General features: G+C 46.5%; 2 protein-coding genes across 6 annotated transcripts; one reads left to right on the top strand and one right to left on the bottom strand.

Moving 5' to 3' along the window:
• Positions 1 to 17,167: 17,167 nt before the first annotated feature.
• PSMC3IP (PSMC3 interacting protein) lies at positions 17,168 to 68,544 on the bottom strand. Of its 3 annotated transcripts, none has more exons than XM_068120659.2 (9): positions 68,312 to 68,544; positions 63,637 to 63,722; positions 50,008 to 50,108; positions 46,121 to 46,210; positions 31,924 to 32,035; positions 29,516 to 29,661; positions 28,962 to 29,015; positions 18,128 to 18,187; positions 17,168 to 17,499 (listed from the first exon to the last, which is right to left on the bottom strand). In XM_068120659.2, exons 2-9 carry the CDS (start codon positions 63,659 to 63,661, stop codon positions 17,443 to 17,445), a joined length of 645 nt encoding a protein of 214 aa, XP_067976760.1. In that variant the 5' UTR covers positions 63,662 to 63,722; positions 68,312 to 68,544; the 3' UTR covers positions 17,168 to 17,442. The 3 variants fall into 3 exon arrangements, with proteins under 3 accessions (XP_067976760.1, XP_078636352.1, XP_067976762.1); XM_078780226.1 differs by having other exon boundaries at positions 68,362 to 68,401; XM_068120661.2 differs by having other exon boundaries at positions 17,356 to 17,495; positions 68,312 to 68,396.
• On the top strand, positions 68,423 to 71,049 carry OTUD1 (OTU deubiquitinase 1). 3 transcript variants are annotated; one of them, XM_068120663.2, is made up of 3 exons: positions 68,636 to 68,821; positions 68,919 to 69,069; positions 69,579 to 71,049. In XM_068120663.2, exons 2-3 carry the CDS (start codon positions 68,957 to 68,959, stop codon positions 70,558 to 70,560), a joined length of 1,095 nt encoding a protein of 364 aa, XP_067976764.1. In that variant the 5' UTR covers positions 68,636 to 68,821; positions 68,919 to 68,956; the 3' UTR covers positions 70,561 to 71,049. The 3 variants fall into 3 exon arrangements, with proteins under 3 accessions (XP_067976765.1, XP_067976763.1, XP_067976764.1); XM_068120664.2 differs by lacking the exon at positions 68,919 to 69,069 and having other exon boundaries at positions 68,423 to 68,821; XM_068120662.2 differs by having other exon boundaries at positions 68,423 to 69,069.
• Positions 71,050 to 72,089: the final 1,040 nt, after the last annotated feature.

Here is a 72,089-nt window from a genome sequence, read left to right as displayed (position 1 = left end):
TGTGAACATCACAGGGTGATTTGGGGGGATGGTGAGCTGTGATCACAGGGTGATTTGGGGGGATGGTGAGCTGTGAACATCACAGGGCGATTTGGGGGGATGGTGAGCTGTGAACATCACAGGGCGATTTGGGGGGATGGTGAGCTGTGAACATCACAGGGTGATTTGGGGGGATGGTGAGCAGTGAACATCACAGGGCGATTTGGGGGGATGGTGAGCTGTGAACATCACAGGGTGATTTGGGGGGATGGTGAGCTGTGAACATCACAGGGTGATTTGGGGGGATGGTGAGCTGTGAACATCACAGGGTGATTTGGGGGGATGGTGAGCTGTGATCACAGGGTGATTTGGGGGGATGGTGAGCTGTGAACATCACAGGGTGATTTGGGGGGATGGTGAGCTGTGAACATCACAGGGTGATTTGGGGGGATGGTGAGCTGTGATCACAGGGTGATTTGGGGGGATGGTGAGCTGTGATCATCACAGGGCGATTTGGGGGGATGGTGAGCTGTGATCATCACAGGGCGATTTGGGGGGATGGTGAGCTGTGAACATCACAGGGCGATTTGGGGGGATGGTGAGCTGTGATCATCACAGGGCGATTTGGGGGGATGGTGAGCTGTGATCATCACAGGGCGATTTGGGGGGATGGTGAGCTGTGAACATCACAGGGCGATTTGGGGGGATGGTGAGCTGTGAACATCACAGGGTGATTTGGGGGGATGGTGAGCTGTGAACATCACAGGGTGATTTGGGGGGATGGTGAGCTGTGATCACAGGGTGATTTGGGGGGATGGTGAGCTGTGAACATCACAGGGCGATTTGGGGGGATGGTGAGCTGTGAACATCACAGGGTGATTTGGGGGGATGGTGAGCAGTGAACATCACAGGGCGATTTGGGGGGATGGTGAGCTGTGAACATCACAGGGTGATTTGGGGGGATGGTGAGCTGTGAACATCACAGGGTGATTTGGGGGGATGGTGAGCTGTGAACATCACAGGGTGATTTGGGGGGATGGTGAGCTGTGATCACAGGGTGATTTGGGGGGATGGTGAGCTGTGAACATCACAGGGTGATTTGGGGGGATGGTGAGCTGTGATCACAGGGTGATTTGGGGGGATGGTGAGCTGTGATCATCACAGGGCGATTTGGGGGGATGGTGAGCTGTGATCATCACAGGGCGATTTGGGGGGATGGTGAGCTGTGAACATCACAGGGCGATTTGGGGGGATGGTGAGCTGTGAACATCACAGGGCGATTTGGGGGGATGGTGAGCTGTGATCATCACAGGGCGATTTGGGGGGATGGTGAGCTGTGAACATCACAGGGCGATTTGGGGGGATGGTGAGCTGTGAACATCACAGGGTGATTTGGGGGGATGGTGAGCTGTGAACATCACAGGGTGATTTGGGGGGATGGTGAGCTGTGATTATCACAGGGTGATTTGGGGGGATGGTGAGCTGTGATCATCACAGGGTGATTTGGGGGGATGGTGAGCTGTGATTATCACAGGGTGATTTGGGGGGATGGTGAGTTGTGAACATCACAGGGTGATTTGGGGGGATGGTGAGCTGTGATCACAGGGTGATTTGGGGGGATGGTGAGCTGTGAACATCACAGGGTGATTTGGGGGGATGGTGAGCTGTGAACATCACAGGGCGATTTGGGGGGATGGTGAGCTGTGATCACAGGGCGATTTGGGGGGATGGTGAGCTGTGATCATCACAGGGCGATTTGGAGGGATGGTGAGCTGTGATCATCACAGGGCGATTTGGGGGGATGGTGAGCTGTGATCATCACAGGGCGATTTGGGGGGATGGTGAGCTGTGAACATCACAGGGCGATTTGGGGGGATGGTGAGCTGTGATCATCACAGGGCGATTTGGGGGGATGGTGAGCTGTGATCATCACAGGGCGATTTGGGGGGATGGTGAGCTGTGAACATCACAGGGCAATTTGGGGGGATGGTGAGCTGTGAACATCACAGGGTGATTTGGGGGGATGGTGAGCTGTGAACATCACAGGGTGATTTGGGGGGATGGTGAGCTGTGATCACAGGGTGATTTGGGGGGATGGTGAGCTGTGAACATCACAGGGCGATTTGGGGGGATGGTGAGCTGTGATCACAGGGTGATTTGGGGGGATGGTGAGCTGTGAACATCACAGGGTGATTTGGGGGGATGGTGAGCTGTGAACATCTCAGGGTGATTTGGGGGGATGGTGAGCTGTGAACATCACAGGGCGATTTGGGGGGATGGTGAGCTGTGATCACAGGGTGATTTGGGGGGATGGTGAGCTGTGATCATCACAGGGCGATTTGGGGGGATGGTGAGCTGTGAACATCACAGGGCGATTTGGGGGGATGGTGAGCTGTGATCATCACAGGGTGATTTGGGGGGATGGTGAGCTGTGATCATCACAGGGTGATATGACGGGATGGTGAGCTGTGAACATCACAGGGCGATTTGGGGGGATGGTGAGCTGTGAACACCACAGGGTGATTTGGGGGGATGGTGAGCTGTGATCACAGGGTGATTTGGGGGGATGGTGAGCTGTGATCATCACAGGGCGATTTGGGGGGATGGTGAGCTGTGATCATCACAGGGCGATTTGGGGGGATGGTGAGCTGTGAACATCACAGGGTGATTTGGGGGGATGGTGAGCTGTGAACATCACAGGGCGATTTGGGGGGATGGTGAGCTGTGATCACAGGGCGATTTGGGGGGATGGTGAGCTGTGATCATCACAGGGCGATTTGGGGGGATGGTGAGCTGTGATCATCACAGGGCGATTTGGGGGGATGGTGAGCTGTGATCATCACAGGGCGATTTGGGGGGATGGTGAGCTGTGATCATCACAGGGCGATTTGGGGGGATGGTGAGCTGTGATTATCACAGGGCGATTTGGGGGGATGGTGAGCTGTGAACATCACAGGGTGATTTGGGGGGATGGTGAGCTGTGAACATCACAGGGCGATTTGGGGGGATGGTGAGCTGTGATCACAGGGCGATTTGGGGGGATGGTGAGCTGTGATCATCACAGGGCGATTTGGGGGGATGGTGAGCTGTGATCATCACAGGGCGATTTGGGGGGATGGTGAGCTGTGATCATCACAGGGCGATTTGGGGGGATGGTGAGCTGTGAACATCACAGGGCGATTTGGGGGGATGGTGAGCTGTGAACATCACAGGGTGATTTGGGGGGATGGTGAGCTGTGAACATCACAGGGTGATTTGGGGGGATGGTGAGCTGTGATCACAGGGTGATTTGGGGGGATGGTGAGCTGTGAACATCACAGGGCGATTTGGGGGGATGGTGAGCTGTGATCACAGGGTGATTTGGGGGGATGGTGAGCTGTGAACATCACAGGGTGATTTGGGGGGATGGTGAGCTGTGAACATCACAGGGTGATTTGGGGGGATGGTGAGCTGTGAACATCACAGGGTCATTTGGGGGGATGGTGAGCTGTGATCACAGGGCGATTTGGGGGGATGGTGAGCTGTGAACATCACAGGTCGATTTGGGGGGATGGTGAGCTGTGATCACAGGGTGATTTGGGGGGATGGTGAGCTGTGATCATCACAGGGCGATTTGGGGGGATGGTGAGCTGTGAACATCACAGGGCGATTTGGGGGGATGGTGAGCTGTGATCATCACAGGGTGATTTGGGGGGATGGTGAGCTGTGATCATCACAGGGTGATTTGGGGGGATGGTGAGCTGTGATCATCACAGGGTGATTTGGGGGGATGGTGAGCTGTGATCATCACAGGGTGATTTGGGGGGATGGTGAGCTGTGAACATCACAGGGCGATTTGGGGGGATGGTGAGCTGTGAACATCACAGGGTGATTTGGGGGGATGGTGAGCTGTGATCACAGGGTGATTTGGGGGGATGGTGAGCTGTGATCATCACAGGGCGATTTGGGGGGATGGTGAGCTGTGATCATCACAGGGCGATTTGGGGGGATGGTGAGCTGTGAACATCACAGGGCGATTTGGGGGGATGGTGAGCTGTGAACATCACAGGGTGATTTGGGGGGATGGTGAGCTGTGAGCATCACAGGGCGATTTGGGGGGATGGTGAGCTGTGAACATCACAGGGTGATTTGGGGGGATGGTGAGCTGTGATCACAGGGTGATTTGGGGGGATGGTGAGCTGTGAACATCACAGGGCGATTTGGGGGGATGGTGAGCTGTGAACATCACAGGGCGATTTGGGGGGATGGTGAGCTGTGAACATCACAGGGTGATTTGGGGGGATGGTGAGCAGTGAACATCACAGGGCGATTTGGGGGGATGGTGAGCTGTGAACATCACAGGGTGATTTGGGGGGATGGTGAGCTGTGAACATCACAGGGTGATTTGGGGGGATGGTGAGCTGTGAACATCACAGGGTGATTTGGGGGGATGGTGAGCTGTGAACATCACAGGGTGATTTGGGGGGATGGTGAGCTGTGATCACAGGGTGATTTGGGGGGATGGTGAGCTGTGAACATCACAGGGTGATTTGGGGGGATGGTGAGCTGTGAACATCACAGGGTGATTTGGGGGGATGGTGAGCTGTGATCACAGGGTGATTTGGGGGGATGGTGAGCTGTGATCATCACAGGGCGATTTGGGGGGATGGTGAGCTGTGATCATCACAGGGCGATTTGGGGGGATGGTGAGCTGTGAACATCACAGGGCGATTTGGGGGGATGGTGAGCTGTGATCATCACAGGGCGATTTGGGGGGATGGTGAGCTGTGATCATCACAGGGCGATTTGGGGGGATGGTGAGCTGTGAACATCACAGGGCGATTTGGGGGGATGGTGAGCTGTGAACATCACAGGGTGATTTGGGGGGATGGTGAGCTGTGAACATCACAGAGTGATTTGGGGGGATGGTGAGCTGTGATCACAGGGTGATTTGGGGGGATGGTGAGCTGTGAACATCACAGGGCGATTTGCGGGGATGGTGAGCTGTGAACATCACAGGGTGATTTGGGGGGATGGTGAGCAGTGAACATCACAGGGCGATTTGGGGGGATGGTGAGCTGTGAACATCACAGGGTGATTTGGGGGGATGGTGAGCTGTGAACATCACAGGGTGATTTGGGGGGATGGTGAGCTGTGAACATCACAGGGTGATTTGGGGGGATGGTGAGCTGTGATCACAGGGTGATTTGGGGGGATGGTGAGCTGTGAACATCACAGGGTGATTTGGGGGGATGGTGAGCTGTGATCACAGGGTGATTTGGGGGGATGGTGAGCTGTGATCATCACAGGGCGATTTGGGGGGATGGTGAGCTGTGATCATCACAGGGCGATTTGGGGGGATGGTGAGCTGTGAACATCACAGGGCGATTTGGGGGGATGGTGAGCTGTGAACATCACAGGGCGATTTGGGGGGATGGTGAGCTGTGATCATCACAGGGCGATTTGGGGGGATGGTGAGCTGTGAACATCACAGGGCGATTTGGGGGGATGGTGAGCTGTGAACATCACAGGGTGATTTGGGGGGATGGTGAGCTGTGAACATCACAGGGTGATTTGGGGGGATGGTGAGCTGTGATTATCACAGGGTGATTTGGGGGGATGGTGAGCTGTGATCATCACAGGGTGATTTGGGGGGATGATGAGCTGTGATTATCACAGGGTGATTTGGGGGGATGGTGAGTTGTGAACATCACAGGGTGATTTGGGGGGATGGTGAGCTGTGATCACAGGGTGATTTGGGGGGATGGTGAGCTGTGATCATCACAGGGCGATTTGGGGGGATGGTGAGCTGTGATCATCGCAGGGCGATTTGGGGGGATGGTGAGCTGTGATCATCGCAGGGCGATTTGGGGGGATGGTGAGCTGTGATCATCACAGGGCGATTTGGGGGGATGGTGAGCTGTGATCATCACAGGGTGATTTGGGGGGATGGTGAGCTGTGAACATCACAGGGTGATTTGGGGGGATGGTGAGCTGTGATCATCACAGGGTGATTTGGGGGGATGGTGACTGGTGAGCTGTGAACATCACAGGGTGATTTGGGGGGATGGTGAGCTGTGAACATCACAGGGCGATTTGGGGGGATGGTGAGCTGTGATCACAGGGTGATTTGGGGGGATGGTGAGCTGTGAACATCACAGGGTGATTTGGGGGGATGGTGAGCTGTGAACATCACAGGGTGATTTGGGGGGATGGTGAGCTGTGAACATCACAGGGTGATTTGGGGGGATGGTGAGCTGTGAACATCACAGGGTGATTTGGGGGGATGGTGAGCTGTGAACATCACAGGGCGATTTGGGGGGATGGTGAGCTGTGATCACAGGGTGATTTGGGGGGATGGTGAGCTGTGAACATCACAGGGTGATTTGGGGGGATGGTGAGCTGTGATCACAGGGCGATTTGGGGGGATGGTGAGCTGTGAACATCACAGGGCGATTTGGGGGGATGGTGAGCTGTGATCACAGGGTGATTTGGGGGGATGGTGAGCTGTGATCATCACAGGGCGATTTGGGGGGATGGTGAGCTGTGAACATCACAGGGCGATTTGGGGTGATGGTGAGCTGTGATCATCATAGGGTGATTTGGGGGGATGGTGAGCTGTGATCATCACAGGGTGATTTGGCGGGATGGTGAGCTGTGAACATCACAGGGCGATTTGGGGGGATGGTGAGCTGTGAACATCACAGGGTGATTTGGGGGGATGGTGAGCTGTGATCATCACAGGGCGATTTGGGGGGATGGTGAGCTGTGATCATCACAGGGCGATTTGGGGGGATGGTGAGCTGTGATCATCACAGGGTGATTTGGGGGGATGGTGAGCTGTGATCACAGGGTGATTTGGGGGGATGGTGGGCTGTGATCATCACAGGGCGATTTGGGGGGATGGTGAGCTGTGATCATCACAGGGCGATTTGGGGGGATGGTGAGCTGTGATCATCGCAGGGCGATTTGGGGGGATGGTGAGCTGTGATCATCACAGGGCGATTTGGAGGGATGGTGAGCTGTGATCATCACAGGGTGATTTGGGGGGATGGTGAGCTGTGAACATCACAGGGTGATTTGGGGGGATGGTGAGCTGTGATCATCACAGGGTGATTTGGGGGGATGGTGAGCTGTGAACATCACAGGGTGATTTGGGGGGATGGTGAGCTGTGAACATCACAGGGTGATTTGGGGGGATGGTGAGCTGTGAACATCACAGGGCGATTTGGGGGGATGGTGAGCTGTGATCACAGGGTGATTTGGGGGGATGGTGAGCTGTGAACATCACAGGGTGATTTGGGGGGATGGTGAGCTGTGAACATCACAGGGTGATTTGGGGGGATGGTGAGCTGTGAACATCACAGGGTGATTTGGGGGGATGGTGAGCTGTGAACATCACAGGGCGATTTGGGGGGATGGTGAGCTGTGATCACAGGGTGATTTGGGGGGATGGTGAGCTGTGAACATCACAGGGTGATTTTGCGGGATGGTGAGCTGTGATCACAGGGCGATTTGGGGGGATGGTGAGCTGTGAACATCACAGGGCGATTTGGGGGGATGGTGAGCTGTGATCACAGGGTGATTTGGGGGGATGGTGAGCTGTGATCATCACAGGGCGATTTGGGGGGATGGTGAGCTGTGAACATCACAGGGCGATTTCGGGGGATGGTGAATTGTGATCATCACAGGGTGATTTGGGGGGATGGTGAGCTGTGATCATCACAGGGTGATTTGGGGGGATGGTGAGCTGTGAACATCACAGGGCGATTTGGGGGGATGGTGAGCTGTGAACATCACAGGGTGATTTGGGGGGATGGTGAGCTGTGATCATCACAGGGTGATTTGGGGGGATGGTGAGCTGTGATCATCACAGGGCGATTTGGGGGGATGGTGAGCTGTGAACATCACGTGGGGGGATGGTGAGCTGTGATCATCACAGGGTGATTTGGGGGGATGGTGAGCTGTGATCATCACAGGGTGATTTGGGGGGATGGTGAGCTGTGAACATCACAGAGCGATTTGGGGGGATGGTGAGCTGTGAACATCACAGGGCGATTTGGGGGGATGGTGAGCTGTGAACATCACAGGGAGATTTGGGGGGATGGTGAGCTGTGAACATCACAGGGTGATTTGGGGGGATGGTGAGCTGTGATCACAGGGTGATTTGGGGGGATGGTGAGCTGTGAACATCACAGGGTGATTTGGGGGGATGGTGAGCTGTGATCACAGGGTGATTTGGGGGGATGGTGAGCTGTGAACATCACAGGGCGATTTGGGGGGATGGTGAGCTGTGATCACAGGGTGATTTGGGGGGATGGTGAGCTGTGAACATCACAGGGTGATTTGGGGGGATGGTGAGCTGTGATCATCACAGGGCGATTTGGGGGGATGGTGAGCTGTGATCATCACAGGGTGATATGGGGGGATGGTGAGCTGTGAACATCACAGGGCGATTTGGGGGGATGGTGAGCTGTGAACATCACAGGGTGATTTGGGGGGATGGTGAGCTGTGATCACAGGGTGATTTGGGGGGATGGTGAGTTGTGATCATCACAGGGCGATTTGGGGGGATGGTGAGCTGTGATCATCACAGTAGTGGGGCGGCTTAGCCCAAATATTCAAAAGAATTGTGCATTTTGTGATACAAGCACTAAATTTGGCACACTAGTAGACTATCATATTATGAAAAGATCTGGATATTGGGCCATCTCAGATTCAGAGATTAGATTTTTGCAAGATTTGCAGATTTTGCAAGCTGAGATTGCAACGCCAGGGACGGCCGACTCCTTCCTACGAGCTGCCCACGTCACCCGCACAAGAAGAGCTCATCAAATCACTGCAGCGGCACTGCACATCCTGCAACACCGTGCGTATGAACGCCACTGTATGACATATGCTGATGATGCAGAAGACCTGCCTGAGTTCGAAGACTGGTGTCACCAGAGAGGAGAAGACATTCCCAACTTTCAGTACTGGGCAACTGTGCTGGAACTAGAGATGTTGGTACTGGTCTACGTGCGTTCTCTGCGGCAGGCTTCATTCACGACGTACCTTGATGCCCTGACGGAACTGGTCCCATGGTTCCATGCCTTAGACCACACACACTATGCCAGGTGGGTCCCTGTTCACCTGAGAGCCACAGTTGCACTCCCAATGAAGCACCCAGATGTAGCCAGAGAATTCAGGGCTGGCAACTTCACTGTACAGAAGACGAAGAAGGTGTTCTCTTCGATCCCAATCGAATCGAAATCTTGCAAAAATCAAATCTCTGAATCTGAGATGGCCCAATATCCAGATCTTTTCATAATATGATAGTCTACTAGTGTACCAAATTTGGTGCTTGTATCACAAAATGCACAACAGGTTTGCTATGCTGCTACACTACAGGGCGATTTGGGGGGATGGTGAGCTGTGAACATCACTGGGTGATTTGGGGGGATGGTGAGCTGTGAACATCACAGGGCGATTTGGGGGGATGGTGAGCTGTGATCACAGGGCGATTTGGGGGGATGGTGAGCTGTGATCATCACAGGGCGATTTGGGGGGATGGTGAGCTGTGATCACAGGGTGATTTGGGGGGATGGTGAGCTGTGAACATCACAGGGTGATTTGGGGGGATGGTGAGCTGTGAACATCACAGGGTGATTTGGGGGGATGGTGAGCTGTGAACATCACAGGGCGATTTGGGGGGATGGTGAGCTGTGATCACAGGGTGATTTGGGGGGATGGTGAGCTGTGAACATCACAGGGTGATTTGGGGGGATGGTGAGCTGTGAACATCACAGGGTGATTTGGGGGGATGGTGAGCTGTGAACACAGGGTGATTTGGGGGGATGGTGAGCTGTGAACATCACAGGGTCATTTGGGGGGATGGTGAGCTGTGATCACAGGGCGATTTGGGGGGATGGTGAGCTGTGAACATCACAGGGCGATTTGGGGGGATGGTGAGCTGTGATCACAGGGTGATTTGGGGGGATGGTGAGCTGTGATCATCACAGGGCGATTTGGGGGGATGGTGAGCTGTGAACATCACAGGGCGATTTGGGGGGATGGTGAGCTGTGATCATCACAGGGTGATTTGGGGGGATGGTGAGCTGTGATCATCACAGGGTGATTTGGGGGGATGGTGAGCTGTGATCATCACAGGGTGATTTGGGGGGATGGTGAGCTGTGAACATCACAGGGCGATTTGGGGGGATGGTGAGCTGTGAACATCACAGGGTGATTTGGGGGGATGGTGAGCTGTGATCACAGGGTGATTTGGGGGGATGGTGAGCTGTGAACATCACAGGGTGATTTGGGGGGATGGTGAGCTGTGAACATCACAGGGTGATTTGGGGGGATGGTGAGCTGTGAACATCACAGGGTGATTTGGGGGGATGGTGAGCTGTGAACATCACAGGGTGATTTGGGGGGATGGTGAGCTGTGATCACAGGGTGATTTGGGGGGATGGTGAGCTGTGATCACAGGGTGATTTGGGGGGATGGTGAGCTGTGATCACAGGGTGATTTGGGGGGATGGTGAGCTGTGATCACAGGGCGATTTGGGGGGATGGTGAGCTGTGAACATCACAGGGCGATTTGGGGGGATGGTGAGCTGTGATCATCACAGGGCGATTTGGGGGGATGGTGAGCTGTGAACATCACAGGGCGATTTGGGGGGATGGTGAGCTGTGATCATCATAGGGTGATTTGGGGGGATGGTGAGCTGTGATCACAGGGTGATTTGGGGGGATGGTGAGCTGTGAACATCACAGGGCGATTTGGGGGGATGGTGAGCTGTGATCATCACAGGGTGATTTGGGGGGATGGTGAGCTGTGATCATCACAGGGCGATTTGGGGGGATGGTGAGCTGTTGTGGTTAAAATATTTTCTCTGTCACTGTTTGCATTTATCTTGTCTTCATTAACCGTCCGATCATATTTCAATGCAAATATCATACTACACGCTAATAAGTTATAACCACAACAAATCACCCGAAACAAGGTAAAGTACATCAGAATAAAATCAATCTCGGAATGACGACCTCATTCGTTAATTATCTCGGAAAATGTGTAGCCAAAGAGTAATTAAAGATGTAAATGTGTGCCCCGCATTGAATAAGAATCCTCCCTCCCTTCCACATTCCTGTGCAAGGGAATAAACAACGCCAAATGGGAACCATGACAGCGATGTTGGCATCACCACAGCATCGTTGTTAGCTGAGGTGGAAAGCTATATAAATGAGATAGCCTGGAAATAATATCGAGCTCCAGCCTGGGGAACATGGATTGTGACGTTGGTCCGAGTAGGTATTTGTTTAACCAGAGACCAAGCCAGGATTTTGAATTCCGTTTTTCTTTAAGGCAATTGAAGCTCATGAAGGAACTTCATCGACTTCTAATGGGTTGAAAAAGGGAAATAATCAAACAAATCAGCAGGAGGTTCTATATCTTGGAGAACAGAGGGAGAAACAAGCGCAGATGGGCAGACCGTTTATAGTTTTGGACATAGAGAGGAAGGGAGCACAAAGTACCACCAAATGATGTATGAGTAGAGTATAAAAGTACCATGAGGCTTGAGATGGATGATGGATAAAATAATAGACAAGGAAGACTACAGGAAAGTTAGTTGGTGGAAAAGGAAGATGACCAACAGCTGCCTGCAGTGAGATAGTAACAGGCCTTTACATCCTCGGCACAATAAAGGTCTAAAGTGTGATGTTCTGAGCAGCATCCAGGAATTCCATTTGTACGACAGGAATCCAGGAATTTGCATTTGTACTACAGGACAATTTGTACTACAGCACCACGTTCGAGCAATGAAGACAAATCTTAATTACGGTACTCCATGCATATACAATGCCTTCAGAAAGTATTCACACCCTTTGACTTTTTTCACATTTTGTTTCGTCACAGGCTGAATTCAAAATGGATTAAATTGAGATTTTTTTTTGTCACTGATCTGCACGTAACACCCCAATTCAAAGTCGAATTGTTTTAAGAATTTTTTTGCAAAATCATTTGAAATGAAATACAGAAATATCTAATTTACAGAAGTATTCAACCTCGAGCAGTACTTCATAGAGGCGCCTTTGGCATCGATTACAGCTCCGTCTCTTCTTGGGTATGTCTGTATCAGTTTTGCACATCTGGATTTGGGGAGTTTCGCCCATTCTTCCTTGCAGATTTGCTTAAGCTCTGTCAAGTTGGATGGGGAGCGTCGGTGATGGGGAGCTTCCAATCATCAGACCCAGTTATTCTATATATTATAGAATAATCGAGCTTCGAATCCATGAGGCCGCTACCCACTCCACACTCGTGGGGGCGGATTGCTGCAGCAATTCCAGCCGCCAAACCCACAGCTAATGCGTGGAAGGGTTAACGGTCACAACCCGAGTACCTTCAACACACGCAGCTAAGAGAACGGGGGCTGAACCTCGCACGAGTCACGCTGGTATGGTACGCCCGAGCGGTTTGTGCGTCGTGTAACTCGTGCCGTTAATCACTCTGAACCCAATCGAGCGGTTTTAACTCGTGCAATGCTAGGCCAATGGTGAAGGGACGACGACGGCCAAGTTGGAAACAAACCACAAGATTTATTCTCAAATGTACAATGGTGATAGAAAAGGTGACACAGTGGAGAACCTTAACAGCCTTACTGACGTTTCCCGGACAAGGGCCCCCAGACTTGTTCGAGGAAGGGGGAGGAAGAGGGGAACGCGCACAAAGCGCGGCCGCTTGGTGCAGTTCGCCTGGACGGCTCGTTGGGTGGGTCCCCCCGAGGATGTTCGCGGCAGGGACGTCGATCACCGTCGTGCACGTAACGGGATTCCACGGAGTGTGTCCCAATGGTCAGCGAGGCAAAGCGCACGTGCAGGGAGTCCAGGCAGAGGTCGTCAGGGCAGAGAGCGCGTTCAGGATCTCGGGACAGAGAGAGACCAGAGGGCGAATCCAGAGCCAGAGATCGTCCTGCCAGAGAGAGAGTTCGGGGGTCCAGGCCAAGTTTTATAGCCCCCGGAGCCACACTAGAATGTTCCACGGGCCTCCACTGGCCGCCGGGGGGACACGTGTCGTGACAGCCCCTCATTAGTCACTCCCCTTAGCTCTCATTGCCCACCGTTATTGGCCACTCCTTTTAGCTCCCATTGGCTGTTCACTGCTTACCAGCCACGCCCTCCAGCTCCTCCCTCGGGCCTCCTAGACTTGTCCTAGGCCCATGACATGGCATTCCAGGCTTCAATGAGGCCTACCCTTTCTCTACCTGCCTCAATGCATACTAACACTGGGAAGGAGACTATACTTCACATTTAATAAGAAATAACTGACTAAGCGAGGCTACATGTTGTGGTGTAACCAACTATAGGGGGGTTGCCTTTATTTACAAAAACCGCAACAATAAATATATATATATATATATATATATATATATATATATATATATATATATATATCCAAATATATGTGCAGTTCTCCAGCTTTCAATGAGCGCAAGTAATGACGTCACTGCCATGTACATACGCTCTGCCTGTCAAGCTCTCAAGAGAACCCTCTGACAGAGCAGAATTTTGATCTTAGTTCAGATACTGTCATAAGTGTATGTAAAACTCACAGTTACCGACCTGGTTTCGCCCTTTTTTTTGGGGCTCATCAGGGCAACGCAGTGAGTACTGCATACACTTATGACTCTGAAAACCTTTCGGTTATATACCAGTCACTTTTCGATTTCATACCATCAGTGGTGAACCGCCATTAAGGTATCCCATCCAGCTATGCTGTACCTTAATGGGAGCGATAAGTGCCATCTGCCACATGGCACATTACCTCTGGTATCCACTCATTATATGGAATCCCCTGGATTTTATAGATTTGGCCACCAAATGCTCACAAATCATTGAAAGCTGGAGAACTGCACATATATTTGGATTGGTTTGCTCCCAGCTGCATCCAGGGGATTCCATATAATGAATGGATACCACAGGTAATGTGCCATGTGACAGATGGCACTTATCGCTCCCATTAAGGTACAGCATAGCTGGATGGGATACCTTAATGGCGGTTCACCACTGATGGTATGAAATCGAAAAGTGACTGATATATATATATATATATATATATATATATATATATATATATATATATATATATATATATATATATATATATATATATATATATATATATATATATATATATATATATATATATATATATATAAATAATATATATATACGTATATATATATATATATATATATATATATATATATATATATATATGGCACAGGCATGGTGAGCCAAATTGCCTCTTCTCGTGTCAAAGTTCATTGTGCACCTATGTATATGTGTATGACGTCCACAGTGATGTAGGGAAATTTAAATTGAGAGGGTGGGGAGGTGGGAGTGAAGAGGACGAAAACAGGAGTGTGGAGCAGGAAACAAAGATTGGGAGATGAAAAAGTTTGGAGGGATTTTAAATAGAAAAGCTAAAATTCGACGAAAGTTGTTTAAGTATAAAAAATTTGCATATATAGAATGACAGGATCTGAAAGTACCATTTTTGCTTACGTATTAAATAGACGACTCCTAAATAAATAGAGTTGACTGTTTTTGTGTACCGTAATGTTTAACAATGCAATAATTCGTATCTACATGAAATGGTGGGAATCTTAACCTCAGGTCACCTATAGAAACACAATGGGTGGTCCAGTACAGCTAGGCCCTAGGGTGTGGTGGGCATAATGGGGGAACACATTGGACACACGGACGGGGTGAACCTATCCCACCCCAGCTCTATCTTTTCTGTTTCTACAGCGTTCTTTCATGCCACGTTATCATTTAGCGTGGAAGAAAAGATGTCCGAGACGTTCGGATTCCAAGTCAATTCTCTTTATTCAACCGCCACCGGATGATGTCGCCACAACTAGATTTACCGCTGCCACCGAAGGTGGATCGAGGTTACGTTAGTATTAGCAGACTCCATCACGACTGTAACTTGTTACACGAGTCGTGTACGGCACATGGTGCCCCTGTGCCTCTGACAGAAAACACAAATAGATCCCCAAGTAGGTTATAAGGGCTTGCTTACAAGTGTTAGAGCTGTCACCATTCCCACCCACACACGCACCTCACACGCCTGTTTGCAACCCCTTCCTCCTGCACAACAAGCTCATTCCCAACAACGTGCATGGTGACATCAGCGCATGGAATGGTCGGGATGAAATCAGGCACATATTTAAAGAGAGTTACAAACCTACAAATACAGTCATTCCTCCTACCTCCCCAGGGGCTCGTCTATTGGGTTTGGGGGGTGGGGGGCATCGTCCAAAGTGTAATGTCTACAAATAAACCCTCTGCCCCAGACTCCTTTTACATTATGGTGATTTTTGATACCTTACAGGCAACATGGGAGCCCCCTTAGTAAACTCCTGCTTGTGCCCCTGTACCTTACCCAAACACTTCCCCTATACACAAACCTTTCAGGAAACATCAACCCCATGTTGGTTGCAATATCCCAAGTTTGGTGTTCGAAGGCTGAAAGAGGCCTTCCGATGCTCTCAGTCTAAAGTCTCCATTTTGATCTTGTTTAACAGATCATGGTATGGTTTAACTCACTTTTTGAAATCATTGACCTCCTGTTACTCATTTATAATGAGCCCTTAAGGTGATACATCTTACGAATATTGCACAAGTCCTGAATAATATTTGAAAACGTTTTTCACCAAAAATCTCTTGTTTTTAAAAGTTTCTGCAAAGAAACGAGAAAACACGAGGGAGTTGTTAATTTTACCCAAGTAACGTGTCCTGTATGACGTCACTATAAATGAGTTTCATCAAAATAAAACGATGATGCACAGCAGGGTGTTTTGGATTTCGCATTACCATACAAATGACAATCTACAAGTGTGTGGGCACTTTTGTAATGACGGAAAGAAATAATCAGGGGAGGACAATGAAACGAAACAATGAGGGGGAGGAAAACAATCTCCCCAGGGAGGAAAGGAAAACAAATTATAACTACAGGCCTATTGGCTTGCTTCCAATTATCAGCATGGTCATGGAATCTAACATTGCAGTTGACATCAAATCCTTCCTTTTCTTTAACGGCCTCATCTCAGATCAACAGGTCAGTTTCAGACCCGGTTATTCTACCTTGGACATGCTGCTTCTGCTATCCCAACAATCAATGGAAGTCCTCGATCTCAGACGTGAGATCAGGGCCGTCTCTGTGGACATATGTCGAGCATGTGATAGTCTCGCACCCGCCTTGTCTCCAAACACTCCGCTTATGGTGTCCAAGACCCCTTCTGCTCATGGATCACTGGCATTTGTGACCTAAAACACCCAGAATGACCCCATTCCCAAGCACTCCCCTTTTCCAGGTTACCGTATTGTGATTTTCCTCCTCTCCCTCGCCCCTTTTCGTTTGTGAGTTGTCAGTTAGCGTGTTTCTTTTATCTCCTATACCTGCTTTCCCCTTCAGCATGTGTGTAGCTTGTTCACCTCCTTGTGTATTTCTTCCCCCCCCCCCCTCCCTTCGATCTCACTCTCACTTCTACTCTTTGGTACCAAACAGTCCCCCCTTTCCATATTTTTTTTTTTTTTCATGAAAGCAACAAACCAAACACACATGTTCAGAACAATAATTATATTGTTGCGGTTATGGAAAAAGCACCTGGGGTGACTCGGAACACATAAGGGATCCTAAGATACAGTCCCTTCAGAAAGTATTATGGTGATGGTCAAGGTCATATGGAGGCATGAAAAATATGGCCTTCATTGAATCACGGGAGTCGGGAGGCTTACCCTTGGTGATCACAGATATCTAGTTTAGTTTTCCTCGAGCAGGTCACTTATTGTTAACCCATAATGACATTATTTGAACCACTTCTTCCATATTGAATAAGACTGTGAGGTGTTTGAAAACCTGCATCAAAAATTTCCCAGCACAGAAGGACAAGTTCCACACGCTGCACTACTTACTGGAATATCATCAGAATGAGGTTTTTGCTTGGATATGACCATTGGGGATCATGCCTAGGACCGTCACATGGTACCAGGAAGAATTACAGAGGTGAATGTGTTACAGAATGAGCTATCTGAATGAATGCAGCATATTCATGTTTTTGCTTCAATAAAACCCATTCACAAGACATTCCATACTGTTCTCCATGGAATACAGGTTTCACAATAAGAGTGCATGCTACCAGGATGGACAACTCAGTATATCACCTTGTTCAGTCAAAGGCTTTATTAATACCCAATACATGATATTAAAAAACAAAAAAGTTAGGAAAAAATATTTTAAGTGCACACAAAGAAAGAAAAAACAACTTTCTCAAGACAACTGTACAAGTATCTGCTGATTTCGCAATCATTTCGCAATGGCCAAAAACTGAAAATGATTATCAATATGGTTCCACAATCATCCTGGTGCCATTCAACGTGTCAGATAGTTCTGGTTACTAACCTTGTGGTTAAACAACACTCAATAACGTTGTGGTTAAATATCAGGAACAGTAACCTTGTGGTCTTCATCAGTCTCTATTCCAACCTCCTCCTGGCAAGGATGCACAAAATCAATCTCAACCATTATTCCAATGACCACTCTTGACCAAACATTCATTGTCCTCCTTCCTCTTTCATCTTTCTCTTCCAAAATCTATCAACATCACAATCTTATGGTCTAAAACAAAAATGTCCTCCTTCCCCCTCTAATCCCTGTGTACACACACACACACACACACACACACACACACACACACACACACACACACACACACACACACACACACACACACACACACACACACACACACTTTAGCTGGGTGCATGCTACCAGGACGGGCGTGTGTGTGTGTGTGTGTGTGTGTGTGTGTGTGTGTGTGTGTGTGTTCATTTCAGATTGCCAAGAAGATGACGAGCACTAGCTATGTGCACAAATATGCAAATTGAATACCCGAGTTACAGAAGAGCAGATTTTTATTTTAACTCTTTGAACTCCACTCTTGTTATATTTACAAAATCTGATATACAGTACCATACAGCAATCTTTCTAAACCTTTTCAAGGGTCTAATGATACCACAGTTAACAAATTACTGCTAATGCTCTATAAAACATACAATCTTTGTTAGAGATATATTCCATAACGATTGTCAATCCTGTGTTGAACAAAAGATGCACTTACGAAGAATTGCTTCTTTGTCTTGGGGTAACCTTCCAAGATGGCACCGATCAAGTCTGTGGCCTACAAGAAATGTTATCAGACACAAAAGTAAGAAAGTAAATATATTTCAGAAAACTATTGTACAATTTTGTAGCTGGTGAATATGAATCACATACAGAGCAAATAAGGATAAAATAATGCTGATTTCTATTTAACCTGATGTACCTCATTATAAAAGACCTTTCTCCCTCCCATTGCTCATCCAAAGATTCTTCTTTTTTTTTTTTGGATACAAGATCGAGGCTCGTGAAAGCTAACATTAATCACACAAAAAGTGAAACCGACACATAAAACACAAAAAATAATGGGAGCGGTAGACAAGATGGGGAGAGAGGGGGAAGGACACAAACACAACATTTGAGAGCAGGGACATCGGGAGAAATGTGGGAGGGGGAGGGCTTGGGGGGAGGTGGGAGAGGTATAAAACATATGAACACCACAAGGACTTCCAGGAAAGAAGTTGGAATTTCCCAAAAAAAAAAGTGTATCTGGGGTGAATTAGCGGGGGTAGAAAAGATCAAGGTTTTGGATGGGGGAAGATAAGAGATGGTGGTGAACAGCTGTTTTAAAGACCTGGAGGGAGGAGTGGGACTGAAGGGAGTGGGGGAGTTTGTTCCAGAGGCGGGAGAAAAGGGGAATGAAAGAGTGAAGGTGAGCAGAGAGCCTAGATTTTGGCAGTTTAACCATAAGAGGGTTGCAGGCAGATCTTATGCGACCTGAAGGAATATTGGGGGACAGAGCACAGAGAGCTGGGGGAGCAAGGCCGGAGAGGAGTCGGTAGAAGACAGAAAGACCACCAACCTGCCTGCAGTGAGTAAGTGAAAGGCCCTTGGAGATAGCTTAATCGCGGGAGATTCCAATGATTCTGAAAGCTTTGGTTTCAACAGCGTGAAGCCGAGCTAGGTGTGAGGCAGGAGAACCAGCCCAGAGGCGAGACCCAAAAGCTTGAGCGACAGAACTTCTGGGAGAGGATTGTTGAGAAAGTAGATGGGAGGGTTTTCCAGTCGGTCCTTTCGGAGAGACATTGTAAAAGTGTGAGATTTGTCAGGATTGAAAGAAATGTTCCACTTGTTTGACCAGTCTGTGATTTTGTCCAGGTCTGCAGAGAGTGAGGAGGCTGCAGACTGCCGATCAGTCAGACTGCCGAAAGACATTCTTCCTTTGAGCTCTTTAAGTGAAGCATATCTCCCATCTCCGGTCACCAAATTTTGAAAATACTTATACCCACACTGCCCCACTCAACCACCAAGTCATTAGCTCAATGGACTACTGCTCTCCCCTCCGGCTTGGCACCCCAGCATCACATTATTGTCTCCTGGATTTGTATATAATATCAAAGCATGTGGAAGAGTTAGAACGTGGAAAGGGAAAAGTGGAAAAGCAAGATTGTCCGTCTGTCCGTCAACGAATTACTCCCTCAGTTTTGGAGCTTTGCTAAACTTTCTGTGGAGCCTTTTGGGGCCCCAGCAGGTGTCCAAGGTGGGTGGGAGGTTTCATAAATTTATCAATACAATTATGATTTTGAGTTTCCACCCATACGAAACTCTCTCAGTCTCTGTCTGAATGTGCAAATATCTGCTAGTTTGGTAATATCTCAATAAAAGTGTGATTTTGCGTTTCCACCCGAATGACGCCAATCTTTCTCCATGTGTAAACATGTAGCAGCATCATTTTGCCTTTGATGGTATAATATAAAAATATTATTGAGCTCTGGTTGATCAAAGGATTTCTGGTACCAGGTGGTGCTGGAGGAGAGACGAGCAGGTTTGTCAGTCGATGTTTTTAATAAAGGAATTGACGAATTCCGATCGCCTCCGACGTCTCTTCACCACATGCTACATTGGTGACCACCGGCTTTTTTTTTTTTTTTTTGTATACTGAATCGAGGCTCGTGAAAGAGCTAACATTTATTTCACAAACAAATCAACCAGACAAACAAAATATACAAAAAGAGGGAGCGGAAGACAAGATGGGGAGAGAAGGGGAAGCACACAACCACAACATTTGAGAGCAGGGAGAAGTGTGGGAGGGAGAGGGCTTGGGGGCAGGAGGCGTGGGAAGGGGGGGGGTGGGGGGGGGAGAGGTATAAAACACAAGGGGACCGAAATTAGCGGGGGTAGAAAATATCAAGGTTTTGGATGGGGGAGGATAAGAGATGGTGGTGAACAGCTGTTTTAAAGACCTGGAGGGTGGAGTGGGATTGAAGAGAGTGAGGGGGTTTGTTCCAGAGGCGGGAGAAAAGAGGAATGAAGGAGTGAAGGTGAGCAGAAAGTCTTGATTTTGGCAGTTTAACCATAAGAGGGTTGCAGGCAGATCTTGTGCGACCTGTAGGAATTTTTGGGGGACAGAGCCCAGAGAGAGCTGGGGGGGCAAGGCCAGAGAGGAGTCGGTAGAAGACGGAAAGACCACCAACCTGCCTGCGGTGAGTGAGTGAAAGGCCCTTGGAGTTAGCTTCATCGCGGGAGATTCCAATGATTCTTAACGCTTTGGTTTCAACAGCGTGAAGACGAGCTAGGTGTGAGGCAGGAGCACCAGACTAGAGGGGAGAGCAGTATTCCATAGAGCTGCGGATGAAAGCCTTGTATGTGGTGAGGAGCTCAGGTGTGCCAAGGAAGGACTTCGCACGACGGAGGATGCCCAGTCGGCGACTGGCTTTGGAGGCCAGATTTGAAATGTGGTTTTCCCAGGAAAGATCATGGCAAATAGTGAGACCCAAAGCTTGAGTGACAGAACTTCTTGGAGAGGATTATTCAGAAAGTGGATGGGAGGGTTTTCCAGTCGGTCTTTTCGGAGAGACATCGTAAGAGTGTGAGATTTATCAGGATTGAAAGACATGTTCCATTTGTTTGCCCAGTCTGTGATTTTGTCCAGGTCTGCAGAGAGTGAGGAGGCTGCAGACTGCCGATCTGAGGGATGAGGAATGGAGCGACAGAGAGTAGAGTCATCAGCAAAGAGATAGAGAGGATTTTCAAGAGAGTCAGAGAGATCATTGATGAAGACCAGAAAAAGCACAGGGCCCAGAACACTACCTTGGGGAACTCCAGCCTGAACAGGAAGAGGAGATGAGAGAAACCCATTCAGGGCCACACGTTGACTACGACCAGAGAGGAAGTCCGCCAGCCATGTGTGGAGATTACCATGGATACCAAAGGAGGAGAGTTTGGTGAGCAGAGCGGGGTGCCAGACCGTATCGAAGGCACGTGAAATGTCAAGGGAGACAGCTCTAATTTCCTGTTTGGCGTTGAGGACCTCCATCCATTGTTGAGAAAGCAGAAGCAGCATGTCCAGAGTAGAGTGACCAGGTCTGAAACCAAATTGATGATCAGAGATCAAGCCATTGGAGAAGAGGAAAGATTTCATATCTGAAGCAATGATGGATTCCATGACTTTGCTGATAATTGGGAGAAGGCTGATTGGTCTGTAGTTGCTAGGATCTGTTTTTGCACCTTTTTTGTGCAAAGCGGTGATGTTGGCTGATTTCCAAGCAGATGGCAGATGACCTTGAGCAAAAGAGAGGGTGAAGAGAACAGAAAGAGGGAGTGAAAGAGCGGAAGAACATGATTTTAGGACCCGTGGGCTGATGCCGTCAGGACCAGTTGCAGAATCAGTAGTCAGTCAGTCAGTTGCAGAATCAGGAGAATCAGTTGATCCAAATGGACCAACAAGGAACTACAAGCAAGCAGTCGTGCCCTTCCCGGTCGCTCAGCCAGCTTCATCCGTGGCTGTTTCGATGAATCTGCCGTCATTCTGACCTCAGGATCCGCAGCTGTGGTTTACACAAGTCGAAGCACAATTTGACACCCAGAACATTACATCTCATCCGGTTTGCACTTTTTCCCCACAAGCTGTTTATAGTTTTATTTGCATTTTATTATTCCCACCATTTCTGTGTCACCCTGAGGACAAAATATACCAGATAGGGAGGATTTTAGATGTGGAAACTTGAGGAAAATTGTATTTTTTCCAATGCAAGTGCACAAATAGATGTTTATTTTTCCATTGATAACAAAAACCGAATTTAGATTTACCACTACCACCACCACCACCGAAAGTAGACAGAGGTTATGTTTTCACCCCTGTTTCTCTATCTGTTTGTGAGCAGCATATCTCAAAAAGTTGTGGACCGATTCAGACGAAACTTTGTGGGCAGGTTGGGGTGTTTGACAATGAAGATCTGGATATGGATCCGGAAACGATAATTATTTATTTTTAAAAGTGATTCTTCACCATTGAGAGATAGGGCCAAAAATTATATCGCACGACATTTCAAAAAAGTCAAAAAGGTTATGAAAAATACTTAGTGGATTAGTTAGTTAGGCGACAATAACAAGCCGATTCGATTTTGGTTCAGGTCAGAATCCAGATCCAGCCTATCAGTGGGATACAAAACGTAAACTGTTCAGCCTGGCGGATGTATGGTCTCTATTGAGTGCCGCATGCACTCTACCAAGTGTCGCTCGAGTTTGAAATGGAATTTAGGTTTTTTTGGGGGGAAACATGAAGGGCACTTATTTGAAACGGAATATCATTGGATCTGCACAGCTATGATGTTTTGCTTCAATCGGTTTTTCTATTTTGTGAGTTTTGCATTGCTTGATCGATTTGCTTGGGAAGTTTTATCCTTGATTCATAGCAAACAGTATTAAAAAATGGAAGTAAATAAAATAGAATCACAAAACATTAGATATAGGCTTGCAAGCGAGACTTGTACATATGTACAAAAACTGGGGCCTTCACAGTACTCTCTGCAACAACTAGTTATTTAATGACCCCCAATTACTCCCATCTTATTGTGGGGTTGGCCGAGAACAGTTTGTAAGACATCTTTCACTAATCAGTCAGTCAAGCCTGATGTTCAGGTTGCCAGAACTTGGATTCAGGGTGCCAGATTTAGCTAGTGGACAGGAATTTGTAATTTCACCAGTGTGCCAGAACTTGGCCTAGTTTCCACAAAAGACATGAGATATTTGACATAAGATATGTCATGAAAAGACACGACACCATGAGATATTTATATCCAACAACTAAGGCTCAACATTTATCCGAGGGATCTGAGGGAGTCAAGAGCTGACCCTCAATGTAAACCTAACTTTATCACATATGCCTCTGAGCAACAAATACTTGGTTCTGGCTGATTCCTTCGCCCACTCCTACATCACTTCCACTATCCTCAACAGTCTTTCAGGCACCCATTTCTCCTTTAGAAACCATTACACTACCTATCAAGGAACCATATCATATGCTTTCTACAGGTCCACACACCTAAAGCACAAGTTACTGTTCCCTTCCAAAAATTCTCCTGTCTGTTAAAGAATGAGGAGGGTCTGTTTTCCCTACTTGGCATAAAATCAAACTGCACACCATAAATCCCAACCAACTCTTGAATTTACCACATTCACCACCCTTTCCAATACTTTGAACACTTGCTCCATGTTCCTACAATTCTCACAATTCACAGCTTCCCCTTTATTCTTGTAGCAACAACACAACAACAGACATTTTAAGGCCATTTTCCCTGCAAGAGTGGGGGTTAGCCTTGCGGTACCCATGACAATCTTCTCCATTTTGCCCTATTTTTTGCATCTCCCCTTGTTAACTAACCCCCTTGCTCGTATTTCTTCTTCGACCATCTTTGGCCAAGTCTTTCTCGGTCTTCCCCGTCCTCTACTTCCTTCTATATTCATTTCCATCACTCTTCTCAACCAGTCACTTTCATCCTTCCTCAACACATGACCAAACCATCTCAAACTGTTTCTCTTCACAGCATCCATCACAGGCTCTATTCCCATCATCTTTCGCAATTCATCATTTGTCTTCCTCTCTCTCAACGATACTCCACACATCCACCGAACCATTCGCATTTCCACCCTTTCCAGCCCCGAAGCCTTGTCTTGTAGATTGCCGCTAATTAACTCTCCTCTTCACAGATGCTAACAAACAACTGCTAAAGCCAATCCCCACTCCACAGTCTTTCAATCTCTTAATTGACACCACAAGGATCCCTGTTGGTCCAGTGGCGCAACGGCACGACGATGATTCTCTCCTGAATCGATCGCAAAACCTGACACGCAGGTTAATCTGTCACAGCGATAACCACTCTATCGCAGGAATCCCTTTCCCGGGAAACCAAAAGTTCACTCGTGACTCTTGCTCGCCAACGTTCGCTCCAGACCGCAAGTAGCTCGGCTCATTCTTGTCCGACTCACTCGCTCCGCCCTCTTTTCTCCCTCTTCTTCCTCTTCGTCGTCCGGTTCCCGATCCGGTTTCCTGTTTCTTTTAACATTAACTTTTTTACCTTTTGAAAACAGTTCATGAACAATAAAACTTTTGAAAACAATAATAGTACATGGAATCAGAAATATTTAGAGTGGATGAAAACCACCACAACGGAAGTGACGAATCCGTAACACTTCCCCCCCCCTCAAGAAAGAAAGTTTGAACATAGTGAAAACTTTCTTTGCAGGCAAAAACTCTTTTAACAAACAAAAGTAAAACTCACACCCAAATCATCAATTCACATGAGCAACAATAATTAATATTTCCCAAAAATAAAGCAACAAAACTTCCAAACAACCTACAGAAATTTCCAAAGTTAGTTCACTCTGGACAAAGCATCCACAACGACATTGTCCCTGCCCTTTACATGCTCAATTTCCAAGTTGAACTCCTGCAAAGCCAAACTCCATCTCATCAACCCCTGATTTTTATTTTTCATTTTTTGAATGAAGGTTAAGGGGTTGTGATCAAAAATCCAAAGCAAAGCAAATCTGTAGCACTTTTTGAAGGAGGCCGAGCTGAGAGCCAGGTTTCATGGTGGTTGGGTGGTGAGGCCTGGAAGTATTCACTACATGGACGCCTTTAGGAACGTGGAGTTCACGGTTAATCCGTGTAGGAATATTGGCTCGGCTGCTCCGCAGCATTCAGTGCTTCAAACTCTTCCTAACTTTCATAATAATCATGGTTGGAGCGCTTGTCGCTGTAGTCACGTGAATAGCGGTCTCCTTCTCGGCCACTACCCTGATAATCATCCCTTCGGGAGCTGCTGTAACTCTGGGAGCCTCCATAGTAATCTCGACTGCGGCCGCCACCAACACTACTACTCCTACCCCGGGAGCCATAGCCACCCCTGAAACTACCTCCACGTTTTCCTCCTCTGTAGCCCCCTTGACGCCCATGGACTGCCTTCTCCACTGTTATGGTCCGACCATCCAAATCCTTGCCCTTCAAATCCTTTTCTGCATCTTTGGCGTCCTTTGTGTTTTCAAATGTGACAAAGCCAAACCCTCTTGACTTTTGCGTCTCCCTGTCTTTTATCAGCAACACTTCCAAGAGTGGTCCATATTTGCCGAAGACAGAGTCCAGAACATCTTCCCTTGTTTTGAAGTCCAGTCCACCTACAAAGAGCTTGCCAACATTGCCTCCATCTCTGACTTGTGTGCTGACACTTAGTTTCAGGGTACTTGACAAGAAGTGTCTGTGCAAAGCATGACGTCAGTACCTTCCTCTTCTCTTCAGAGCGTTTCCTACCCATAGCACGAATCGCAGCACAGGATGGAAAGATACCCGGAATCTCCTGCTCTAACTGTGCGATGTTATTTTCCATACTTGGCTTTTCAACAAACATTGGGTTACCAGAAACTCGACCACCGGCCAAATCATTCCAGATAACAAAAGATATTCCTTCTACAGGTAGAGTGGCTTGTAAACCTACGGTGACCGGTCCTGACATCAAATCAGACTTCAAATGGATGACATGAAGTGGAGCTTTAACATATCCACCAACGCCCTGTAAAAGAACACTAACACCAGTTTCCGTCTTCTCTGACAATGGCAAAATGCCTTCAAGCATCAAAGATTGATGTGCTCCTGTGTCCCTCAATACCCTAACAGGTCTCTGGTTAGTCAAGTCTCCATCCAGTGACACAAACCCCTCTGAAATAAAAGGTTTGTAACCCTCTTGAACAAGGTCGTTCTGTGATGCCGTAACTTTGGCATGGGAACCTTCACAAGGCACTGTCCTCTAAGGACGATTTGTCGCATTTGCCAATGCATTCGGAGTTGTACTAGTCTGACTCCGCTCCTGATTTTTCCTTTTCAGGGCTTAACATTGGGACATCAAATGCCCAGGTTTCTTGCAAAAAGCGCAAGTAGGCCCGGGGAAAAACTCGTGGTCTGCCTCGGCCCCCCGGAAGATAAGTCTGTCTTGGAACTGTAGTCTTCTGATCCCTAAAAGTCACGGTATCAGATTTGTCCTCATAGTCATCTCTAGGCCGCCCCCATGAATATTTGTTCTCCACACCTGATTTACCATAACTCCCCTGGCTAACTCTAGGCGGGAAGTTAGGTTTGTGGAACCCCATCCTGTGTGTCAAGACATCGTCATCTGCCACGGTTGCTGCCTCATAACAACTCTGGTACCTTCTTTTCCTCCAGATGTACTTTAATGTCCGCGTGGACACACTGTTTGAATTCCTCCACCAAGATCAATTGTCACAACAGTTTGAAGTCTTTCCCAATCCCCTTCGAATCACACCACCGATCAAACCACCGATCAAACATGGTTTCCTTCATTCTGGCAAACTCCACATGGGTCTCACTCTCCCTCTTCCTGGCATTCCGGAATTTTTGCCGGTAAGCTTCAGGGACCAATTCATAGGCTTTGAGAATGGCTTTCTTCACTTCCTCATAATCTGTACATTTGTCAATCGGTAAAGCCGAAAATCTATCTTGAGCTTTACCCACCAAAACACTTTGCACTAACATAGTCCAGGACCCCACAGGCCATTTTAGCATTTGAGCCACTTTCTCAAAGTGTAAAAAAAACTTGGCTCCCTCCTTTTCATTAAAGGGTGGAACCAGCCTCACATGCCTACCCACATCCCAGGTGTTCTGACTAGTTGTCGAACTGGCCGGCATGGATACGACTTCTCTCCGTTCTCCCATTAATTCCAGCTCCTTGAGTTTAACTTCCTTCTGATACTCCATGTCACGTTCCTTTAACTCCCTTTCGGCTCTCCTTTCCTCTGCTCTTTCCTTTGCTCTTCTTTCTTCTTCAGCTCTCCTTTCCTCAGTTCTTCTCTCCTCGCATTCTCATTCCTGTTCTACTCTTCTTTCCTCGAGTTCCCTTGCAGCTCTCCTTTCCTCTGCTTTTAACCTTTCCTGGCTCTGCAGTTGCATCTCCATTTTCCGGAGCTCCACATTTTCTTTTTCCTCGGGTAACCAATCCAAGGCTACCTCTGTCCATGTTCCTTGTCCCACCAGAGATTCTACCACCAATGTCTGCATCTCTGCTTTCTTCATATTAACTCGGACCTCCAAGTTAAAATGTCTGGTCAATATCAAGAGTTCCGATCTTTTTAACGCTTGGAACTGTGCCTCATTAGGGGACACCGCAAACTGTTCTGCGTCAAACACCATGGTGACTATTAGTTAACACCTGTTAACCTTCACACAAAAATTTTCCAATTTTTTAAATTTTTTTGGGAATGTTAGAAAAATTCCAAATTTGGGAATTTTGGGAATGTTAGGGAATTCTATCCCAGACGGGGACCCAATTTCAATTTGGGCCAATTTTGGACGAGTTCCCAATATCCCGGACGAGCCCCCAATTTCTGTTACGTGCACCTCCCCGACCCCCTGGTCACGGTGTACCTCCGAGCCCCGAGAGGAGTCACGGCAGAAAAATGTGTTATTCTGTATGTCAAAGATCAATGGAGAAGCCACCACAATTGTTACTCACAAACAAATATTGTATTAAAATCACACAAGAATAACAGTACAACAATAATAGTATTCAAAAGTACAATCAATATGTCCTATGATGGTACCATCAGTTTTGTAATATATAACTCACTGTGCTCCAAGTGAGTGAAACAGGGAACATCCCCAATGTCTCTTATTCCCGGCTTCAAGACAAAGTTGTTTCGCTCCAGCGATCGCCAGAACGATGTCCAATCGAGACCAGAATCCCGTTCGGATGGCAAGAACAGTCCCGCTGCCAAAGCAGGGCAAAGGCGCCCTCAAGGCGACTGGGAAATCCAAAGGCGCCCTCCAGGCGACTGAGAGATCACACCCTCGGGTATGGACGTTCCACAGCTCACATTCGGCGACACGCAGACCTTCCACTCAAAAGCCACGTCACACACACACACCCCAGATCGACGTCTGAATGCGATGAAAATGGTCGAAACGAGACGAATCCGTGAGTGAAGCGCAAGTCCGGCGCGAGTCAAAATGGCCGATGGCCCGGTCTCGTGATGCAACGGCACGACGATGATTCTCTCCTGAATCGATCACAAAACCTGCACGCAAAACCTGACACGCAGGTTAATCTGTCACAGCGATAACCACTCTGTCGCAGGAATCCCTTTCCCGGGAAACCAAAAGTTCACTCGTGACTCTTGCTCGCCAACGTTCGCTCCGGACCGCAAGTAGCTCGGCTCCTTCTTGTCCGACTCACTCGCTCCGCCCTCTTTTCTCCCTCTTCTTCCTCTTCGTCGTCCGGTTCCCGATCCGGTTTCCTGTTTCTTTTAACATTAACTTTTTTACCTTTTGAAAACAGTTCATGAACAATAAACCTTTTGAAAACAATAATAGTACATGGAATCAGAAATATTTACAGTGGATGAAAACCACCACAACGGAAGTGACGAATCCGTAACACTAAGAACAGTGCGTCTTCTCTTTTTAAAATTTATCTGAAGTCGAGAAAGAAGATGCATATGGTTGGTTTTAATCATGTTCAACGTACATTTTGGAATATTTTATTCCAAAAACCTTCCATGGTTTACCTTACCATCCTTTTTCGTTTCCTCCACGCCATTACGTACTTCTTCTGATGCGCGTAAACCTGTAAAAAAGCAATGCTGATCAAAATGGCCAACACTGCCTTACCCAACTATAGCTTGATCAACAAAGTACTGAAACTACCCAATTGATCGATGGCAAATTGTTTTTGTACAAATATTGCTGACTGAGATTTTATTTTCATGAATTTAAGTTGACATTAGCAGTTTTCTTTTCAATTTGGTTTTTGTGGGAGGGTGAGGAGGAAGGTTGTGGAAAAAGGATTTGGAGAAAGTCGATGTAAGCAGGCCAAGTGGTATAGTTGGAAGTACTGAGGTGCGCTCATTGGTTGATGTGTGAGTATGAGTGTCAACTTGTACACATGCAGTTGGGTGTGCATATAGATGGGTAGTGCATCTATCACTACTACTACTACTACTACTACTGCCACAAAGACTCCCACCTTTCTGTGGAGTCAGCCATGGAAGAATTTAAAGCAGTTTGGGAGAGAGATGTAAATCAGGCAAACTGGGGAGTGAGTGTTTAAACAACCAGAAATCCCACCTCTTCTTTCTCAACAGTGGTGATATTGCTACTGGATTCATGAATTTTATCAAGCCGTTCTTGCAGAATCCTACACTCTTCTTTCAGATCCACAGCAACACTTTCAGCTTCTTTAGTTGTCATGGCTGAGGAAAGGCTGCGAAAATCTGATGGGAAAAATGAACGAAAATATAAAACAAACATTGTTCCTTTTGCCGATCTTACCAGGATTATTATGTCTGAGCTCAAGGCACCAGACAAAATGCCTGATACAAGAAAATAAAAAATAATGAAAAGTGAGGATACAAGACATGAGAGGAATAAATGACAGATAATGGTGTCAACAGGAAGAAATTCATCAGTAAGCAAAACCTCAAGCTGAACAAAAATAATAATAAAGAACTACTCTTCTTCATGAATGTTACTATCCATTTGTGTCAGCATGCAGGAAGATCAAACGGATGGAATCAAACAATACTTGAGTAAAGTATGCCAGCCTGTGGAAAACAAAGATAAGCTGATGTTTTGGGCATTGGCCCTTCATTGGAGCAATGAGGGGGGTAGGCCAGCCTGCACAGGTCAAGAGGCAAAATTACAGGCTGCACACGTAGGGGGTGGGTGGGGGAGGTGAGGAACCAGGCTTTTCGGTGCAGAGCCAGGAACTCTGGGTCAGGCCACGTGGGGTAAGGTAGGGGGCACCAGTCTGGGCCGGGAGCGATGGCGGCGGTAGGTAACTGTCTGGGTCGGGAGCGATGGTGGCCGAAGTCAGCAGTCTGCGGCAGGCGCTACGGTGGCCAGGGGCACTGGGGTGGGTGCAATGGTGACCAGAGGCTCCAGCGGCCAAAGGAACCAGCCCAGGTGGCTCCAGACCACGCAGTGCAAGGTGAGACATGAGGCACCAGTCCGGCCCGTGCACGATGGTGGCAGGAGGAACCAGCCCAGAAGGCACTGGGCCCGGAGGCTCCATGCCGAGCTGCATATGGCGTGAGATGCCAAGATGGGCTGTGCCAGGTGGTAGGCACCACACCACATGACAAAGTAATTGCTATGAATGTCAAAGTTAACATATTCATTTTCTTCTCTCATATACCCGTTCAGGAATATATAATCTTGAACATCATTGGCTGAAAACATTCACAGTGTTAATTGTGAGGCAACATCAACAATCCCATTTGCTGTGGTGAAACAAAATAAGAGGCAACAATGAATGTCCCTTTAGCCTGGTGTTGGCTTAGCAGTTAGGGCGCAGGCTTGGGATCCTAGGATCCTGAGTTCCAATCCCGGTCAAGCGCTGAAGTAATGCCAGGGGGGTTGACTCAGCCTGTCATCCTTCCGAGGTCGGCAAATTGAGTACCTGCTTGCTGGGATGAATGATCCCGGTGTGTACCCCGATTTAGAATAGGTACACTGTATCCCTGCGCATCGTAAGAGGTGACTAAGGGTTTGTGTCAGGAAGAGCATCCGGCCATAAAAAAAACATTGCCTCAAAACAGGGAACCATGATAGTCATGGGGCCCGCAAGGCTAACCCCCACTCTAGCGGGGAAAAATGGCCTTAAAACGATCATTCATTCATTAATTAATTCAATGAATGTCCATTTAATGAATGGAAAAAATGTCATTTTTGCAATCTTGTTTGCACTTAACACATCCCAGGTGCGTTACTAGCGCCACGTCACAAATGTATAGCACAATGGAACAGTTATTGGCCCCCGTTTGACTTGGTCCCAAACGGGGGCTAATGCATTTGGTCTCGTCCATCCGTCCACAACCATATCTCGGAGATGTATGGACAGATTTTGTTCATATTTGACAAAAAGACAATACATGACGGTATACATATGCACATCATTTTGTTTCGCGATGCGATCAAATATGGCCGACCGGCGGCCATTTTAGTTGTAAAAAACCCGATATTGACCACGTCCTCAACCATTTCTCGGACATGCATTTACCTATCTTGTTAAAATTTGGCTCACAGATAATGAATGATGGGTTACATGTGCACGTCATTTTTTTTTTCCAAGATCAGATACAGGATGGCTGAATGGTGGCCATTTTGTTACTTAAACGTATCCTCCATCCATTTCTCGGACATGCATGGATCGATTTCTTTCAAAGGTGGCACAAAGGTAACACAAGAGTATACATATGCAGAAGATTTTGTTTTGTCATCTGACCAAAGGTAATCGACTGACAGCCTTTAACACCATACAACAAAATTACTAAAACCACGGCGGGGGCTGTGGCATTTATTGTCTTTTTCTTCTTGTTTACTTTGAGACAAAGTGACAAGGACAACGATATGAAGCAGTTGAGAAGACAGGTGGTACGGGGTGATGAATGAGATAATGGTGGAATTTTTACTGGAGATTAAAACATATTGCAAAGAAAGTGAATGAGGGAGTATGGTGTATGATGACAAAATACCAGTATCCAGATCTCGGCAAGCTTGCTGATTCTTCTGGAGATCCTGGCTTAGCTGAATAACTTTCTCATCCAGTATCTTCAACTGCTCTTCACTCACTGCCGAGAACTGCTCCTGTGTAGACACGGATTCAGCAAATCATGTGATCAAATAACCTGCAATAAACAGTTAAATAAATAAAAAATAAAAAAGCAGGCAGAGGAAATTATGTTGGATGTTTTTCCAAGACACACTAACTTTTTATGCACATGCTCTTTGGTGGAATGTGCCCTTTCAAGCACCATGTTAGATCAAAAAGTGTCCGAACTGATTATTACAAGGCCGTTAGCGACAACCACCTACTCAGTGATACTTTGTTACATGCTAGCTCATGAATGCACAATGAATGATCGTTTTAAGGCCATTTTTCCCCGCTAGAGCGGGAGTTAGCCTTGCGGGCCCCATGACAATCATGGTTCCCTGTTTTGAGGCAATGTTTTTATGGCCGGATGCCCTTCCTGACGCCAACCCTTGGTCACGCTCTTACGATGCGCAGGGATACAGTGTGCCTATTCTGAATCGGGGTACACACCGTGATCATTCATCCCAGCAAGCTGGTACTCAATTTGCCGACCTCGGAAGGATGACAGGCTGAGTCAACCCCCCTGGCGTTAATTCAGCGATCGACCGGGATTCAAACCCAGGATCCTAGGATCCCAAGCCAGCACCCTAACCGCTAAGCCAACGCCAGGCACAATACACACAACTTATTCGATAGGATGCGATTCATCGCATGGGTTGGGTTTTGTCCTGAACAGAAATGTGTGCAAACAATGTATGACTATTACTTTATTTTAATTAGCATTTTGAGGAACATTACTGAATGTGGCACTTTTGAAATGACGCATTCCGCCCCAGAATGCTCAGTGTGCATGCACAGATACCCCAGGAAACGTCGGCATTCAGGGCATCATAACGTATATTGTGCGAATGAGATAAGTATTGTGATTTAAAATGGCTCACAAAGCTTCTTAAATAAGCCGGAATTCCTTGTAAAAGTACCCGGGAGAAAGGACTGTGCTTCTGCACAACAAAAGACTTGGAGAACTTTTTCAGCTCGCTGAATGGTTACCTGCTCGCACTGCAAACTCTCCACAACATGGGCCGGCGCAAGGCCCGAGTGGAAACCCACAAAGGATCCCTCCCAGGGAATGTACTGTTTATCTGGATTAGGTGCTTCTGAACACTAATGGGAAGGACATAACTGGTGCTTGTGGATGTACAGGGTAAGGTAAAATTATATATTTATATACAGTCACGTGAAAAAGTAAGTACACCCATTGTAAAATTTTGACTTTTTCAACATATTTCAACATACAGCTATTTGATCTTCATTTCAACAATATTGATAGATAAAGGTGATATAATATAACAAATATCATGAAACATTTACATTTTGTAGTCCGTTGTATAATTTAAATAAACATAAATGCAAATTTCGCATGTGGAAAAAGTAAGTACACCCTTGGCTCTAATAGGTGGTATTGCCCCCTTTGGCAGAAACAACCTCAAGGAGGCATTTCTTATAACTGTCTACCAGTCTCTGACATCGACTGGGAGAAATTTTTGCCCATTCATCCATGCAGAATTCTTTCAGCTGTGCGATGTTTGAGGGGTTTCTTGCATGCACAGCTCGTTTCAAATCCCCCAACATCTCGTTGGGATTTAGATCCGGGCTTTGACTTGGCCATTCCAGAACCCTCCATTTCTTTCTTTTCAGCCATTCCTTGGTGGATTTACTGGTATGTTTAGGGTCATTGGCATGTTGCAAGGTCCACCTTCGGTTGAGCTTCAACTTTCCGACAGATGGCCTCACATTATCCTCAAGCACCCTCTGGTACAATTAAGAATTCATAGTGGATTCTATGATGGTGAGCTGCCCAGGCGCTGATGCAGCAAAGCTGCCCCAAACCATAATATTTCCACCACCATGCTTTACAGTTGGTATCAGGTTCTTGTGGTCAAATGCTGTCTTTGGTTTTCGCCAAACATATCTTCTGGTACTGTGGCCAAATAGCTCTACCTTTGACTCATCTGTCCAGCGCACATTGTTCCAGAAGTGCTGGTCGTTGCCTAGGTGTTCATTAGCAAACTTTAGTCTTGCCCTGATGTTCTTTCGGGACAGCAAAGGTTTCCTCCTGGCACACCTCCCATGTAGATCAAATTTGTGCAGCCTCTTTCTAATGGTAGACTCGTGCACTTTGACATCAACAGTGGGCAAGAGCTACCTGTAGGTCCCGTGATGACATTCTGGGGTTCTTAGAGACTTCTTTCAGCATCTTGCGGTCTGCTCTCAGGCTGAACTTGCTGGGGCGGCCTGGCCTGAACAAGTTGGCAGTTGTTTGGAATCTTCTCCACTTGTAGATGATCTTCCGGACAGTCGAATGATTGATTTCAAATTGTTTGGAGATCTTTTTAAATCCCTTCCCAGACTCGTAAGCATCTATAACCTTCTTTCTGAAGGCCTCAGAGTGCTCTTTTGATATCGGCATGGTGACACCACACACTTCAACAACAAAGAGCAAACCAAACTAAATGTCTGAGGTTTAAATAAGACAGGTTCCTCCAAGATCCTCTCTAACGATGTTCTCATCATTTTCACCTGAGCTGGTGCACCTGATTCTAATTTTAGGTATTTGAAGTAATGATAAATGTAGGGGTGTACTTACTTTTTCCACATGCGAAATTTGCATTTATGTTTATTTAAATTATACAATGGACTACAAAATGTAAATGTTTCATGATATTTGTTTTATTATATCACCTTTATCTATCAATATTGTTTGTTTTTTTGTATACAAAGTCGAGGCTCGTGTGAGAGCTAACGCATTAAACACAAAAAAAAACACAAACAGACACATAAAACATAAAATGAAGGGAGCGGGAGACAAGAGGGGCAGAGAGAGGGAAACACACAAACACAATAGTAGAGAGTAGGGACATCGGGAGATCTATGGATCTACACACACACACACACATACACACACACACACACACACACACACACACACACACACACACACACACACACACACACACACACACACACACACACACACACACACACACACACACACAGTCTCTGCCGTGTCTGTGGGTGTCTGTCTGCCAAGCCGGTCTGTCTGTGTCTTCTGTCTCTGTTGTTCCGGTCTGTCTCTGTTGCGCCAGTCTGTGTCTGTCGTGCGAGTCTGAGTATATCTGTCGATCCGTGCCAGTCTGTGTCTGTCTCTTGACACAGGTGTGTGTCTGTCTCTGCCGCGCCAAGCAAACAACACTCAGCCTTCCATGCACACATCTCCCATCCAAGCACAAACCGAGTTTCTTAGATGACAGGATTATGTGTGTTATACATGTACATGCATTTAAACACAACAATTGTTTGAGGTAGGGATGAATTGATTGAGCTTAATTGATAGCCTTTTTTAAAGTATTATTTGGTTAGTCCATATTTAACATCATGTTATATGTACATCTAATCTTAATTAATTTCCTGTGAGTCACAGAGAATGTTTATTCAGTGTCTGGTCTGCTCCTGCTGTGTGGGTGGTCTGTGATTCTGGATGGTCCGCTTATTCTGGCCGGTCTGCTTTTTACAGTACCCCCAACTTTCCTCCTATGAAAAACTTTGCTCTTATTAAATAGAAATTTTCCTCAGCATTAAAATGAGGTATTAATTGTACAGATCCGTTCATTATTAACCGAGCTACGGTCCAGGATTCAATTTTTTAGCCTTGGATCCAATGATCACATGCTGGTTGTACCTCCGCAAGATGGCGGCGCTTCCGACGTATCGCGACAACAAGCGCTGATAGGCCATGCGCCAACAAGCGCTGTTGAAATGAAGATCAAATAAATAGCTGTATGTTGAAATATGCTGAAAAAGTCAAAACTTTGCATGGGGTGTACTTACTTTTTCACGTGAGAGTGTGTGTGTGTGTGTGTGTGTGTGTGTGTGTGTGTGTGTGTGTGTGTGTGTGTGTGTGTGTGTGTGTGTGTGTGTGTGTGTGTGTGTGTGTGTGTGTGTGTGTGTGTGTGTGTGTGTGTGTGTGTGTGTGTGTGTGTGTGTGTGTGTGTGTGTATATATATATATATATATATATATATATATATATATATATATATATATATATATATATATAGTTGTGGTTCTGAGAATGTACATATTGATTAATGAAGGTTAAAGGTTTTTCCCCCATAGTTAGTCCACATGCAACAGGTAGGCCACCTTAGAACATTAGTTATGTCATAGTATATGTGTAGAATAAGGCCATTTCCATTAGTGATACCTGCGTTGTGTAAAATAAATAAGAGTAGGTCCCATTCATTTTGCGGCCCACCCTCCAAATCTACCTCGTTGGGCAGCATCCAGTCTGCGCCCCATTATTGCTATTGCCCTCGCATTAGGATGTTCAAACCAGCCAAATGCCACGAGGTAGGCCTGAAAAGGGGGTTGTAGTGCGAGGTCGGGGTGTGGTCATGTCAAGCAGACGTCAAGGGCGGAGCCGGTAAGAGCCAACGATCAATCAGGGCTCGGGTGGAATGGCGTGAGGGGCGTGGTCAGAGCACGGCTGGCAGATTCGAGAGGGTTCGCTGGGCGGCGCTATATAAACGCGCACCCAAAGCCCTTCCACAGGACTGAAGCCAAGCATTGGTGTTGTGAGGACTGGCCAGAAGGAATATATGAGGACTGTCCAGGACTGGCACGATTCGCGCATTACAAAGGACTATTGGGAGAGGCGCTTTTGTCTAAAGGACTCGTTGAGGATTGCCTGTGTAAAGAACTCGCTGGGGAACTTTGACGGTGAAAGGTCCCGTTGAGAATTGGCTTTGAAGGACTATTGGAGGCGGCGCATTGCAGAGGACTTGTGGGAGAGGCGCTTCGGCATTGAACTGCATTGGGAGCGCAAATAGCGCCGGTACTTCTATTACGTACGCGGCTGAGGCCGCCTGGCCCAGCTTACCGTTTCCCCCCCCCCCCCCCCCCCCGTAATTGTCTGGTCCGCGTCAACGACACGCGAGGAACGCCGCAGTTTGCTCAACCCTGTTCATCCTACCATCTTCTCCGCGGGGCGAGTCAGGGACCGGAGCGAGCTGTGGACGCCATTCCTTGGACCATCGCCCTGACCATCTACATCCCCATGTGAGTGTCTGAGAGTGTGACTGAGTGTGAAATGGGCCCGTGTCCAGGGATAAGTAAGACTGTACTTAGGCTGCACTGTGTGTTCTTCTTCTTTACTGTACATAGTGTTAATAAACCAATCTGTTCTTCCTTTCTTCTTAATCCGACCGTATTAGTGATTTCTTCCATTGGGTAAGCGTGGCACGATTCGGCACCGCTCAAATCGGGTTAGTTCCTGTTAACAGCTCGGATCACGGCTCGCTATCGCTCGGCGTTTCCACCTAAAACCGTGGTTCGGGCGGGGTTATTTCCTTGCTTCCTGGGAGGCGCTGGTAATTAGGTAATAGGAATAATTCGGCCTACCACCCTATTCAGCGCTGACCGGAAGGAACGTAATAGCTCCGGATCACGTCGGCTAGTAAAAGACAAGGGGATTAATCCCCCTTTTGGTAAGGGGAAGGCCGACGTTGAGATCCGCAACAATTGGTGTCAGGGAAGTGGGATTGGACCCGAAGTGCGCCTAACGCACTCAAAATTACGAGCGGCCGCAATTTTAATTAAACATCCAAATTAAAATCGTGCCATGGATAGCCAAGACGGTCGGATGCCGGTGGGGGTAAATGAGGAGGTAGAGGAATTAGAATTAACCCAGGACCCCCAGGAAGAAGTGGGAGAAGTGAAGGATGCAATCGATGAGGAGGGTGCAGCAGCAGGGGTGGAAGTCGAAGAAAATGGCGGTGCCTCGCACATGGCGGCGGTAGCCGAGCCCGCAGCGCCAATAGATGTGGGCCTTATTATGGCGCAAATGATGGGGTATATGGAAAAGATGACTGAGAAATCCACCAGGAAAATGGAACAAATGATGGAAAAGAACAGTGAGCGATTGGGAAATCAAATTGGGGGATTGAAAGACGGGTTAAGTAACTGGGAACACAAAATGTGAGAGCAATTGGAAAATCAAATTGGGGGATTGAAAGACGGGTTAAGTAATTTGGAAAACAAAATGGGAGAGCATTTGGAAAATCAAATTGGGGGATTAGAAAGCAAATTGGGGGGCCAATTGAAGGACGTGGGTGGCCAAATGGGAGAAATGAACGAGGGGTTAGTGTGGTTGGAAAACAGGATGGGCACCCAAGAGAACCGAATGAAAGGGATGAAAGACGGGTTAAAAGGGTGTGGTAACAGAATAGGAGGCCAAATAAAAAAGATGGGGAAAGAAATAGAGCACAGGTCAAGCGAAAAGGTCGCAGTGGTACGCGACGGGGTAGCGCGATTTGAGAAGCGCGTGGAAAGCGAGGTGGAGCAAAGCGCAGTTAAGTGGACCGGTGTAGAAATCGCGACTCGGGGTATAGAAAAGCCGACTGCCGCCGAAATAGAAAGTTTTATTTTATGTGCGCCCGCGGTCGTCGAGTTTAATAAAGAAAAAGAAATTATAGTTGAAATTGGGGTTGAGGAGATGGCAGAGGTAGTACATGAATTGAAGAAAGAAATGGCATGTACTCAAAGTCTGCATTCACATTGTGATGTCGTGCTGTCTAACCCCAATGAGAATTTGCAGGCGCTGCTGCGGAAAAGAATCCCGAAGGTGAGTAGGGCTGTGTATGGCGCGAAGAGGTTTGGCGCGAAAGGATTTTTCACGCGCTTGGGATCCCGACGTCACCCGGGCGCTCGTGGAAGGTCCGTGGTGCGATATGTGAAAGTGAATGGCGCGCGTGTGAGGAAAAGGTGTGCGCCAAAGCGCGAGTGTGAAACAGAGTATGAAACCGAGAGTGAGAGTGAGTGCACAACAGAGTGTATGTGTGGAGAGTGCGACACGGAGTGTGAGATGGATGAAGAGAGTGTGCGAGGATGCACCCCAGAGCATGTTGGAGAGAGTGTGCGGGGATGCACATCAGAGCGGGTGATTGGGTGTGCAATAGAGTGCACACCCGTAAGTGTTACAGAGTACGTAACGGAGGAGTGTGCGCAAGAGTGTGCGCGAGGGAGTGCGGTGATGATTGGGTGTGTGCAGGAGTGCACACCCATGGGTATTACAGAGGATGTAACAAGAGAGAGTGCACGAGAGGAGTGCGTGGAAGAGAAGTGTGTAACAGAGTATGCGAGTAGAATGAGTGTGCCAGGGTGTGCGCGAGGATGTGTAGTAAGGGAGTGTGTGAGTGGCGTGAGTGTGCCTGAGTGGTGTGCACCTGAGTGTGCAAGAAAAGAGTGTGCACGGGAGAGTGCAATAACGGCATGCAGGGGGTGTATGGGAGGCGCTGGAGCGCCGGGTTGTGTGCGTATGGAGCGGGTCGCGTGTGGATGGGAGAATGCGACTCGAGCATTGACGCAGACCGGGGCAGCGTTTAGGCCGACGGATAGCCGACGCGAGCTCTCGGGGCGTGGTGCGCTTTGTGTGCTGCGGGAGCCGGTGGGGATCGTTGCCGCGGCAGCGTGCACGATTCGGGCCGGGCCCCGCCCTGTATGGTCGGTGCCGTGCCGTGGTGCAAGGGGCAAACGGCACGATTCCAGGGGGGGTAGGTGAGGTCGGACCGTCGCCCCCTAGCGGGCGCGGGGCTCCGACCGGGGGAGGCTGGGTCATCGTGCCGGAGACCGGAAGGCTCAGCGCCGGGATGGCGCCTGGAACCTCGGCCCAAGTATGCCTCCTCCCCAGAATCGAAAATGCCGGACGGACCCAACCAACAGGAGACTGACCACCCACATGCATTGCTCGGCTTTTCGAAGCCGAGCTGTGCAAATGTATTTCCACCCGACGAGGCTCGAGAGTAGTGGACTAGTCGTAATGGCGATAGTGATGGCGAATGGTAGTTGTACCTTTCAGTTGGGGCACATGAGCTTTAGTCAGGGCCCTTAGAGATATTTTGGGGCCGTTTGGTTCAAATTCTTCCAAAAGCACCAAATTTGGCCCAGATGTTGCCCATGCCATACTCTTTCGATTTTTGATGGGCGCCAAGACGGGCGCCCCCTCCCCCCCCCCCCCCCCCCCCCCGCATATTGCCCCATATTGGCGAAATACTAAATGGCCGCCACCCGGATTAGAGGAAAATCAGTTAAATAACCAAAAGGGTTGGAATCATGTATGATACCACTTTTCAGGGGTTTTCGAGGTCGAGGAATCCAATTATGATGTTATTTTGATGATTCAAGGTCAAGGTCAACCCTCAAGGTCATCTTAAAGGTCATTCTTGAGTCAAACATGTCGGTTTTTGAGTTTTTTGTCAAGATTTACGCGAGTTCGCCATTTTATGTTTCTGGGTTGGGTAATCGAACTCTGACCTTATTTTTGACAATTAGAGGAAATATTTACATGTCTATTTCCTAATTTTCAGGCATATGCAGTTCATCAGTCTAATTACAAAGGTACGGATTTTGATGTTTTATGAACTGTATGCCATATCCTTGTGTTTAATTTTTGTGCGATCATGATCCGGGTTCATGTATACATGATTGTATACATGTCATAAATATGACATCATAGGTCATGTGACCTGGCGGCCATATTGGATTTTATGAAAACCTTAAAAATGGATCCCTGCCTTCATTTTTCGATCGATTCATTTTGAACTTTGACCACTTATAGTACGCCATGTGATTGGATGCATATCCTAATTATGACGTCATAAGTCAGGTGACATGGCGGGATGGACCGGTATGGTCCCCGGATCATACCGCCCTTGGCGCCCGTCAAAAATCGAAAGAGTATGGCATGGGCAACATCTGCGCCAAATTTGATGCTTTTGGAAGAATTTGAACCAAAATATCCCTAAGGGCCCTGACTACTTTAGGTTATGGGGTTTGGCAGTGTGAACTAGCCGAGGGCGGGCTAGGATAATGTTAGGGATTTCGAGATGACGATAGGTGACATGAGATTTAAGTAGACATTGATACCGGTAGAGGGGACATAGAGAGATTAGGTGGATATTAATGACGAGGGAAGTGCTTAGTGTAAAGGGAAGACGGGGAAAGCACAAGTATTAGAGGGAAGTAGTTAGTTAGATGATGCTGTGTGTGTGAGTATGGGAAGGAACTTGGTGAAATGAGGCAATGAACTTGGTGAAATGAGGCAATGAACTTGGTGAAATGAGGCAATGGTCTGGGATGACCGGAGAAAGTGTATGAGTGGTGTATTGAGGGCAAGTGCAAGTGTGTTGAGTGAATGACTTGCATGGGGTGCAAGTGAAGTACAGGTGTGTGGAATAAATGGTGTGGGAGTAAATGGTGTGTGGAATGAGTGGTGTGGAGTGCATTGTGCGAAAGAGTGGAAGGGGGAAGATGGACCCCTTCACGAATACCGGGGAGGGTAGTTTAAAGTTAGGTTGAGGGAGTAGGTAAATTTATTGGATATTGACATCTGTGGTGCAGGGAGTAGAAAGTTGTTGCTTTGAGGGGTGCATGAGTGAGTGGAATGGCTGGGCATGTGGACTTAATTGGTAGGTATGGTTAAATGGGCACTCCGCCACTGGTAGTCTGTCGGCCAGGTGAGGCCGCAGGTAGGCTTTGGGAGCCAGGTAGTGTTCAGTTGTGTAGAGTTCAGCGGGGCCCGAGGATCCGAGAGAAGGACCCGGGTAGCCCAATGCCAGAGAGGGCATCAGCGGGGCGAGAGCCAGGAGGGCCTTCCCCAGGTTAGGGTAGTTGTGAGGAGCTAGGCAAGCTCGGGTGGCGACTTCAGTGGCGGAGGTACGCAGGTAAGTAGGACCTGCTGGTAGAGCCACACGACCCAGCCCCGAAATTGTGCGAGGGCACAGTAGGAAAGATTGGGGGAGTGAGACCCCAAATTGAAAGAGCACCACAGGATGGTCAATGGGAATTGGTTTTTAGAACCACATAGTTTAAAGATGCCAATTGGCAGGGCAAGACCCCAGGTAGTGTAACTGTGTTAATGTTATTAGAAGGATAGTTAGGATGAAATCTCTTCGCACCATCCACATCCACTCACCAAGGTGACAGGACTCCACACCAGGTTTTTGCAAATGATTTGGAATGTAAGACGCATCATGACATGGGTGAGACATTGTGTGTAATTCCATCCCTTCCTTCTTGGGAGGGATTGGCTGACAAATTTGGTTTAGGGGGAGATATGGGAGACAAGACGGTAGAGACAGAATTTGTAAAGTGTAAATACGGGGAAGGGCAAGGGTAGAGTAGGCTGACATGGGGGGTTACGTACGGCTAGGGACGAGCTTTCTCCGCTCGCTCTCCCGCGCCCCTCATGTTGCATTACCTTGTGATTGTGTGTACCCTTGCGCCCTTGCCTCCGCTAACCTCTGCTTTGTCTTTCCTCCCCACCCATGGACCCATTTTCTTTGTTGAGGGGAGTGTGCAGGTGCCCTGAGCGATGCGGCTGCACGCTTGCGCTGCACCCTGCTACCTGTTGCCTGCACCGGTACACCAAATGGACCACACGTTCTGTGGCCTGGCACCTTTGCTTGGGCAGACAATCGCTGCAAGCGTTATCTTGCTCCTGCGGACCACTGTGTTTTTAAGTGGCCTCGATGCCATGCAGTCGGACCACCTAAGTTGGCCCTGCTGGCCAAAATAAAAACGGACACGGTTTGTGCATTTTTATAAATTCCTTTGGTGTGCCAGGAAAAGAAGATCTCCAAGTTTATTATGGCACACCGAAGACGAAGCAAGAAGATACAATGGCCCAGCAGCCAAGAAAGCACAAGACATCATTGATTAATTTGAAATGTTTTTGTGCCTTTTGATGATTGTGCATTTTGGTGCTTTTTGTGCATTTTTTTTAAATTTTTGTGCATATGGGTGTATGGTGTATTGGTGCAGTGCATTGCATTTGTGTTTCTCCTCTCCAAATTTCTCTTTTTCCCCACAAAAGAACAGGTCCTGGGTTGTAGTATTGTAAATAATTAGTAGTCTTGTAAATAACATGCTCCCCACCGGCTTTATGTATAGCTTGCGAATTCTTTCCATAATTCGGTTAATTGTGGGCGCGAGTCTGTTAGTTAGTACACAATGCAGAAGGTGGGACATATCTAGTGTTTAAAACTGTCGCACTCAGGGTGTTAGGTTAAATGTAGAGGGAAACTATACCTAAGTGTCACACTAATTAAAAAGTAGTCCTGACCCTTGCATCAGAACCGGTCAGGCTCACTGGAGTGTAGGTCCGGCTCGGGGACGAGCCTGGCGAAGGAGGGGTGCAGTGTTGCGGTTCTGAGAATGTACATATTGATTAATAACGGTTTTGCGTTTTTGTAGGTTTTGCGGTTTTGCCCCCGTAGTTAGTCCACATGCAACACGTAGGCCACCTTAGAACATTAGTTATGTCATAGTATATGTGTAGAATAAGGCCATTCCCATTAGTGATACCTGCGTTGTGTAAAATAAATAAGAGTAGGTCCCATTCATTTTGCGGCCCACCCTCCAAATCTACCTCGTTGGGCAGCATCCAGTCTGCGCCCCATTGTTGCTATTGCCCTCGCATTAGGATGCTCAAACCAGTCAAATGCCACGAGGTAGGCCTGAAAAGGGGGAGGCGCGCGAGGTCGGGGTAGGTGGCCACGTAAAGCAGACGTCAAGGGCGAGCCGGTAAGAGCCAACGACCAATCAGAGCTCGGGTGGAATGGCGTGAGGGGTGTGGTCAGAGCACGGCTGGCAGATTCGAGAGGGTTCACTGGGCGGCGCTATATAAACGCGCACCCAAAGCCCTTCCACAGGACTGAAGCCAAGCATTGGTATTGTGAGGACTGGCCAGAAGGAATATATCAGGACTGTCCAGGACTGGCACGATTCGCACATTACAAAGGACTATTGGGAGAGGCGCTTTTGTCTAAAGGACTCGTGGAGGATTGCCTGTGTAAAGAACTCGCTGGGGAACTTTTGACGGTGAAAGGTCCCGTTGAGAAGGACTATTGGAGGCGGCGCATTGCAGAGGACTTGTGGGAGAGGCGCTTCGGCATTGAGGGAGTGCAAATAGCGCCGGTACTTCTATTACGTACGCGGCTAAGCCGCGAAGTGGCCGCCTGGCCCAGCTTACCGTTTCCCCCCCCCCCCCCCCCCCCCCCCCCCCCCCGTAATTGTCTGGTCCGCGTCAACGACACGCGAGGAACGCCGCCGTTTGCTCAACCCTCTCCGTCCTACCATCTTCTCCGCGGGGCGAGTCGGGGACCGGAGCGAGCTGTGGACGCCATTCCTTGGACCATCGCCCTGACCATCTACATCCCCGTGTGAGTGTCTGATAGTGTGACTGAGTGTGAAATGGGCCCGTGTCCAGGGATAAGTAAGACTGTACTAAGGCTGCACTGTGTGTTCTTCTTCTTTACTGTACATAGTGTTAATAAACCAATCTGTTCTTCCTTTCTTCTTAATCCGACCGTATTAGTGATTTCTTCCATTGGGTAAGCGTGGCACGATTCGGCACCGCTCAAATCGGGTTAGTTCCTGTTAACAGCTCGGATCACGGCTCGCTATCGCTCGGCGCCTTTCCACCTAAAACCGTGGTTCGGGCGGGGTTATTTCCTTGCTTCCTGGGAGGCACTGGTAATTAGGTAATAGGAATAATTCGGCCTACCACCCTCTCCAGCGCTGACCGGAAGGAACGTAATAGCTCCGGATCATGTCGGCTAGTAAAAGACAAGGGGATTAATCCCCCCTTTGGTAAGGGGAAGGCCGACGTTGAGATCCGCAATATATATATATATATATATATATATATATATATATATATTATATTATATATATATATATATATATATATATATATTAGCTTGCCTCGGCTCGCTACGCTCGCTCACCATGCGTCGTTATAGAGGAAGGGCTTGTTTTAGCTGAGGAGAATGACTGTACCTGCGTTACTGTGTTGTCATGATTTACACCAATCATAATACAAACAATTATTTTGCACAAATTTATTTGCAGTGTTTGTGATATTACATTTTTATAAGCAATTTCGGTTGAAGATTAGGTTGAAAAATAAAAACAATTAAAAAAAGAACCCCTCAGCACATACATAAGGGAGGGAGGGGTAGGTGCAGACTGGAAGTTTGGGACGATTACACCTCACCATCACAAAATTCAAAATACCTCACCACCACATAATTCAACAAAACTATATACAACAAAACTGATGATTTTAGGTGATCTTGACCTGTTGACGTCAAAACCAAGGTTTCAGTGATCCAATATGCAAAGCCTGCTCAAATTTCAAGTCAATCGGATGAAAATTGACGATTTTATGCAACCTTGACCTTTGACCATTTGATCTTAAAAACAAACAAAAAAAACAACAATTAACTTCTAGCTTTTGATTGGTGAACCAACTCAGTGACCCAAAATGCAAATTCTTAAAATTTCAAGGTCAATTGCATGAAAATTTCCGATTTCGTGCGAGGCTGACCTTTGATCAAATTATTAATTTGGCTTCTCCATATTCTCATAATAAAGCTTTGTTGAAAATTTTATGACAAAAGCTCAAATAGTAAAAAGGTTACAGGCCAGACAGACACACACAGACACAGAAGTGATTTCAAAACCACATTTCCCGCTGCGTGAGGGACGGGCTAATTATACAAAACTGATGCATAACCTTTTCAGAACAATGCAGCAAAAATTTGCTCCCGATGATTAAAACAGGTACGTGTTCTATATTCATGTTACAAAATATTTACAAAAGAATATAACCCAAGGATGGCACGCAACCTAATGGGCAAAACAGTACACCTTGCAACATGATTATGATCTGGCCTACACGCAGTTAGCGACTGCTCTCATTACAGGGTACATTTTATGTCTTCAGTGTCCACCTATTTCTATCTACTGGAGAACTGGAAACACCCCAAATTAAGGGAGCTTTGAAGAGGCGTCAACAAATATTCAATCATCTGGCAATGGACAAATAAATCCAGAAAAAGGAACATCCAAGATACCTTCAGACGCTACAGAAGCCTGGATTGGATAAAGTGGATCAATTTCAGCGTTGGGGAAGGGAACGCAGGGAGTGGTTATTTCAAAGCAGACAATTCTCCCTCGCAATTACTTGAACAAAGTGCTATATTCTTTATAAAGCATTATTCCAGGAACTTATTTACCTGGTTTGCAAAGTAAACTTTCTGTTTACCATAAAGCTTCTCCTTTATGCTTCCATCTTCTGCCAACTGCTCCAAGGCTTTTATCACAGCCTGTAAACAAAGAAGGTTAAAGTGAAATGGGAGCTATATTTTCATTACTCCTATACATCATCAAGTGAAGCATTGTCCAATATATTTTTTAAGTTCAGCAGATAGATGTAAAAAAAAGAATCCATCTTTCTTGGCCACTACGAGTTCAGTCACATACTACAAGTTCAGTCACGTCTATGATGAGAATACGTTTTCTGTGATTAAAAAAGAAATTGCTGCCTTTTACAACTTGAAAAGAGAACGAGGTTAGTAGATCTTCATCACAGACAGACAACATTTCCTTCGCTATATTCACTGATGGACAGCACACACATCGATGCTTCGCCATAAATGTGAAACACCAGGGATTCTGTTTAAGAAATGAGATTATGTTTCTACAAAACATAATCACATATTAGTAGGCATAGGCAATCATATAAACCCTATAAAAAGCAAGCCATATAAAGATGCATCATTTTAAACCTACCAGCTCGGATTCGTCACGAAAGACAGATAGCTCCCTCGCGCTCAGGCCAACCCTCTTATAGCACATTGCTTATCTCACCGCCAGAGAGGAAACTGCAACGGGTCTTAACCTTTATTCTTCATTACAGTGCCGTTCTAGTTATCCTAGTATTGTACAATAATAAACTGTGATCAAAGAGAGAAGAACATACTACACTCATATCAATCAATATTACACACAATTAAAACACAAAAAACAGGAATATCAATCAGATACATGTTGCATTTGGCTGGCTTGCTGCCTCGCCTCAATCAGTTTATCTATTCGAGTTGTTGTTGTTGTTGTTGACAATGCAACTCACGTCTTCATCAGCTTCCAGGTGGTTCCTGGCCTTCGTCTTCATCGCTACCAGGGCTGAGAACCCAATCTCAGAGATACGTGGTGACTAAAGGAACAACCACTTTAAAGGCACGCTGAGTGAGAAGTGGGACAAACCCGTCAGTTTCGTCAAAAAAAAAAAAAATCCCTCGCACTCTTTCAAATTCGTTTTTCAGACCGGAAGAATTTTGAAGATCAATCAGCCCTTCTTGCACTGGGTCATCATCATTTTATCTCAGTCAGACCAGTGATGAACGGTCTCAATAATATCCATAATAGGTCTCTTTCTGTAGGAAGTGTCCGTTGCAAAGTAGCCAGTGAAGTGATCTTTCAAAGTTTTCAAATGCGCAGTGACGTCTTCAGTGATCTCAGGAAACAATCCAGGTTCTGGGTTAAAAACTTGCACTATTTTGGAACTGGTATACAGTATGTACCCCCAGCCATGCGATTTATCACCCCCAATGAGTGAAATTTACTGCTGGAGTAAGAACAACAAGGAGTAAGAACTGCTGCTATAAGCAATACAGCCAGCCCTATGGATTGACAAAAATATGACTCAACATAGCAAAGTAGGATGGAGTATTGACACGTAGGATAGAGAAGAAAATATCTGCAAATTGCAATGCATTTCAATAACATTGCATCAAGATAGCCACACCACACAAGTTAATTCGTTAAATTAAAACCTGTTTCGCAAAACTACAATATAATTTTATGGGTCGGGGTTCGAGCATGGATGAGGTGAACAGGAAGGTCACCAGACCAGCCACTCTCCCTTTAACCCTGAGTCCGCTGGCAACGGATAACTCCGCTGCCTGACGGGTTGTTAAACAACTGTGGACGCCGGTTGAGCTAATTAAACTTAACAGGGTCCTCACGCCCTCAGTCGTATTACCTTATTTTATTAATAATTTCAACTAGGGAATGCTCCCTCAATGCGCACCTGAGTACTTATTACGGCCGAGAGGAACCGTGAGTTCAGTGTTGGCTAATCACTGAGCCAATCGGTTCGGGTAGGGCAAAAACTTCCCGTCTATCAATTATTAAACACTCTATGCCAGGCTACTGTAAGAAATGGAAACTGAGGCAGATTTGAAAGACTAGCAACGGTACCCGCCCTACGGGTGGGGCTTCAATTGGGAGGCCCAAATGAAAAGGCTAAATATCAGAAATTGAAGGCTTTTTTTATTTTAAACGATTTATATAAACATCCGTTAAATCTCGATCGTTTGTGCGGCACCCGGCAAAATAACGTCATGCGGGAGCAAGTATCCGCAGGATGTGGCAGTGTGGGAGACAACGTTTCTGATCCTCCTTCATACCGAAGTAGCCCACCACTTCTCCAAGCATTCCGCTCTTCAGATCCGCCACGAGAGATTTAAGCTTGACACTGAAGACGCGTGCAGTTAGTACTCCCGATGTCGTATGCACTCCCGATACGTGTTTCTTTCATTGAAAAAACTACCAAATCAACAGGTAAACGGCTTTTGAGCCGATAGGTGTTTCGGCCTTGGCAAAATCGATGGAGACAGCGATCTGTTAGCGTAAACACCGCCCAAATAGCTATGTGGAATTCTCTTATGTAGCGATTCAACGTCGTTTGAACTTTGGCCGAGGTCATTATCTACTTTTAATGATGTTTATATACGAATGATGTTTATATTGGCTTTGGGGCGTCCTTTCCGCATATCTCGTGGGATTGTGAGTTGGAGAGACGGCCGTGATGGCGGGGAGGGGGTTGGAATTCTCTCAAGCAGGGATTAAAACCGTGTCCTTATAAAAGGTCTTTGTCCGAGGTCACCGAGTCCGAACGGTGCAGCCGTGCAGCGATCGGTGCAAACGTGGACTGCCACATCCTGCTGATACTTGCTCCCACATGACGTTGCTTTCCCGGGTGCCGCACAAACGGCTGCACCGATCGAGATTCAACGGATGTTTATATAAATCGTTTAAAAGAAAAAAAGCGTTCAATTTCTGATATTTAGCCTTTTCATTTGGGCCTCCCAATTGAAGTCCCACCCATAGGGCGGGTACCGTTGCTAGTCGTCACAATGAAAACATCGTCAAAATGAACATTATGCGAATGCGAATGTTATGCGGGAGTCCAAACCTGAGAATGCTGGAGACCAAAGCTGAAATTGGAAAAACTAAATAGCCTAATATATATATATATATATATATATATATATATGTGTGTTATGTATATTTATATTTTACTCCTGGAGACCCCAGGATTACCCACCCAAAATATCGTTGCGATCGGTTCAGCTGTTTTTGCGGTACCTTCGAACAGACAGACAGACAGACATTTGGTGAATTATAGTAAGATGTTCAACAAGCAACCAACAGCAATATTTATTTCACAAGCAGACAATCATCAAAGCACGTATTTACAAGCAAGAAAGCAAAGTGAGAATGCACAGAAGAGCAGACTTACCTCTTGCATGCATATTTTTCACATTAAACAGAATTACTTACACAACAGACATGGTGCCATCATGCAGTCCAGGAATAATGAGATGAAAATAAATGAGGAGAAAAAAAGCAGAGCGGAGTATGGTGGCGACTCACACACTCACTTGTTCTTGTTACGGTAGTGTCGCGTCACCCAATACAACACAACACACTTCTTTACCAATGCCCTGCCCTTCAAACCTAAGAGAGCTGCATAAAACAACCAATAAAAGTTACTCAGATCGAGATTGAGACAGCAAAGGAGTTACCTTGTGTCGCTTTATACAGCTTTCTTTGGATGGAAGGGTAAGGCGTTATTAATTATATAGCCCTAGCCATAGCTGGGGATAATTGATTAAGTGAGAGCTGATTGGTTGTTCCTTCCAATTATGGATGAGAGAAGTGCTTGAGCGTTGATATATATTTCCAATATCTATCAATATTGTTGTAATTAATGTTAAGTGCATAATTAGCCACAGACATTATAGTCGACGATGTACAAGCACCAACGTGTGGTTACCGTTTTTCCAAAGGCATGCTCTCGCTGCAGGTTGGCGGTAATATCCTGAGCACTGTAAGGCCGGTTCTGCACATTCAGGTAATTCAGGACCACAGTTGAAGCTGCACAAATAAAATCAGTTTGCCAGGAAGGCAATTAGTCAAGCAATAAAATAGGACATCAATCAGTCAATCACCAGGTGAATGCGCACATGCACTTAGGTGCTGGTTTTTAACCTGGCAAGTTTTCATTTTAAACCGACAACTGACAAAAAAAAAACATTTTAAAAGAAATTTCTATTTTTTCGATTTAAAAAATAAAAAATAAATAATAATAAGAAAAGGTTCCAATGTAGAAATGACAAAGCCCCTTCAAATTGTAGTCACCAATAATTATCCACAACTTTCCTTTTACCAATCATCCGTCTCAGACACCCCCTTCCATTACCTCTGCCACCTAAGGTGGACGGAGGTTATGTTTTCACTCCTGTCTGTCTGTGAACAGGATATCTCAAAATGTTGGGGACGGGTTCGGACTAAATTTGGTGGATAGGTTGGGTGATTGACAAGGAAGAATTGCTTCAATTTTGGTGAAGATCCAAACCTGGATCCAGATATGCGATGTTTTTACTTCTGCAAGTGATTCTTCAACATTGAGAGATGGGGCCAAAAACGACATATAGCATACAACACCACCACATGCATTTTAAAGGCCATTTTCCCTGCTAGAGCGGGGGTTAGCCTTGCGGTCCCCATGACAATCTTCTCCATTTTGCCCTATTTTCTGCATCTCTCCTTGTTAACCCCCTTGCCCGCATTTCTTCTTCCACCATCTTTAGCCAAGTCTTTCTCGGTCTTCCCCGTCTTCTACTTCCTTCTACATTCATTTCCATCACTCTTCTCAACCAGTCACTTTCATCCTTCCTCAACACATGACCAAACCATCTCAACCTGTTCCTCTTCACAGCATCAATCACAGGCTCTATTCCCATCATCTTTCGCAATTCATCATTTGTCTTCCTCTCTCTCAACGATACTCCGCACATCCGTCGAACCATTCGCATTTCCACCCTTTCCAACCTTCGTTGCTGCTCTACATTCATTACCCATGTCTCGCTCCCATAAATCATAACACTTCTCACACATGCAGCATACACCTTTCCCTTCAGCTTCAACGACACTCCCCTCATCATCAGCACGCCACTCAATTCCCGAAACTTCTTCCATGCACATCTCACTCGAGCAACCGTTGCCGAGTCTGATCCACCTTCTCCATTCAGCATGTCTCCGAGGTAGCAAAATGTTTTCACACCTTCCAGCTTCATGCCGTCTCCAAGATCCAACTCAACATTTCCTCCATCTGTACCTCCCTCTGTGCACACCTTACATTTGAATGTAGCTGCCACACTGGTTAATGACCCTCTTAGACCACTACATTTTTGATGAACCCACTCAGCGCACATTGTACACTGAATGGAGTTCACTCCGACACCCTTCCAACACACAGCACAGGGCCACTTCCCAGTTCTTTCCACCTCACCACATGCTTTACCACTTGCCATCACCTTCGTCTTTCCGATATTCACCTTCAGACCTTTTGTCTCCATACATTCCTTCCACGTGTTCATCTTTTCCTTCAGTCCATCCATACTTTCCGCAATCAACACCAGATCATCTGCATACAACAACTCCCACGGTAAACCCTCCTTTACGTTCTGAGCCAGGACCTCCATCACAGCTACAAATAGTAGTGGACTTAGTACCGACCCCTGATGCACTCCCACCTTCACCTCAAACTCACCACTGTTCCCATCCTTTGTCCTTACAGCTGTGCGTGCTCTTTTGTACATTGCCATCACTACTCTGATCAACCATTCCTCCACTCCTAACTTCCTCAATGCCCATGTCAATACTTTGCGTGGAACCCGATCGAATGCTTTCTCCAGATCAACAAACCCAAGAAACAACTTCTTCCTCTTCTCCATGTACTTCTCCTGCAACTGCCTCACAATGAAAAGCGCGTCTGTCGTTCCTCTTCCTGGCATGAATCCAAACTGCATTTCGTCGATCTTCACTTTCTTCCTTATCCTCCTCTCCAACACCCTTTCCAATACCTTCATTCCATGCTCCAATAACTTTATCGCTCGGTACGAGCCACACTCCAGAGGATCACCTTTCTAGTGGGGGGGCCAATGTTTTCCCGTTGAATTCAAATGTTAATTTGTGGACACTGGTTGGGTTGTCTTTAGGGATGATAGAAGTTGTAGAAAAAATATGTCTCCATTTTTTTCAAGTTCTTTATAGCGGCCATTTTGGATTATCAAAATGGCGTTTGTTGAAAACCGAAATTGTCATTATCTTGGCTTCTAAATGACCTAGAGTGTTAATTTTGGTGTCCAAATGTACATATTTGCGGATACTTAATCCAATAAACACACATTTATACACCTACATATGATCAAAAGGGTTCTTATGGCAGCCATCTTGGATTTTCACACACTTATGCCAACACATATATATATTTTTTTCCATCATTTTCACTTCTAAATCACATAAAGGCTGGACTTTAGTGTTCAAATGTACACTTATAATGTCTTTGTGCAATATTTTTAGTTGGCAGTGTTCATTGTTACATTGAAGGATCTCCATCCTCCTCATCATCAGTGTTATCGATTCCCATGGGGCGCTCCTGACCCGTGTTACCACACACCTCTTCATCTGCCCCACACATACACATCTCAGAACAGTTGAGATGCTGAGACCTGCATGAGCAGTGAGACATGCATTGGGTCTTCTTGCAGTTACATTTGATTAGATGTGTGATGGCAGCTGGGGCTGGAGGGTCCTTGGTTGTGATGGGCACCAGCTGATCTCCTTCTGCTCTCCATCCATGTTCTGTTGGTTGTGGAAGCTGGGGGTCCGGTACATCAGCCTGATGCCACACCATGGCCTGGAAATGTGCACGAGCAATGGCTTCATGTAAAGCTCCCCGTGTTGGTGGCAGCTTCTGTGCCTCTAGCTGTTTCTTGGTAAACAGTCTCCACCTCAGCTTGCCCACATCCACAACTGTAGTACGAGGCTCATACAGCTGGCATACAAATGCCTCAATGTCACTTTCTGTGTCAGCTCTCAGCTCCTCAGAGGCCCCAAGGTCATGAAACGCAGATACCACCTCAACAGAGCACCTATTGAGGGCTTGCCAACATGTGAGCTTTCCCTTGCCGGCAAACCGACCAGTCTGGTCTGCTCCCGTGAATGCATGGAATCCTGGTAGGGCTGCAGCCTTCCTGACACCAAGTTCATGTACTATTGGTTCCAGTGAGATTTGCCTCTTCTTGTTCCCCACACCCGTGATGAAGTATGTGTCTTTGCATAGTTCATGGTACCGGTGGAGTGCTAGGATGAATACATCAGTATCAGGTGACTGAATGTACAGCTGTGTTGCACCTCTTCGGACGGCATCTAGACTGTGAAGAAAGATCCTCGTATCAGCCTCCTCCTGGGAGCTACGGAGATGCTGTACATCCATGCAGTTGGAGAAGACATCCTGCCTTGAAGTGACGATGAAGACCTTGGTAGTCCCCTCAAAGTGACACAGAGCTTTCTTTGCCAGATAGACAGTTAGCTCATCTTTGGTGTTGGTGTGCGACAGGAACTGTTTTGCTGTCAGTTTCCCAATCGGGGTGCTGTCTTGAACGTGGTAAGCAGTGGGCGGCTTGCCACCTTGGCGCCTCTCCCGTGTGGCCTCTTTCAGTGAATTTGGCAGATCATATCGGTCAAACACGAGGTGGACTTCATCATACCCGTTGGTCTTGCAGTCCAGTGTTGCATTGAAATGGCCAGCCCACTGGGCACATGTTTTGACCCATTGTGGCTTACCCATTGCTTGCACTAATGCCATGCCGTCTATGACAGTCACCTTCTTGGGAGGGGGTGGAGTATGTTCAGGATTGTCGTCGTCTGGCTGCTGACCAGTGCCAGTTGACTTCTTGGGTAGATCTTCTAGGATGGTCCTCTATGGCATTCCCAGCAGCCCTCAGTGCAGCCATCACAGTGTGCATCTCCCCTAGTCGCAGTACCCACTTGCCTTTGCAGTCATCTCTGGTCATCTCCAGCTGTTTGGCTCGCTCATACAGGGCCATGTCTAAGGTGATCACTGTCTTCCTATCGGGACCCATGACCATGCAGTTGATTTGCTGTGTCTGTTTCAAGACTGTTATCAGTGTTTGCCATTCATGGGCTGGTGCTGCTACCAATGGCAGGGCGTTGACCTCTGTCAGAGGCTTCGAAGAGGAGAGCAGTGAGTTGTAGGCTGTCCAAGTTGGGATATCGTGATGCTTGATCCTACTGCCAGGTGGTTGTTTTGGATCGTGGACGAGTGACCCAACAGGGTCAGCATGCTGGGGTTCTGCAGCTTGCAGCTGGTCATCTGGTGGGATGATGTCGTCTTGTACGTCCTCAGCTTCAGCTGTTCGCATGATTGTGCGTGAAAGTAGCCACACTGTGTCCGTCGCAGAGTACGGCTTGGTGACATCTGGGTTTGACCGTGTCTTGAAGCTATACGTGGTACCTGTGGCAGATTGTTTGTTTGGTGCTTGGCAAGGAACAAAGTCTGGAGCAGTCAGAACCTTGAGTGAGCGGTGTCTGGCCTTTCGGTCATGTAGTGTCAGTGTTCTATGTTCATCTGTGGAGGGTGCATGTTCCCGTCGTTGGTAGAGTGCCCAGGCTGTAGCATGGAGTGTCCGCTTCCCATCAGGTGTGTCTTCATTGAAGTCACTGTTGTCCACTGCAAAGAAGACAAACGTCCCTATGCGCATGGTTCTTGGAATGTATACACCCTGTTCTGTCGTAGACTCTATGACTGAGTTGGCCAGCTGTGTCTCCAACCGCAAGATCCGACTATAATCAACAGACAGACCGAACCCATGCAGGAAATCCAGAAGCTTCTTGTTTCTGGTGGACTGATGGACTACAATGGCAACGGAAAGCTGCTGTGGCCATTCTAAGCGATGGCGGAATGGTGCATCTGGCTCTTTGGGCTTGTACGTGACTTGGCGTTTTGACTTGTAGCCGTACATGATGTTCTGACTGATGGTTATAACATCTCGATGAATAGTGGCTGAGCGCATAGTCTCTGGCTCAATGCTCGTGGCTGGTCCTTCCAGTAGCCAGCGGAGGAAAGCATAGAGTACTTTGGGTACATGCTTTTCAGCATCATCAGTGTTCATTTCTCCTTCAAATTGCCATGGGTGCTTGTTCTGACAAGCAATGGCACTGCGGAGAACAGAGGCACTCTCAAACAGTTGTTCGATGTTTTTTTCATTTGTCTTCGTCATTGCATCTTCGACAGCTGCATCACGCACGGCAGTGGAGAATACACAGTCTGACTCGTTTCGACGTTTTGGTTTCATGAAGTGAACGTCATCAATGTGAGAGTTGATTTTCTCCTTCATGCCTTGGGTAGTAGGTGATGGGACATTGTGCACACCATTATTGTCAAGAATCCTGGAGTAAACCGACTTCAGGTCAGACATGTTGAGAATTTCACCAGCTTGGAGTAGAGAGCGAACAAGGCTGACAAACTCAATGTCTGCGGCTATTTTGATAACATTAGTTTCTTGCAGTATGTGTTCTTTGTCATCACTTGATGTCCCACTCTTGGGAGCACGTTGGACATTCTGCACCCAGCATGGGAGATGATACTTGACGTCGATCGCATGAGCATCATGTGCACTGATGGCAGCACTCAGCTGAACTTTCCACTTGTGGTTGCTGCCTTCTTCAACAGCTTTCTTCAGCTGTTTACCTGCGTTGAACGTGCATACAACATGTACACTTTCCTTAGTGACCTCTTGACAGAAGAAACAAAGGTCTCTGTTGAATGGAGTTGATGATGAACGTGTGAAGCGAAGAGTCTCGTCTTGCGTAGAACCTGAGGTACTTGCAGCGGCAGGTGCAGAAGAAGGACGTCCACACCTCTTATGAAGATGCTGGGTGTCGCCATGTTCGCAGGCTTTCTGGTGGCGAACTCTAGCACGCTCCAGGTGAGCAGTGTTGCATGTAGATCCATAACATGCCCGGTGCCACTTTGCTTTATTGTTCCTCAAGTCAGTGGCAGTGAAACAGCTTAATCGTTCGCTGATCTGTTTGAAGTCGGCATCACCATATCGTGCCCTCTCCTGGATGAACTGGAGAAACTTTGCATATGAGCCCAGTGCTGGCTCAGTCACTAGTGCACCTTGGGGATCCTGACACTGAATGCAAAGTGTGAAATCAGTTTCTTTCTTGGTTTTCTTGCTTTTTGGCTCCATCATAGCTCAGGGTCACGAATCTGGAACATACAAATAACAAATAACAATTAAGATAGATGTGCATTAAGTTAGATTTTGGACACTGGTTCGGCTGTGCCATAAAAACCTATTTTTATCCCTTGTAGGTTATTAAAGAAGGTTTCATTCAATTCTCTATCCCCAAAAATGTACAACTGGACACCAGAATCGAAACTCTAGGTCATTTAGAAGCCAAGATAATGGAATTTTACGTTTTCGACATCCGCCATTTTGAAAATCCAAAATGGCCGCCATAAAGAACTTGAAACAATTGGAGACATATTTTTTCTAGAACTTATATCATCCCTAAAGACAGCCCAACCAGTGTCCAAAAATTAACAAGCAATTTCACCGGGCATTTCAATCTGCTACATTGGCTCCCCCACTATTCCCCTTGTATAGAGGGACGAGGGTACTCAGTTCCCAATCCACTGGAATGCGGCCTTCTTTCACTACCAGATTACAGATCTCTGTCATTCTCTTCACACCCCAACTTCCTGCTGCCTTCAACATATCTCCCACAACTCCCGTCGGCCCTCCCGCTTTTCTACCCTTCAGTGCTTTTATCGCTTCCTCAACTTCCTTCTCAGTTATCTTCTCTGCCGGTCCTAAAACTGGGTTACTCTCTATGTTGCCATCCCATTCATTCTCTGTATTCAACAGCATTTCCATATATCTTTTCCATCTTCCTTTAATTCCATCTGGGTCGACAATGATTTGTCCCACTTCATCCTTCAAGCAACTCACCCCCATCACATCACACCTCTCTTTCGCTATCTGCTTTGCAATCCTGAATACTGCTTTCTGACCCTCTTCCGAATCCAAGCGTTCTCCGAACATTTTCCTCCATGCCTCCTGCGCCTTTGCTACCTCTTTCTTTGCAGCCTTCCTGGCTGCCTTATAACTTTCATGCTCTGCTGTTTCTGCTCCCGTACCCTTCGCCTTCTGCCACTCCTTGAACTTCTTCCTCTTCTCGTCAATCCTCTTTCCAACTTCATCATCCCACCACCATGTTTCCGAGTGCCTCGGTGGTCCTTTTGTCCATCCACATACCTCACCAACAGCTCCCAGCAGACCAGCTTTCATTGACATCCAACCACTTTCAAGCTCAACCACATCATCCTCGACCCTACCCAGCCTCTCTTTTAATGCCTCCCTTACTGTCACCTCTTTCAACCTCCACACCTTCATTCTCGGTTGGTACTTCACCCGCCGAGCTCTCCTCGCACCTTTCACCCTTACGTCGCAGACAACCAAGTGGTGCTGTGAAACAGCCTCCTCCCCCGGGATCACCTTTGTGTCCCGGAGGTGCCCCCTATCTTGCCTACGCACCATCAGGTAGTCAACGGTTGTCGTCGACCCACCTGACGTGTATGTAACAAGCTTATTATCCTCTTTCTGGAACTGAGTATTACAAATCAACAAATCAGCTCCATCAGCAAACTCCAAAATCCTTTCACCTTCTCCATTTCTCACACCATATCCGTAACCCCCATGAACTCCGTCAAAACCATCCATACTCCTTCCCACATGTCCATTTAGGTCTCCTCCTACCACAACAACTTCCTCATCTTTCACGTTTTCCATCAGCTTCTCTATCGCACACCAGAACTTGTCCTTCTCTTCATCGATTCGACCAACCTGCGGAGCATATCCCGAGATGACGTTCACCAAGAGCTTTCCAATCATCATTTTCACCATCATCAACCTATCACTCACTCTAGTCACACTCACCACACTGTCTACAAACTCCTCAGAAAACAGGACACCAACACCATTTACACCCTCCGGGCACCCTTGCCACACAAACTTGTATTTCTGTCCCTGCCTACCCTTCACCATTCTCACACCACTTCCCTTCCATCTCGTCTCTTGCACACAACATATGTCCACTCTTCTCCTGACCAATACTTCCACCACTTCTCCTGATCTCCCTGTCATTGTCCCTACATTCCATGTCCCAAACCTCAGGAACCGATCTCCACTTCGGGCTGTACACTGCCCACATGTAGTTGTAATTGTCATGGTTCTCTTTTTGAGGCAATGTTTTTATGGCCGGATGCCCTTCCTGACGCCAACCCTCTTAGTCGCCTCTTACGACACGCAGGGATACGGCGTACCTATTCTTATCCAGGGTACACACTTATCCAGGGTACACACTGCAACTGCCTCACAATGAAAAGCGTGTCTGTCGTTCCTCTTCCTGGCATGAATCCAAACTGCATTTCGTCGATCTTCACTTTCTTCCTTATCCTCCTCTCCAACACCCTTTCCAATACCTTCATTCCATGCTCCAATAACTTTATCGCTCGGTACGAGCCACACTCCAGAGGGTCACCTTTCCCCTTGCATATAATGCTATAGTTATATGTGTAAACTATTGAAACAAAAGCTGAAGTTACTGACGAGTCTCATGTAAGTACACGAGATACATGTTCAATAGTTTCCACAAGTTAAAAACGACATATAGCATGATATCTGAAAATGTTTTGGACAGACTCAGCTGAAACAAGGTGGATGAGTTGGTTAGGTGACAAGAACAAGGCAATTAGATTTTGGTTCAGATACGGACCATCAGTGGGGTACAAAACGTGCTACCGCATGCTGTTCTAGTTCATTAAAGCGTTGGTCAAACAAATTTTGATTTTTAAAAAAATAGATCATGATTAAAAAGTATCAAAAAGTGACGCTCAGCTCATGTCAACCCACACTGATGAAGAAATCTTGCCGCGGCTTCACGAGGCCCCAGAGAGCTGTTCGCTCCGCTGCATGGCACTTCGTTCCGTTGCAGTTTGGCCAAAGATGAGGCTCTGACGCTTTATGCAGGTGCCATGTGGCTTGAGCTAGGCCACAGGCAACACCCTCCCTAAGATACTTCCGAGAGCAGCTCGGGCGGCGCCAAGGGCAGGCAGTACGCTCCGCTTGAGGTACCTCCACCTCCCCCAGGAGGAGGGTTGGATCGCGACTCGTCCCTATTCCTGGGGACTCACCAGGGAGACTCGTCCCCATTGCCGCTGCACCTGCTATGGCTCATTTAAACGTGCAGGTAGCAGCGCAAATGTCATTGTGGGAAATTGCTGCCTGAACTTGCTGTGCTGCGGTGAGGTGGCAGTGCTGGGGACAGAGCAGTGTCCCTGTGATTGTTATTGGCCCCACAACTAAAATTATCACGACTCCGCTTGTGATGTGCAAGTCAGCGCATCCACTGCCGTTCCCAAGTGCAGATTAAAGGAGAAGGGTTGGTGTCAGAAAAGGCATCCAGCCATTTTTTTTAAAAAAACTATTTGCTGAATCGGATGGAATGTGGAGCCTAGTGGAGCATACCCCATACGAAAAACATCTCTGCGAGGAATTGCAAGGGATACCGGCGTATCAAGAGTGGATGCAGTTTTAAAAAGTGAGTACGAGAGAGGAGTGAGAAGGTATGGGTGGCCACATTGAATGTGGGAAGTATGACTGGGAGAAGCAGAGGGATTGCTGATGTGATGGAGAGGAGGAGGGTACAGATTATGTGTGTGCAGGAAACAAAGGAGAAGAACAAGGCGAGAGACACGGGGGTCAATAGGAATAATTGGTAAATGGTAATCGTCAAACTTTTCTACAGTGGTGGAGATAAGAGCAGAAACGGTGTCAGCATCACATTGGATGCGGACTTTAAAAGGAAAAAGTGATGGAGGTGGACAAAGTAAAATGAAGAACTGGGAAAGAATGAGGGAGGAAGTGATGGTTGAAGAAGAGCAATTTGGATTTATGCCAGGCAGGAGTACTGCGGACACGATGTTTGCCCTTAGACGGATGGTTGAAAAGTGCAGAGAAGGACAGAAACATCTACATTCGGCGTTTATTGATTTGGAAAAGGCCTTTGATAGAGTGATCGACCAGAGTTGTGGAGCCGTTTGAGAGAGTCCCGTGCCAGAGAAGCATGTGAAGCTGATCCAAGATATGTACAATGGGTGCTCTACACAAGGGAGGAGCAGTGTTGGAATGACAGGTAGTTCCATGGTGGAAGTCGGTGTACATCAAGTCTCTCCATTGAGCCCATTTCTTTGTTATTATGATGGATGTTCTGACAGCTGATGCAACAACACAGGCACCATGGAGCATGCTGTTTGCGGATGACATAGTATGGCGTGCCGAAAGGGGGAGATAGAATTGAAACTGAAAGAACTAGCAACGGTACCTGCCCTACGGGCGGGGCTTCAATTGGGAGGCCCAAACGAAAAGGCAAAATATTAGAAATTGAAGACTTTTTTTTATTTTAAACTAGCCGAATGCACCCGGCATTGCCCGGGTTGTTTTTGAATGAATTTACTACTATAATTCAGCTTTTACTCGTGGCTGGAGAAGATTGACTACTATAATTCAGCTTTTACTCGTGGCTGGAGAAGATCGACTGCTATAATTCAGCTCAGCTTTTAATTGCGAAATGGGCCCAGCCCAGCCAAAGCGGCCTCAACCGGACTCGCCACCTAGCCTATAACCTTCCCGGGGCCCTTCCCAACATTTTAAGTTCTTTTTGAATGAAATTACTACTACAATTCAGCTTTTACTCACGGCCGGAGAAGATTGACTACTATAATTCAGCTCAGCTTTTAATTGTGAAATGGGCCCAGCCTGGCCGAAGCGGCCTCGACCGGCCTCACCACCTCACTTATAACCTTCTCGGGGCCCGTCCCGACATTTTTAGTTCTTTTTGAATGAATTTACTACTACAATTCAGCTTTTACTCGCGGCCGGAGAAGATTGGCTACTATAATTCAGCTCAGCTTTTAATTGTGAAATGGGCCCAGCCCAGCCAAAGCGGCCTCGACCGGCCTCGCCACCTAGCCTATAACCTTCCCGGGGCCTGTCCCGGTATTTTTTGCGTCAGAGGTTTCCTCCTATCTTTCACCGTTCAGGAGATTAGCTTGTGCAGACAAACAAACAAACAAACAAACAAACAAACAAAAACTTTATTTTATATATATTTATCGAAGATAGAAGATAGATGATTTATATAAACATCCGTTAAATCATATCACACGCAAATCATCAAAATCTAAACAGTATTTGTAGAATTTCAATAAAACCCACATCACTGTTCATATCGGTAAATATTATTCCATCGTGTTTATAAAAACTGGAAAATTGGGGGGAAAAATTGGAAAAACAATATAGCCTGTTTTACTCCAGGGGTCCCAGGATTACCCACCTAAAATTTCGTTGCGATCGGTTCAGCCGTTTTTGCGGTACCTGGGAACAGACGGACGGACAGACGGACAGACATTTGGTGAATTATAGTAAGATGGAGGAAAGCGTTGGAAGATAGGGGCTTCAGGATTGGTCGGTCAAAGATAGAGTACATGAGATGTACAGCGAGTAGTGAAGAGGTAGAAGGAAACAGAGTGGTGATGCAAAGGGAAAAGATCAAGGAGGTGCAGAGGTTTATGCAACAGGATGGTGAATTAGATGGGGAGATGAGCACCAGGATGGAGTAACTGGAATGTTCCGGGAGTGCTTTGTGTTAGAAATATGCCGGCATTGTGTACAGAACGGTAATGATGCCTGCATTGGTGTACAGCACGAGGACATGGGTGATGATAAGAAAGTGGGAACAAAGATTAGATGTAAGGCCAAGTTAAAAAAAAAAAATGTTTCTCGCACCCGCCCGCTTCCGTTTTAGTCCCCGCCTACTTTTATTTACTATTTAATACTTCTTTTTTTTTATATATACTTGTTTTTTTTTTAATCGTTTTGCGAAGAAACTCGGTCTAAAACTTGCCGTTTCTGGGCGTTTGCTGATCGTATCTTGTGCATCGATGATCTGAACTATTATGGATCCCGCCCTCTAACGGAACTTCCTGGTTAATACATGCTACATGCATGCTACATGCATGCTACATGCTACATGCTACATGCTACATGCTACATGCTACATGCTGTTAATACATGTATGGTTAATACATGCTAGGCTTAACGCAGACACTTTGTGCTAAAGACGGTCAATTCTCGCAGCGGTTGTGCACTGGGCGAGTGCAATTTACGTGTAAAAATCTTGCATTTCATACTTTTAATGGTACAAATTTGAGTAGGGAATATGACGATATTCGTGTGTGTAAGCATACGTTCGTCGACAAAAGTTTTGAAGTCTTGGTTCGCGAGATCAGTTGTAGATGAGAAGCGAACGTTGAACGATCTCTTCGCTAAATTTGCCAGTGGAGAATTTGACGATGGAGATGACATTGGTGATGGATACCAAACAACGAAAGTAAGTTGGCGTCGTGTTGTAGCGTAAATATTTAAGCCAAATCAAGACATACATTTTCTAGTGTACTTGTTTTTAAATACTTGGTGCATTTAAAAAATCCATATGTAGCTGTAACGCTATACTTGGATGGCCTAGTACTAGTTGTAGTTTCGTGTATTCTGAAGTGTGAATACAGTCAGGCCATAGTCCTACCCTATGATGTAGGTTTAATGGTGGGAGGTGGGAGTACAAGCGGGTCTCTGAGTGAGAAGCTAGGTATCTAGGCCCTGTTGTAGTTAATAAAGTAGGCCTAGATTAGGCCTACTATATAAAGTAGGCCTGAAATTACAGGCCTTTCGGTAACAATCAACACTGGCATGTTTCACATTACATTGGACAAACTATAGAGTCTTTAAGTCAGCCACAGTGGTCATTCAATTCATGGCAGCCATCTTGGAAAAAAATAGCAAAAAAAATGAAAATAGTAAATCGTAAGGGCCTCCCTCCTCCTTTTTCAAAAAAGTCCGGACGAGAAACATTTTTTTTTTTTACTTGGCCTAACTGAGATGAGGACGCTGAGATGGTTGTGTAGACTAGGTGAGGAACGAATATTTCAGAGGAACAGTGAAGGTGGTTGAAGCATCTAAGGAGGTACAGGGAAGTAGATAGAGATGGTATGGGCACGTGATGAGAAGGAATGAGGAGTATTCGGGTAGAAGGATGACGAGAATGATACCATCTGGAAAGAGAATGCTTCGGCAGCCCTTTGCATCTGAAAATTCAAAATGATTGACTTCTTCTTCTTCTTTCTCTTCTTCTTCATTACTGACAGTGCCAGCATGAAGAACATCTGCTATGACATTCAAAGAAAGTGGATCCATTGATGGTGTTAGCAGGGTCATCAAAGGTCTCCCATTTCCATTGGGTGAGGGTACAGCACAAAGAAAGCTCAAATCTAAAGAATATCACATATCGAGGTCACGGTAGAGCACGGACGGTAAGGAACAGCGGGAAAATTGTTGCTATTCAGAAATGCAACACCACATTCAATTCCCGCAATTCTGTCGTTACAAGAGAACATCACGGAGAGCCACACCTGTCGCCTCTTTCGCCTTGCTCATCGCGCTGGAATTACAGCGGGAACTGAAGCCCCAAGTTGTGCGAGCATTTAAAAATAAAAACCTGTGGGGAAATAGCAAGGATCTTCACATCTTCAAAACGCCTCAGACTTTCACGATGCAAGTTGAAAATGTATGCAATAAAGCTTTCTTTGTTTTGATATAAGCACTTTGACAAATAAATTTTAAAAATACAAAAACAAGTACAGTACGATATTGACTGAAATGAAAACAATACTGCCGCGAACTATACCGCTAATGTTTGTTTCATTGGGCAAAAATAAAATAGAAATTCAACAATGAAGTAGTGTTTCGAACGGTTTATATGTAAACCAAAGGTACTGAGTATAATGTGAAAAAAACTTTCCACAAATCATATACAGTATTGTGCCAAATTTATGCGGGCGGGGGTGGGGGTGCTGCATGGCGGAGTAGCGACATGGCGTGTCCAAAAAACCTCTGGTGACGAGGGTCAAGGGCACCATTTTGTATCCATCGATAGCTCAATGAATGAGTATCGATAGGTCATCATTGTTTTTAAAATGACAGGATGACAGGATCTGGCGTGCTCTCGCGAGACCTCACTCGATCCGGTTCGAATCGTAAAGGGCAATGGTATGTATTTCACAAAACACGGAGAACCATCACACAAGTGGAGCAAGAACTGCATTACATTACACACTCCAAGTAAGTTAATGTTGTCCCTTGGGTCGGTGTGTGCACATTTATATGCGGTGCTGTAATCATATTGTAGTTGCCTCCTTCATCTTTTCCACCCTTGTTTACCCCACGACTAGTACCCAACTGCAAAGCCGCAATGAGCCGGCGAAGCCAAAGCCTCTTGCCACTATTTTACCCATCACTATGGCATCAGTAGGTTAGGTAGTTGGTAGTAGGTAGGTGTAGTAGGTACCGTACCAAGTTCAAAATGACACCATTTGCATTCTGGATGAGATTAAAATTTATAAAATTTCCTTCTTGATGAATTCGGTGAATTCCGTCTCAACTTCGGATATTTCCGGCCGTGAAAAACTATCCCCGACGGCCGCGAGATTTCTAAAAAAATAATTCTTCGTCAATTTTAGAATATTCGACGCCGTTTTCACCCTCCGAAACGCGTAATAAGCTTTTTTGAAATAATTTTTCAAATGCTCGAATCTCATTGGTTCCGGTGTTTGGTGACGATTTTCATTGAAGATAACCAGGGCCCAGGGAACGAGGTTGGTCTTAAAGTATTTAAATTACAATTTAGAGGTGCATAACGTTGTGAATCAAACAAAGATGGGTGAAACAAACTCCTATTGAACTTTTTCGCAATTTTTTATGCATACTTCCGCATCCGGAAGATGGCGGCCTCCATTGAGTGATTTGGTTTTTGAAATATTTTTTCAAATGCTCGAATCTCATTGGTTCCGGTGTTTGGTGACGATTTTCGTTGAAGATAACCAGGCCCGTGCGGGCCGAGGTTGGTCTTAAAGTATTTTAATTGCAAATTAGAGGTGCATAAGATGGTGAATCAAAAAAAGACGGGTGAAACAAACTCCTATTGAACTTTTTTCGATTTGTTATGCATACTTCCGCATCCGCAAGATGGCGGCCTCCATTGAGCGATTTGGTGCGTCAAAGCTTCGAAATTCTCAAGGGATCCAGCAAAATCTGGCTTTTCAACATAATACGTACGCATTCATTCACAACATTGGCTTCGCCGGCTACAATCCCTCCATCCAAATCTCCAGTTTTCCCTCTTGACCTGAGAGCTTCCTTCTGTATCCATCTTGCAGCCTCTCCTGGCCCTCAATTCTGCCCACACCCATTAGGCATCAGCTGAAACTCCAGAAGTGTCTAGAAAATGAGATCAGCTCCACCATCCGGGTGACTACTATATTATTTGACAGATTTTCATTGCTGACAATGTTTGACTTAAAGTGATAAAAGTTTAACTTCAAAATCTTGCCAGTACTTTTGTGACAGACAGGGAAAGTTGGTCATGTGGGGCAAAAAGTGCTCATTTTTAGAGCTAAGCATCAGGATCACACCTTCATAACATCATCCTTGGGAATTTTCCAGGTATGAATTCCTTCCAGACGTCTAAGGGAACTCTCCCTACGCGAAATTTAGCGAGTCCAGGAATCCAGGTTAGCCACTTGATGCGGAAGGTGAATTGACCTATTTATCGGTGTCCATGACCAACTTCATGGCCCCATGACATCGTCATGGAGACACTTGTGGGATCGAACCTTCGTTTTCAGAGTCCACAATCGACTACATCCCATGTGCACGAACTAGAAGGTGGTATGATTGAGAGAGAGCGAGCTTATTGGAAGAGATACTTTCATGACAGGAAGTCGGACCACACTAGGATAAAAGGTTGGTGGATGTTTAAATACTGCGGTACTCCCGGCCAGAACACAGTGGTTCAAACATTAATACACATACGGTACTGACATTCTGTGCGGACAAACAGACAGACAGACAAATGAAAAATCGGTCAGAGACCGAACACTTGCCGGAATGTACCGTTGCTAGTAATATATAATGGCGATACAACAATTTTTACCGCTTTGCTTTGAAGAACAGGAATGAAGGGGGAGGAGCGTGTTAATATGTGTGGTTGAAGGCTTTGGGTGGTGAGGGGGCTTGAAGCCAGATTTTAATCTTACAGCCGCCATATTGGTGCTCACCGTCACTGCATTGCGAAGCGAAAGACGCCTCAGAGCTGTCACATTCACAATCGCTATGTCGTATGTACTCCCGATACGTGTTTCCTTCATTGTAAAAACTACCAAATCAACAGTTAAAAGGATTTTGAGCCGATAGGTGTTACGCCAGTTACGGCCTTGGCAAGATCGATGGAGACAGCGATCTGTTAGCTTATACACCACCCAAATAGCTATGTGGAATTCTCTCAGGTAGAGATTAAACCCACGTCGTTTGAACTTTGGCAGAGGTCATTATTTACTTTTAATGATGTTTATATACGAATCAAAAAGAAGATAATTGGTTTTGGGTCGTCCTTTATGCAAATCTCGTGGGATTGTGAGTTGGAGAGACGACCACGATGGCGGGTACCATTGCTAGTTAACAAAAAACGATTTTCACGTTTTGGGTGACCTTGAGCTTGACCTTGGGCCTAGCGAGTTAAAAATTGGGCACAGTCTATTCCAGGGCAAGGCAAATATGTGTGTAAAGTATGGCAATGCTATGTGCAACGATGTAGACGTAGTACTGCGCACAAACAGACAGACAAACAGACAGACATCGGTCAGAGACCGAGGACTTGCCGGAATGTAGTTTTATTTTCAGAGGTATTGGTTAGAAGAGAATCGGATAATGTTTGACAGAGTTATTAGTTTAAAAAAATCAATTTTTGACCTTGAGTTTGACCTTTCAAGGTCACTCAAGGTCAAAGGTCATGGTGCCGAATGAAATATCGTATGTGACTTCCTATATGTCAGTAAACAGTAAGTGTATGCATATCTCTTGTACTTTTAGAGTTACACTGGTTTGAAACATATTTTAAATGAAAACTCGACCCCTCTGATTTCACGTTTTGGGTGACCTTGAGCTTGACCTTGGGCCTATAGAGTTAAAAATTGGGCACAATCTATTCCAGGGCAAGGCAAATATGTGTGTAAAGTATGGGGATGCTATGTGCAACTATGTAGACGTAGTACTGTGCACAAACAGACAAACAGACAGACAGACAAACCAACCAACATACTTGCCGGAATCTAGTCCGGCAAGTAACAAACAAACAAGAAAGATGTTGTGCAGAGCACCATACTTACAAAATCCCTCAGAAAAATTTGACCTGTTGAATTCAAAGACCAAATATGCAAATCCTGGTCAAATTTCAAGTCAATCAGATGAAAATTGAGGATTCTAGAACTTACAACTATGTTTTTGACATTTGGCCTATGTTGACCTTTGGCCTATGTTGACTCCAAAACGAATTGGTGGTTGAATTCAGTTTTTGTTTTTTTGGGGATACAAGATCGAGGGTCTTGTAAGAGCTAACATGAATCACAAAAAAAACAAACGGAGACATAAAACATATAATAAAGGGAGCGGGACAAGATGGGGGGAGAGAGAGGGAAGCACACAAGTACAACAGTAGAGGACAGGGACATCGAGAGATCTGTGGGAGGGAGAGGGCTTGGGAGGAGGAGGAGGCAAGTATCAAAGTTTTGGATGGGGGAAGACGAAAGATGGTGGTGAAAAGCTGTTTTAAAGACCTGGAGGGAGGAGAGGGATTGAAGAGAGAAATTGATTGAATTCGGGATTGAAGAGTGAGCTGACATGCAAATCCTCTTCAGATTTCAAGTCAATCAGATGAAAATTGATGATTTTAGAAATTTCACAAAGTTGTTGACCTTTGGCCTATGTTGACCTTTTAACCTCGAAATCAAAAGGCTTCTTGCTTATGACCAACTCTACCATTTGGTGAAGTTTCGTGAAGATCGGTTTAAATTTGTGACCTGTGCTGTAGGCGATTGACATGGGTGCAGAAATGGTTAACATGGTTATCCCAAAGGGTAATAAAGTTAACTGAGGTCATAAACAGTGCTGATGTTTACATAGTACATACTGCCATCTGCCGAATCAATTCATTGGCAAAAGTGTGTACTAGGTAGTTTGCCATTGCCTTCCCACCGTTGTTTGTCCGTGTGGCGTGTTCTGTTCTGTCCTGTCCTTTTACATGCCGTACGTGAAGAGCAGGAAGTAGCACGTGCTTTGGTAATTGGTATGACCCGGATGAGATTTGTAGCAGCGACCTCCAAAACGTTGGGCGGACGTTCTAACCTTTAGCCACCGATAGGCCACTGGTACAGGTAGCTTGGGTTTGGATGGGTGATTGTACCTGTGTAATGACACGCGTCGTGTGTGCAAATCGATAAAGGAATATTTTGAACGCACCGCTGGAGTCCCCACCCGCTCGGCTTGCGCATTTTTGATTTCTCGCCTCCTCGTGACGTCAGTGCTATAACGAGCGCGTGACGAACGGCTTCGGGCCGCGCGATGAGGTCAGTTGCAAAGGCGTCCTCGTCGTGACGTCAAGGCGGCACCTGTCGCTACGGGGCTTTGACAGTATATATAAAGTGGCGGAGCCATCGTGAAGACGACGAACGAACGAGACGGCGAGCGCAACGAGGCACCTGCCCTGTGAGTGCAAGTCGGTACTAAGTTAATTAATAATTCCGGTTCCGAGTAACTGATCCTCAGGTCATGTTTCCAACCGCCGGTGGGTCCGTCCTGACAGAGAAGTACACGGACGTGCAGTCGCTACTGTGTACAGACATGGTGTCCCCGCTCGCTCGACCCGCAAGCCGGGCAGAGTCAGCCGGCGAAGGCTGTGCTTTCCCCGTGTTCCAGCACGGTCACTGTTTCCCGCCTACCCGTGCAAGTACGAGGTATGGTCTCTGTGCTGACCCCCTAGCCCCCCCCCCCCCCCAGCCCCATTTCTTGGATAGCTCGTTACGAGTTAACGATGGGACGGAGACTGGAGGCTTTGGCTCTGGTTTTGCTAAGCTCACATGGTCTTGGCCACTTGGTAATAATCATGAATAGCTCTATGGTCAGAAAACTGTTTCCTTTATTTTTGAGAAGTTTTGAGTTGACAGTTTGAAGCTTCATAAATCAGAGGATATTCTGGGTTATGGAGAAGTTCTTGGGATGCTGTTTGTCACGTTTAGAACGGATGTGCACCCATATTAACAATACCAGCACCACCGGTACACGCCGGGTGCTGGCGATGCCACCGACACATGGGGTGCTAATTGTCCCACTGAGATATCAACAAAGGAATTGCTTTTTACATTTGAATTTCGGAGGCTTTACAGACATTGGCCTGTTTTTTTTGTAAATATACTTTAATTGTGTATTTCAAAAGTTATTTTGTGTTTTTATTTATCTATTTCAGCTTGAGGGCAATGCAGAAAGAACGTGTGCCCATGCCTGCAACCGGGACTCAAGCAGAGCTGGTGCTGCGTGGGATCGATGCAAATCTGGTACATCGGACACAAGAACGGACGGCTACCAAGCTGGTTGCATTCGTGGACCCGGCCCACCATTGCTTGTCTGGAAAGGCAAAAGCGGGATCGCAGCAGACTGAGGGTGCGGACTGTCCTTGCGGCAATAACAGCTTGTACAAGGTGAGACAGAACACAGAGGATGGTTATCCCTGCGGTGTCAACCAGCAGCAGGAGAGTGTGCCCTGCTGGACTCCGGTGTGTGCGAGCGGTTCCTCTGAGCGGTTGACCGTTGCCGCTCTTAGTGCTGCCCTCGCCCGAGCGAAAGAAAAATCGGCGGAGGCCAGAAAGCAGCGTAAGTACCTGACCGAAATGGTCCGGCAAGACGAGTACCTACAGCATAAAAACCTCTACAGGTTTCACATAATTCCAGACGGAAATTGCTTGTACCGTGCCGTGTCCAAAGCGGCGTACGGACATCAGGGCAACCATGTGCTGCTAAGAGAGCAAACTGTACATTATATTGCCGACCATTTGGAGGACTTTGTCACTCTTATTGAGGGTGACATCGGCGAGTTTATCATCAACGCGGCGCAGAATGGATCGTGGGCCGGATACCCTGAGCTCCTTGCCATGAGCAGCCTGCTCGATGTGAACATCGACCTCACTACGGGCGGCAGCGAGAGTTGCGCCGTGGTCTCGAGCATGTTGCATTTCATGGGCAGCTGGAGTAACGGCGCTCCGACAATCTATCTGAGCTGGATGAGCAATGGGCATTATGACACACTCCTCCCGACGCTCATGCCCAACCCAGAGTACGAGGAATGGTCCACACAATGCCAGGTGCAGCAGCAGTGTGATGAGGCCCTCGCCAGGTCTATGGCAGAATCTCTTTCACGGCTCCATTTGGAGAAAGGATGTGGTGAACGCTGAATGCTTCAACTGCAGACTGTCGTCGATTAAACATTACCTTTTGGGAAACCTTTCATTTTGGTTTAAATTCATGTCGGCACCATACCAGGAGTGGAGGATGGAAAATCGTTTCTATTTATTTGATTGTTTTTTTTAAATTGCTGTAACCTTTTTCTCTCTTCTTGTCTTCTTTCAATATGGTTTAATTTTTTTCACGAATCGGTACCTTTAACATTTTTTTTTTCAACATGGAAACCATGTTAAAGCTTGCAGCTTATTGAAAAATGTAACTTTTGACTGATGGATGGAAGTTATAATTCATGACTTTTTGAATAGCTCCTTGCCAGGAGCAGCAACTTGACCGGGAAATTCATCCTTGACCTGTATTCGGAATATCTTGCACGCAAATGAAAATATCTTTTGAATGCACTTGCTTTTAGTCGGTTCACATGCCTGTGTCTGTAAAGTGTAGTTGTGTGTGCTTTTTGAATGAAATGCAATTTTACTTTTTACAGCCTGGCCTTTCCACTCTAGGAAAATCTGCTTTTTTTTTCTTTCTTTTTTCTTTCTTTTTATAAATAAATAAGTGGACTTGGTGTACTAAGTTTGAGGATTAGCAATAAATGGCAGCTTTTCCTCAAACTGCTCCATGGCACCAACTTAAACAACTACTCCTTCTTTAATGGTCCCAATTATTCCCACCTTCTTGGGGGATCAGTCATGAATATTTATGGCCCAAGTGTTTTACAAACTGGGTGGCCAGGCCTGACATTAATCTGAAGGTGATTTGGTCTGGAATTTGTTCAGGGCGCTAGTGAGAACTCACCTAATCTTCACAAAGGACACCGTGGGATCTTTAATGTTGATTAATGCTAGCAGAGGGGATGCCCAGTTTAAGGCCCGGCCAATATATGGCCTAACGATGTATCATGCTGCATGTGCAACAGAATGACGGTTCATAACTGGGTCGGGATTCAAACCCAGGCTAGAGAGCTTAGAGGAATAGAATGTGCATATCTTTAGACTATCGTGGCAGCCCTATTGACATCCATTGAAAATGACGATTTCCAACTTCATTGGGAGCGGAGCATTTTTGAGCTTGCAAGTAAATATGTCAAAGGATAACCACGCTAAATGTGGAAAATGACATCACATCTTTGAGAAATTGATCAAAAAAATCTAAAAAGTATTTTATAGGCTAACAGCAAACGGTTTCATTTTTACAGGTGAGTGTTATTGACTAGTGAGATGGCTCATTAGGTAGTGCACTCATCCTTGGTGCCTGTTATAAAATTCATTGAAATTGGACTTCTGTCATCCCAGCACAGGGCAATGCATCTCGGACCACCATGCTTTAGATAATGACGTAAGCTGGCTGTCCTCCTTTTGTCAAATTTTTGAATGCTAAAGATCCAAGAAGCTTTAAGAGTCATGGTGATGGCCTGGCCAACCTCCTGTGCAGACAACCACAGAAATCAATGGTGAACTACCCTGCATTCTGTGCAGAAACCCTGCTTTACCTGCATCAAGTTTCCTCCTTGAATTACAAT

The sequence above is a fragment of the Myxine glutinosa genome, chromosome 6 (assembly GCF_964187855.1).
Source record: "Myxine glutinosa chromosome 6, kmMyxGlut1.1, whole genome shotgun sequence".
Taxonomy (NCBI): domain Eukaryota; kingdom Metazoa; phylum Chordata; class Myxini; order Myxiniformes; family Myxinidae; genus Myxine; species Myxine glutinosa.
Note: the sequence above shows the minus strand (reverse complement) of the source record. Positions and strands in the feature narration are given on the sequence as shown.

Bases quoted from the DNA above. Each gene is read 5' to 3' on its own strand.
- PSMC3IP (XM_068120659.2), bottom strand. From the start codon at position 63,661: ATGAGCAAGGCGAAAGAGGCGACAG. The intron at 46,211-50,007 runs GTAACCACACGT...CTTTGTTTACAG, and splicing joins AGCATGCCTTTGGAAAAACG to GCTGTGATAAAAGCCTTGGA. The intron at 32,036-46,120 runs GTAAATAAGTTC...GTGTCTACACAG, and splicing joins AAGTTTACTTTGCAAACCAG to GAGCAGTTCTCGGCAGTGAG.
- OTUD1 (XM_068120662.2), top strand. From the start codon at position 68,885: ATGTTTCCAACCGCCGGTGGGTCCGTCCTGACAGAGAAGTACACGGAC. The intron at 69,070-69,578 runs GTATGGTCTCTG...TATCTATTTCAG, and splicing joins CCTACCCGTGCAAGTACGAG to CTTGAGGGCAATGCAGAAAG.